Here is a 72,089-nt window from a genome sequence, read left to right as displayed (position 1 = left end):
AAAGAAGCAAATTCTCATTATAAGAAAACAAAATGTGTGGGCCGAGTAAAATATGGAGAATTTTATACAATTAAAGTTAAGTTGTTATAAATTTAAAATTAATGGTTATACCTACAAAACACTTTCCGTAATCTTTGTAACCTAAAGTACACAAAAAAAGTAATTAATATACACACACAAAAGAGGAAAAAAATCAAGGCAAATCATAGGCAGAAAATAATTTTAAAATGGCAATAGTAAGACCTCACTTATCAATAACTACTTTAAATGTAAACTAGTTATATTCACTAATTAAAGGCATAGAGTAGAGAGGAAAAGGCAGAGTAGTAGGAGGTCCCTAGGCTTCCATCATCCCTCAAACACAACAAGATAAATATGAAATTATTCTGAATGACCAATAAATAGATCTGAGGACTAACAGAACTAGAGGAAGAGAGGAGGAATGTAGGAGGTACACAGACAAGGCTTCGGGGAGAAACGGATTGCCGGTGCTGCAAAGGTGAAGGGACTGTGGTCACAGATATAGGAGGGAGGGAGGAAGAGAGAGAGAGAGAGAGAGAGAGAGAGAGAGGTTCACAGGGCATCACACAACAAAATAATTATTCCCTGGAGCCATTGACTGAGGAAATGAGAGGGACTTATTTTTGTAAATTTTTATAAGCAGCTGTGGCTGATGTGGAACCCCGAGGGCACTGCAGTGCTACTGTGGAGATAGACCAGGGGCAGACTATGTAATCTGAGGATGCCCTGGGATAAACTGGTAGAGATGGTTCCCCCTTCTTGGAGAGCAACTGGAGAGGTGGCATTGCTTCTTTGGGGACAAAAGAGCAACCTGGTGCCATTTCCTCCCCCTGCCCTTAGTGTAGGTCCTGAGTCATCGGTCCAGGGTGGAAAACTCGACACTGGCTCTTTGCTGCACTTTAATCCAACTCCACACTTCTGAGCTTTGGTGCAACTGCCCTTCTGGGACAAAACTGCATCATTCCCAGCATGGAGAGACCCTCCCTCAGAGAACAAGCATGGGTCGCTCCCATGCCACATCCTAATCTTTGGAGTTTTAAAACTCAACTGACCTGCCTGGTATAGACCCCAAGGTGCACTGTGCTGCCTGTTTGGCAGATGGCTTAGACACAGAGAGGGTGAAGGCAGGTATCCAAGGGACACCTGGGGCACATGAGAGGAGTGTTAATTCCTCTGGAAGGGTTTCCCAGACAGTAGAAGGTGCAAACTCCCTTATCTATGCACTAGAGGGCTGGCTGGCTCCATTTGTCTCTCCCATTCCTTAGGATAAATTAACTTTGATAAGCAGCACAGCACCAACAGTGACTGCCTAAACCCTGTGCATTAAGCCCTACACACATGTGTCATGTTAGTCCTGCTTTTCTCCAGTAAGTGTGCCTGAAAACCAAAGCAGTGAGCACCATCTCCAGAAGCCTAACACAAACCCCCATGCATGCACCTCCTCTACTTACCATAGAGTCCTGAAAAACATCAGCTCTAGTGGAAATAGCGTCAGATCTCTTTTAACAAGCAGACCAGAGCACACATATTTAAAACTCACCACACTCTGACCAGTTTCAAAACACTACATATTGGATGAGGGAAAAAGCAACCAAAACACAGCCTTAGAGTGCACACAGGATACATGAGAGAGAGTTCCTAAAGTTCCAGGGCTTGGGTATTATGTGACTTATTCTTGATAAAACCATTACTCTTTAGCAGGAAACATAACAGGTTTTCCTAACACAAAGAAGAATACAGAGGGCTAGATAAAAATGCCAAGGTGGGGAAATTCTTCCCCAAATAAAGAACAACAAAAGTCACAGCCAGGGATCTAATCATAACTGATCTAAGTCCTATGCCTGATCCAGAATTTAACTCAATAATCATAAGGATACTAGCTGGGTTTCAGAATAGCATTGAAGACACCAAGGAGTCCATGACCACAGAAATAAAAGACTTAAAAAGTAGTCGGGCTGAGCTAAGAAAACCCACAACAACCGAGATTTAAAATTTACTGGATGTAGTGACCACAAGGATAGAAGTAGAGGAACAAATAAGTGATGGAGAAGACAAAATTATGGGAAATAATGAAACTGAAAAGAAAAAGGAAATTAAAAGGTTACAAAAGTAGTCTTACAGAAATCTGTGATTCCATGAAGTGTGTTAACACTTGTATCATAGGTGTCCCAGAAGAAGAGAGGTAAAGGGGACAGAATGTTTATGTGAGAAAATTGTAGCTGAAAACTTCTATAATCTGGGGACAGAAGACATTCAAATCCAGGATACACAGAGAACTCCCATCAAAATGAGTAAAAGCAGGCCAATACCCAGACATACCACAGTTAAATTTGCAAAGTACAGGGATAATGAAAAATCCTAAAAGATGCAAGACAATAGAAATCCCTAACTTATGAGGGAAGACACATAAGTTAGAAGCAGATGTCTCCAAAGAAACATTGCAAGCAAAAGTGGCATGAAGCACCCAATGTGCTTCATGAAAAAACTCTGAAGCCAAAAATACTCTACCCAGTAAGGCCATTGTTCAAAATAGAAGGAGAGAAAGAGTTTCCTAGGCAAACAAATACTAAAGCAGATGTTAATCACTATAGCAGCCCTGCAAGAAATATTAAAAGAAACACTTTGGGAATGAAAGACCTAAAGTTAAAAAGACTTGAAAGGAACAGAAAACTTTTCCAGCAACATTGATTTAACAAGTAATACATGTCACTAAATATCTATCAATAATTGTTATGAATGAAAATGGATTATTTTCTGCAATCAAAAGACATAGAGTGTAAAAATAGATTAAAAAAAATCTATATACTGCCTACAAGAGACTCATTTTGGATTAAAGACACCTGCAGATCAAAAGTGAGAAGATGGAGAACCATTTATCATGCTAATCAGCATCAAAAGAAAGATGAGTAGCCATATTTATATTAGACACAGTAGACTTTAAACCCAAGACAGTAACAAGAGATGAAGGGCACTATATCACAATAAAGGGGTCTATCCAACAAGATCTAATAACTGTAAATATTGATGCCCCCAAAATTGAATTATTTGAATGTCAAAATCAATTAATAACAAACATAAAGAAACTCAATAATACTAATACAATATTATAGGGACTTTTGCACCCCTTTTGCAGCAATGGAGAAACCATCTAGGTGGAAAATCAACAAGGAAACAAAGGTTTTGAGTGACATACTGGACCACATGGACTTAAAAGATACATTCAGGACATTTCATCATAAAGGAGAAAAAATATCCTTTTTTTGAGTGTACATGGGACATTCTCCAGAATGTATCACATACTAGGTCACAAATCAGACCCTCAACAAGTACAAAAATATTAATATCAGACCATGCATATTTTCCAACCACAATATTATGACACTTGAAATCAACCAAGAGAAAAAAAATTGGAATATCACAAATACATGGAAAATAAATAACACCTTACTAAGGAATTAATAGGTGCCTAGGAAATTAAAGAAGAAATAAAAATACACGCAAAAAAATAAAACTAGAAACATGATAGTCTAAAACTATCAAAAGCGATGTATCAAAAGCGAACATAGGAAGAAAGTACATATCGATACAGACCTACATCTAGAAGCAAGGAAAATCTCAAATTTGCAACCTAACCTTACAGCCTCAGGACTTAGAAAAACAACAACAACAACAACAACAACAACAACAACAACAGTAGAATAGATCAATGAAAGCAGGAGATGGTTCTTTGAAAAAAAATAATAAAATTGATAGCTCCCTAGCTGTAATTATCAAAAAGAAAAGAGAAATGACCCAAAATAGTTAAAATCATGAATGAGAGAGGAGAGATCACAACCAACACCACAGAAAAACAAGTATAAGAGAAAATTATGAAACATTGAGCGTCAATAAAATTGGCAAACTGGAAGAAATGAATAAATTCCTAGAAATATATAACCTACCAAAACTGAAACAGGAAGTAATGGAAAACTTGAAAAGACCCATAACGAGGAAAGAAATTAAATCAGTAATCAATAACCTCCTAATAAACCTCCTAATAAATTTCAGGGCCAGACAGATTCCCAGGGGAATTCAACCAAACATATAAAGAGTAGTATCTATTCTTCTCACTCCAACTGTCTCCAAAATACATACATACATACATACATAAATACATAAATACATAAATACATAAGTATAAAAAAAGTAAAGAAAAATAAATCAAAGGAAAACATCAAAACTCATTTTATGAGCAGTATTATGTTGATTCCAAAGTCAGGCAAAGACCCCACTAAAAGAGAAAATTACTGGGGCACCTGGGTTGCTCAATCGGTTAAGTGTCTGACTTTGGCTTAGGTCAGGATCTCACAGTTTGTGAGTTCAAGCCCCACATTGGGCTTTGTGCTCACAGCTCAGAGCCTGGACCCCGCTTTGGATTCTGTGTCTCCTTCTCTTTCTGCCCCTCCTCCACTCATGCTCTGTCTCTCTCTCTCAAAAATAAATAAATATTAAAAAATATTAAAATAATTGTTGGCTAATATCACTAATGAACATAGATGTAAAAAATCTCAATGAAATACTAGCAAATCATATTGAACAGAGAACATTAAAAACATCATTCACACAAGTGGGATGTAATTCTTCGTTCCAAGAGGGGTTCAATATTTACAAATCAATCAATGTGGTACACAACATTAATTAAAAAAAAAAAACGGTAAGAACCATATGATCCTCTAAACAGGTGCAGAAACAGCATTTGACAAAGTACATAATACATCCTTGATAAAACAAACAAGCAAACAAAAAAACCCTCAACAAGTAGGAATAGACAAAACATACCTTAACATCACAAAGAGCATATATGAAAAACACACAGCTAATATCATCCTTAATAGGGAAAAAATGAGAGTTTTTCTTCTATGGTTAGGAATAAGACAGGAGTGTCTATGGTCACCAGTTATTTAATATAGTACTGGAAGTCCTAGCTTCAGCATTCAGACAACAAAAAGAAATAAAAGCCATGCAAATTTGCAAGGAAGAAGTCAAACTATCACTATTTGCACACAACATGATACTCGGTGCAGAAAATCTCAATGAGCTCACCAAAAGAATTGCTAAAACTTATACAAGAATTCAGCAAAATTCCAGGATGCAAAATAAATGTACAGAAATCGGATCCGTTTCTATACACCAATAATGAAGCAGCAGAAATAGGAACCAAGGAATCAATACCATTGTCAATTGCACCAAAAACAAAAACAAATACAAAAACAAAACATAAGAAATCTAAGAATAAACCTAACATAACAGGTAAGGGATCTGTATACCTAAAACTATAAAACACTAATGAAAGATATTAAAGATGACACCAAGAAATGGAAAATCATACCATGTTCATGGATTAGAAGAAAAATATTGTTAAATGTCTATACTACCCAAAGCAATTGCCACATGTAGTGAAATCCTGATCATATTGCAACCAGCATTTTTCACAGATCTAGAAGAAATAATCCTAAAGTTTTCATGGGACTACAAAAGACCCCAAATAGCCAAAGAAATCTTGAAAAAGTAAACAAACCAGGAGATAGCACAATTCCAGACCTCAAGTTATATTACAAAGCTGTAGGGATCAAGACAGTATGGTAGTGGCAGAAAAACAGATACATAGATCATTGGAAGAGAAGAGACAACATATAAATGGACCCTGGAATTTTGCTGAATTCTTGTATAAGTTTTAGCAATTCTTTTGGTGAGCTCATTGAGATTTTCTGCACCGAGTATCATGTTGTGTGCAAATAGTGATAGTTTGACTTCTTCCTTGCAAATTTGCATGGCTTTTATTTCTTTTTGTTGTCTGAATGCTGAAGCTAGGACTTCCAGTACTATATTAAATAACTGGTGACCGTAGACACTCCTGTCTTATTCCTAACCATAGAAGAAAAACTCTCATTTTTTCCCTATTAAGGATGATATTAGCTGTGTGTTTTTCATATATGCTCTTTGTGATGTTAAGGTATGTTTTGTCTATTCCTATATAGTCAACTAATTTTCAACAAGTAGAAAAGAATATCCGATGGAAAATAGGACAGTCTCTTCAACAAATGGTGTTGGAAAACCTGGACAGCGACATGTAAAAGAATGAAATTGGACAACTTTCTTATACCATACACAAAAATAAATTAAAAATGTATGAAAGAACTAAATGTGACATAGGGAACCATCATAATCATGTAGGAGAACATTGTCAGTAACCTCTTTGACATTCTCCACAGCAACTTCTTACTAAATACATCTCTGAAGGCTTCAGAAACAAAAGAAAAAAAAAGACCTATTGGGACTTCATCAGAATACAAAGCTTCTTCAGAGCAAAGGAAACCTTCAACAAAACTAAAAAACAACCTATGGAATGGGGGGGGGGGGAAGTATTAACAAATGACGTATCTAATAAAGGGTTAGTGTCCAAAATCTATTAAAAAAAACTTACCAAACTCAACATCCCAAAACCAAATAACCCAGTTAAAAAAAAATGGGCAGAAGACATGAATATACATTTTTTTTTCCAAAGAAGGTACAATAATAGCCAATAGACACATGAAAAGATCCTCAATGCCACTTATCATAAGGAAATTTCAAATAAAAATACAATGAGTTATCATGGCATACTTGTCAGAATGGCTAAAATTAATAACACTGGACACAACAGATGTAGGTGAGGATGAGGAGAAAGGGGTACCTTCTTGCACTGTTGGTGAGAATAAAAACTGATACAGCCACTCTGAAGTCCCCCAAAAGGTTAAATATGGAATTACCCTAAGACCCAGCAATTTCTCTTCTAGGTATTTACTTAAAGGATACAAACATATTCATTTGAAAGGTACATGCATCCTGAAGTGTGTAGCAACATTATCAACAATAGCCAAATTATGGAGAATGGCCAAATTCCCATCCAGTAATGAATGGATAAAGAAGTTGTAGTATATATACAATGGAATATTACTAATCCATAAAAGAGATTAAAATCTTCCTATTTACAATGACATGGATGGAGCTAGAGAATATTATGCAGCAAAATAATTGTCAGAGAATGACAAATACCATATGATTTTACTCAAATATATGGATTAAGAAAATAAACAGGGGAAGAAAAGAGAGAGGAAAATCATAAAACAAACTCTTAACTATAGATGACACAATTAATATTACTGGAGTGAGGGGGTTGGGAGGATAGGTTAAATGGGTGATGGGTATTAAGGAGGGCACTTGCTGTGGTAAACACTGGATATTGTATACACATAGCACTATTTATTTATTTATTTATCTCCCAATATAAATAGATTGCATCCATATTTGGACTATAATAAATAGTGCTGAAGCAAACATAGGGGTACAGATATCTTTTTAGGATAGTGAGTTTCTTTATTCTAGATATATGCCAAGGAGCAGAGTTACTGGTTAAGATAGTATTTATATTTTTAATTTCCGAGGAGACTCCATATGGTTTTCCATTATGACTATACCAATATACATCCTGGTAAACAGAGAGTGAGGGCTCTCTGTCCCCTACATCCTCACTAGGAATGCTTCTCTCTCTCTCTCTCTCTCTCTCTCTCTCTCTCTCACTGTCTCTCTTGATAGCCATCTAACAGGCATGAGGAGATACCAGCTGGTGTTTGATTTGCATTTCCCTAGTTATTAGTCACATGGAGAAACTTTTAAAGTAACTGCTGGCCATTTAAGTACATTCTTTGGGAAAATGTTTCTTCATATAATTATCCCATTTTCTTTCTTTTTTTTTTCATGTTTTTAACATTTATTCATTTTTGAGAGACAGAGTGTGAGTGGGGAAGGGCAGAGAGAGAGGGAGACACAGAATCCAAAGAAGGCTCCAGGCTCTGAGCTGTCAGCACAAAGCCTGACACTGGACTTGAACCCACGAACCATGAGATCATGACCTGAGAGGAAGTTGGATGCTTAACTGACTGAGCCACCAAGGTGCCTCATAATTAGTCCATTTTCAGTGGATTTTTTCCTATTGAGTTATATGAGTTCTTTATATATTTTAAATATTAACCCATTTTCAGGTATATGGCTTGCAAATATCTCCCTCCCTATTATGCTGGTTACCTTTGCATTTTGTTTACTGTTATTATTGCTGTGAAAAAGATTTAATTTTGGTATAAATTGACTTATAAGTTTTCTTAATGTAGTTTCTTTTGCTTTAGGTTTCATATCCAAAAGATAACATATATAGGTTTTCCATATATATTCTTCTAGGAGTTTGTGGCATTATGTGCTATATTTAAGTGTTTGATACATTTTTAGTTATTCTTTGATTGCTATTAAATAGAACTCTAATTTCATTGTTCCTCATAAGTTTATCCTGTTTTTCCAGCATTATTTGTTGAAGAGACTATACTTTCTTAATTGGACATCTTTGGCCCCCCTTGTCAAATATTGGTTGACAATATATGCATGGATTCAATTTTGATCATTTCTCTCTCTTCTCTCTCTCTCTCTCTCTCTCTCTCTCTCTCTCTGCCAGTACTATACTGTTTTGATTACTATAGCTTTACAATGTATCTGAAAGTCAGAAGGTGGTATTTCTAGCTTTGTTCTTTTTCTGGAATGTTTGGGATATTTGTGGTCTTTGGTGTTCTATAAAAATGTTAGGACTGTTTTTTCTACTTCCTGTAATAAATGCCATTGGAATATGTATAAAGACTGCATTGAACCTATACACATCTTAGGAAAATATGGCCATTTGAACAGTTTTAATTATTCAAATTCATGAACATGGGATACTTCTCATTTATATGAGTCTTTTTTAATCTTTCTAAATCAATGTCTTATAGTTTTTAGTATAAATGTCTTACACAGGCTTGATTAAATTAATTTAATTATTTTATTGTTTTTGATGCTATTGCAAATGGAATCATTTATTTCTTTTTCACATAGTTTATTATTAGCATATAAAATTTATTGATAAATTATGTTGATTTTGTATAATGTGAATTTACTGAATTTGTTGATTAAATCTATCAGTTCTTAGGTAGAATCTTTTGGATTTTCTATATAGAGAGAAACATGTCATCTGCAAATACAATTTTACTCATTCCTTTCAAATCTGATGTCTTTTATTTCTTTTTCTTACCTTATTCCTCTGAGATTTCCAGTACTATGTTGAATAGAAGTGGCAAGAATGGACACCTTTGTCTTTTTCTGAATCTTAGAAGAAAAGCTTTTAACCTTTTATTATTGAGTATGATGTTAACTATTTGCCTGTCATATGAGCTTTATAATGTTGAGAATAATTTCTTCTATACCTAAATATTTAAAGTTCTTATGATAGGGATGCCTGAGTGTCTCAGTTGGTTAAGTAAGTGTAAGACTTTGGCTCAGGTCATGATCTAACAGTTGGTGGGTTAAAGCCCCACATCGGGCTCTGTGCTGACAGCTCAGAGCCTGGAGCTTGCCTCATATTCTGTGTCTCCCTCTCTCTGCCCCTACCCCACTCACACCCTGTCTCTGAAAAATAAATTACAAAATGTAGAAAAAAAAGTTCTTACGATAAAAGTATGTTGAATTTTGTCACTCTTCCTGCATCTTAAAATTATAGGATTTTTATGTTTTCTTTTATTAACATGATGTATCACATTTATTCATTTGCATATGTTGGAGCAACTTTGTATCCCAGGGATGAGTCCCACTTTTTTATTGTGGGACAGTTATTTAATATGTTGCTAATCCAATATTTTATTTGGGATGATTGTATCTATATTCTTCAGGAATATTGGTCTATAGACTCCTTTCCTTATAGTTTCCTTATTGGCTTTAGTATCAGGGTAATGCTAACTTGCAAATTGAGTTTTAGTGTTTTCCCCTTTATTTGATTTGTGTGTGTGTGTGCGTGTGTGTATAAGAGTTTGAAATGTATATGCATTAATTCTTCTTTAAATGCTTAGTTAAAGATACCAGCGAATCTATCTGATCCTAAGATTTTCTTTGTTGAGATGTTTTTGAATATTGATTCAATCTCCTTACTCCTCATCAGTCTGTTTGGATTTTCAATTTTTTTCTCACTCAGTTTTAAGGTTGTATATTTCTAGTAATTTATCAGTTTCTTCTGGTGTCTCTAGTTCTTCATCACATACTATTTTATAGTGATCTATTATTATCTTGTATATTTCAGGGGTGTCACTATGTCTCCGCTGGAACTTCTAATTTTCTAATTACACTTAAGTAAGTGTAATTATTAACTAAACTCCATTTTTTTCTTTATTTCTGCAAACTTTGAACTTAGTTTATTGTTTTATTTCCTAGTTCCTCATTTGCACAACTATATTAGTTGTTTGATATATGTGTGCTTTCCTAATGTATGCATTTATAACTACATTTGACCCTTGGACTACATGGGTTTGGATGTGCTGGTTCATGTTGAATGGTTTCATATTTTGAATGCATTGAATGTTCTTCAATAAATACAACACAGTACATGTATTTTTTATTTCTTAATTGTGTCTCCTGTTTTGAATTATATTTAACAGTGTTATACTAGTTTCAAGTGTTCATTATAATCATTATAATCATTATAATGATTCAATACATTGTTCAGTACTCATCAAGATAAATGTACTCTTGACTCCCTTTATCTATTTCACTTATTTCCTGACCCATTTTCTGTCTGAAAACCACTGGATATTTCTCTGTATTTAAGAGTCTGTTTTGTGGTTTGTTTATTTTTATATCTCCTTGTTTGTTTGTTTGATTTCTTAAATTCCACTATAAATGAAATAGTATGGTTTTTGTCTTTCTGTTAATGATTTATTTCACTTAGATGGTTTAGGTCTTTACTTATTGTTGTAAATATCAAGATCTCATTTTCAATGGTTGAGTAATATTCATATATATATATTCATATATATATTCATATATATGAATATATATATGTATATCTTCTTTTTGCATTTATCTATCAATGAACACTTTGTTTGCTTCTATATGTTGGCTGTTATAAGTAATGCTACAATAAACATAGGTGTGTGCATCTTTTGAATTAGTGGCTTTGTTTTGTTTGACAAATACCCAATAGTAGAATTAGTGCACTGTATCGTAATTCTATTTTAATTTTTTGAGAAACCTCCATAATGTTTCCTACAGCAGCTGAACCAATTTTCATTCCCACCAAAAGCACACAAAGTTCCTTTTTCTCCACATCCTAACCAACATTTATGTTGGTAACATGTCTTGTAATTGATAAACGTGGAATATCTTTCCATTTGTGTGTGCCATCTTTGATTTATTTTTATTTCTGATTTCATTTTTTAAATCTGATATATTTTATTTTAGTCATTCTGATGTGTGAGGTGATATCTCATAGTTGTTTTGTGTTCTATTTCCCTGATAATTAGTGATATTGAACATCTTTTCATGTGTCTCTTGGCTCTCTGTGTGTTTTCTAGGGAAAAACATTGATTTAAATCCTTTGCTCATTTTTAATTAATTTATATGTATTTTGGGGTGTTGAATTATGTAGGTTTTTAATATATTTTGGATGCTAACCCTTTATTGGATGTATGATTTGCAAACTTCTTCTCCCATTCATTAGATTTTTTTTTAATTTATTTTATTTTTTTAAGGTTCTTTTGCTTGCAAAAGGATTTAATTTTGGTGTAGTTGCAGTAACTTATTTGTTTTAGTTTCCCTTGCTTGAGGAGATATATCCAGAAAAACGTTTCCATTAGCAATGTCAAAGAAATTCTTATGGTTTTCCTGGACTTTTATGATTTCAGATCTTATATTTGGGTAAAGATCTAAATTTCTTTTGAGTTGTGTGTGTGTGGGTGTAGGGGGTTGGGTGTGTGGTATAAGAAGGTGGTACAGTTTCTCTTTCTTTCTTTCTTTCTTTCTTTTTTTCTTTTTTCATGTAGCTGTCCAGTTTCCCCAGAAACATTATTGAGGAGATAATAGTAAAATAATTAATTGTCCTTGTCATAGATTAATTGACCATATAAGTGAGCATTTATTTCTGAGATTTTTATTCTCTTCCACTGATGTGCGTGTGTGTGTGTGTGTGTGCGTGCCAGTATCCTGCTCTTTTGATTACTATATCTTTGTAATATATTTTGATATCTGATATTGTGATATCTCCAACTTTGTTCTTTCTCAAGATTACTTTTGCTGTTTGAATTTTTGTGTCTGTGGTTTCATACAAATTTTACCATTATTTGTTTTAGTTCAGTGAAAAATGTTTTTCAATAGGGATTGTATTAAATCTATAGATTTCTATGGGTAATATGAACATTTTAACAAATTTGTTCTTTGAATTGATAAGCATGGAATATTTTTCCATTTCTCTGTGCCATTATTAATTTCTTTTATCATTTATAATTTTCTTAAGACGTTTCTATTTTACTTTATTGTAAGAATTATACATACATATATCTATATTCATATATACGTACATATAACATATATATTTACATATATGTATATATACACATACAAACATATAACATACAAAATAAAGGCAAATCAACTCTTTCTTATTGCTATGTCTTCCAATCACAGGAGGCTATTAGTTAAGTTTTGGGAAATCAAAGTTAATGTGGATTTTTGATGAGGCTGGGGAGAATGCCACTAATCACCATCTTATTCAAGGGTCAATAATAGCAAATTGCATCTTAGAAGCGATCTTTTTAAATCTTATAAGTTTTGGCATGTCTTGTTAACATTTTAGCTTGTGTCAGTTACTTTTCTATTTCCTTTCTAAATTTCATTTTCGTCTCATTGCTTCTTTAGGGTTTATTTTATTTATTTTATTACAATTTAATCATGATATTTCTAATTTTTGTAGTTATTTACTTCTAGTTTTATGCTATTTTGTTTACAGAAGATAGTTGGTAATATTATTATTATTTTAAAATTTACTAAGAACGTCTTTGTGCGTACTATCTGATATACACTAGGAAATATTCATTTGTACTTGAAAAAAATGGGAGGTGGGACTAACATGGAAGACAAGTAAGGGAATCTGAACTTCCCACATCTCAAAGAAGTGTTGAAGCCAAAGGACTTTGAACCCCAAGAATCTGGGAAGAAAAGAGAATGAGTCGCTACCAGGAATACACAGGGACAACCAGAGGAGTCATAGGTGCATGATTGCAAACTGGGAGAGATTAAAAGAATAGATGGGAGGGATCTCCTTCTGCGGAGAAACAAAGGAAAGAGGGGCTGGGGGAGCAGAAGACTGTATCTGTACAAGAGAAAAACCCTGGACTAGCACACAGAAAGATTGAATGTCTAACTACAGGGCTTTTTCCTAACTGGGCCAGCTGCCCTGTTCATGCACCTGGGGAGGAGGAGAGCCAGCCCCAGGCTCTGTGGCTAGGTCAGGGGCACAGTCTGCAGTAGGAGAAAGCAATACTCTCCCTGGAGTGCTGCAGGACAGGACAAAGCCTGTCCAAGGACAACATATTGGGTGGCATGGAGTTGAGCTTCCCCAGTACCTGGGACACTCCAGGCAGGAGTTTGAATCCCAGCCAAGCACCCGGGCATAGGAGTTATCAGGAAGAGACAGACTGCATCATCTGCACCTGTGTCACAGTGAGGATGGATACAACACAGTGATTTGGGATATTGGGTCTGGTCTCTGGAGGAGAGATTGGGGAGTTGCCATTTTTGTCCCCACCACAACCAAGGCGAGGACTCAGAGATCTGACTGTGGGGCCCACAGTGGAGGCAGGAACCTCTACAATAAACCACACTACTCCTTGCCTGAAAACTGTATCTACTGGAGCAGGATACATACTGAGGAACCAAATGGCCCCCTCTTCCAGACCAGTGCTGCTCCATTATCTGGATTAATTCTTGGACAATTCTTGTTATATAGATATATTCCTCCTTCTTTTTCTCCTTCTTATCTCTTTCCTTCTCTAGTCTTGTTACTCTGGCTGTTGGTTTGTTCAAGCAGACATATTTAATCTATTCTTTTCATACATCTTCCATATCTCCTTCTTTCCTCTCTCTCTCTATGGAATAATTAAGCTGTATATTTTCTCTCTCTAGGCAACTTTATCTTCTTTCCTTTTTTTCCACCTCCTTCTTTATTTCCCTTTCTGTCTCTCTAGATTAAGGTGTTTAGTCTTTCTGCCTGGTCAATGTTTATTTTTTCCCCCACCCTTGTCATTTCTCTCTTTGTATGTGCTCTTCCATCAGTACTGTCTCCACTTTGTTCTTTACTTGTAGCTGGTGTTTCTGTTTTTTTTTTCCCCTTTGGTTTTTTTTTTCTTTTTTTGTTTGTGTGTCTCGTGTTTTGTTTTCTGTTTGCCTGTTAGTTTTCCTTTCAAGGGTTACTTCAAGGAACAAATCAAAGCACACCTGCTTGAGGGTCCAAAACATCACTACAAGTAGGGAAATAAAATAACCAAAATTACAACAGAGAACAAGTCACACTTTCCAAAAAATGCTTCCTGAAGGGCAAGGCCCTGGACAGTGTATGACCCCCATTTAATATAGCAGTGCTTACAGGTGCAGAACACATAAAAAGCTTTTAAAACACAAAAGGGACAGAAAACTAGCCATAATGATGAAACAGTAGAATTCTCCTCAAAAGAAATTCCAGGAAGAAGTGACATCTAAAGAATTGATCAGAACCGATATAAACAATAAAACTGAACAAGAATTTAGAATAATAGTTATAAGATTAATCGCTGGGCTTGAATAAAGCATAGAAGAAAGCAGAGAATCTATTGCTGCAGAGATCAAGGAACTAAAAAATACTCACGATGAATTAAAAATGCTACAAATGGAGGAAGGGGGCAACATGGCAGAGAAGTAGGGGGATCTGTACTTCTTGCATCTCCCAAACAAAGAAGGGCTGAAGCCAAAGGACTTTGAAACCCAAAAGCTGGGAGGAAAAGACTGAGTCTATGAGGGAGAAAGCAGACAACGTGAGAGACCATAGGTGGATGATTGCAAACTGGGGGAGATAAAATGGGCCATGTAGACATGGAGGGGAGGGATCCCCTTATACTGAGAGACAAAGGGAAGGGAATGAGTGGCTGGGGAAATGTAGGACTGTATCTGGACAAGAGAACCTTGGACTTGGACAGAGAGGGATCCCATCTCTAACTGCAGGTTAGAGGATCTCTAACTGCGGATCCTATCTTAAGACTGGGGCTGGCTGCCCTGTTCATACACATGGGGAAGAGGTGAGCCACCTCTGGGTTCAGTGATGGATCAGGGGCCCAGCCACAGCAGAAGAAACTGGTCCCCTCCTGTGAAGTGCTGCAGCACAGGACAAAACCAGCTGGGACCTCATATTGGGAGATGCTTCCCCAGTACCAGGCCACATGGAGCAGAAGTTTAATTCCCAACCAAGCCCCCAGGACAAAGGAGTCTGAGGATGAGACAGATAGCCTCCTCTGTGCCTGCAGCACAGTGAGGATGTCTCCAAAGGAGTTATTTGGGACACCGGGTTGTGGAGAAGAGACGGAGATCACCATTTTTCCTCCCACCACCACCAAGGTGGGACCTCATGACCCAGTCTGCAGAGCCCACAGTGGAGGCTGAACCAGCCTGCACCAAACCATGGCCCTCCATGCTGGGTAAGTGCATATCTACTGAAGCAAGATAGAGGATATGGAACTAGATGGCTCCATCCTACAGACCATCATTGCAGCATTTCCTGGATTACTTCTAGGACAATTCTTGATATATAGATATATTCCCACCGCCCCCCCACCACCACCATTTTCCCTTTTTCTCTCTTCCCTCCTCTAAGCTGGTTACTCTGGTTATTGGTTTGTTTAAACAGACATCTTAAATCCATTCTCTTGATACATGTTCTACACCTCTTTCTTTACATTCTTTTCTCTCTGGAATAATCAAGTCATAGAATTTCTCTGTCTGCATAACTTTATCTTCATTTTTTTTTCCCACTTTCTTCCTTATTTTCCTTTCTATCTCTCTGGATTAAGCCTTTTAATCTCTCTGTCTCTTCAATGTGTATGTTTATTTTTTCTTTTTCCCCACCCCTGTCATTTCTTTCTTTGTGTGTGCTCTTCCATCAGCGCCATCTCCACCTTGTTCTTTACTTGTAGCAGGTGTTTCTGGTTTTTTGCTTGTTTGTTTGTTTGTTTGGTTTTTTGTTTTTGTATTGTTTTCAGATTTTTGGTTTTTTTTGTTTTTGTTTGCTTGTTTGTTTTATTTGTTTGTGTGTTTGCATATTTTGTTTCTCATTTGTCTTCTGTTTCTTTTCCTTTCCAAGGCTATTTCAAGAAACAAATCAAAACACACCTGCTGGAGGGTCTAAAACATCACTTAGAGTAGGGAAATAAAATAACCAAAATCACAACAAGTGAGAGAAAGTAACACTCTCCAAAAAACACCTCCTGAAGGGCCAAGCCCTAGACCGTGTAAAACCCCCTTTAATACAGTAGTGCTCACAGGTGCAGAGAAAATTACAAGCTTTTAAAACTCATAAGGAACAGAAAACTAGCCAAAATGATGAAATAGAAGAAGTCTTCTCAAAAGAAATTCCAGGAAGAGTTGACAGCTAAAGAATTTATCATAACAAATTGAAGCAACTTAACTGAACAAGAATTTAGAATAGTAGTCATAAAATTAATCATTTGTCTTGAAAAAAGCATAGAAGACAACATAGAATCTATTGCTACAGAAATCAAGGTATGAAAAATAGTCATGATGAATTAAAAAATACTATAGATGAGGTGCAAAATTCAATGGAGGTGGCCACAGCGCAGATTGAAGAGGCAGAGGGGAGAATAGGTGAATTAGAAGATAAAATTATGGAAAAAGAGGAAGCTGAGAAAAAGTGAGATAAAAAATACAGGATCACAAGGGGAGAATTAGAGAACTAAGTGATTAAATGAAATGTAATAATATCTGTATCATAGGGATTCCATGGAAGAAGAGAGAGAGAAAGGTGTGAAGGTGTACCTGAACAAATCAGAGCTGAGAACTTCCCTAATCTGGGGAAGGAAACAGGCATTAAAATCCAATAGGCACAGAAACTCCCTTCAGATGTAACTTGTATCAATCTTCTGCACGACATTTCATAGTGAAACTAGCAAAATACAAGGATAAAGAGAGAATTCTGAAAGAAGCTAGGAATAAATGTGCCCTAAAATACAAAGGTAGATACATAAAGGTGGTAGCAGACCTATCTACTGAAACTTGGCAGGCCAGAAAGGAATGGCAGCATATCTTCAATGTGATGAATAGGAAAAATATACAGCCAAGAATCCTTTATCTTGCAAGCAAGTCATTCAGAATAGAAAGAGAGATAAAGGTCTTCCCAAACAAACAAAAACTGAAGGAATTCATCACCACTAAACCAGCCCTACAAAAGATCCTAAGGGGGATCCTGTGAGAGAGAGTACCAGAGACATCGCTACAAACATGAAACCTATGGACATCACAATGACTCTAAACCCATATCTTTCAATAATAACACTGAATGTAAATGGACTAAATGCTACAATCAAAAGACATAAGGTATCAGAATGGATAAAAAAAAACAAGACCCATCTATTTGTTGTCTACAAGATTCTCACCTTAGACCTGAGGACACCTTCAGATTGAAAGTGAGGTGATGGAGAATTATCTATCATGCTACTGGAAGTCAAAAGAATGATGGAGAGCCATAGTTATATCAGACAAGGAAAGCCATTCCATTTGCATGTATAGGAAAAAGAAACATTGTTATAATGTCTCTACTACCCAAAGGATCTACATATTTAAGTTAATCCCCATCAAAATACTAAGAGCATTCTTCACAGAGCTGCAACAATCTTAAAATTTGTATAGAACCACAAAAGACCTCGAAGAGGCAAAGCAACCTTGCAAAAGGCAAGAAAAGCTGGAGGCATTACAATTCCATACCTCAAGTTACATTACAAAGCTGTAATGGTCAAGACAGTATGGAACTGGCACAAAAAATAAACACAGTTATGAATGAAAAAGAATAGGAAACCCAGAAATAAGCCCCCAACTATGTGATCAATTAAATTTTGACAAAGCCGTAAAAGATACCTAATGGAAAAAAGACAATCTCTTCAACAAATGATGTGAAGAATCTGGATAGCTACATTCCCAAGAATGAAATTGGACCACTTTCTTAAACAAGTCAGAGAAATAAATTCAAATAAGATTAGAGACCCAAATGTGAGACCTGAAACCATAAAAATCATAGAATAGAACATAGGCAGTAACTAGTTTGACATCAGCCATAGAAACTTCTTTCTTGATCTCTGCCTTGAGGCAAGGATAACAAAAGTAAAAGATAAATCATTGAGATTTCATCAAAATAAAACCCATCTGAAAGGGAAGGAAACATTTAACAAAAATAAGGTAAGCCATGGAATGGGCGAAGATATTTGCCAGTGACGTAACTGATAAAGATTACTATCCAAAATATATAAATAACTTACAAAACTCAACACCCCCCCCCAAAAAAATGAATAATCCAATTAAAACATGGGTAAAATAGATGAATAGACATTTTTCCAAAGAACACATTCAGATGGCCAACAGACACAGGGAAACATGTTCACCATCACTTATAATCAGGGAAATACAAATCAAAACTACCATTGAATATCACCTCACACCTGTCAAAATGGCTAAAATTAACAACACAGGAAACAATAGCTGTTCACAGCGTATGGAGAAAGGGAATCTGTCTTGCACCATTGGTGGGAATGCAAACTGGTGCAGTCACTCTGGAAAACAATATGGATGTTCCTCAAAAAGTTAAAAACAGAAGTACCCTATGATCTAGCATTTGTGTTACTAGTTATTTACTTAAAGAATATAAAACTACTAATTCTAACTGATATATCACCCTGATCTTTATAGCAGCATTATCTATTATAGGCAAATTGTATAAACAGTCCGTGTCCATCAACTAATGAGTGGATAAGGAAGAAGTGGGATATATACATATAATGGAATGTTACTCAGCCATAAATAAAGAATGAAATCTTTGCATTTGCAACAACATGGATTGATCTAGAGAATATTATGCTAAGGAAAATAAGTGAGACAGAGAATGACAAATATCATATGATTTCTGGGGGTCTGGGTGGCTTAGTCAGTTAAGTGTCCAACTCTTGATTTTGGCTTGGGTCATGATCTCACAGTTTGTGAATTTGAGCCCTGGAGACTGTTTGGGATTCTCTCTCTCTCTCTCTCTGAAAAAAAAAGAAAAAAAAACTTAAAAAAATACCATATGATTTCACTCTTGCGTGAGTTTTAGGAAACATAACAAATGTTCAACTGGAAAACAAAAAGAGATATAAAGAGAGGCAAATAAAGAAACAGATGGTTAATTATGGAGAACCAATTGATTGTTACCAGAGGGGACTTGGGTGGGGCAATGGGTTAAATAGGTGATGAACACTAAAGAGTGTAGTTGGTTTGATGAGTACTGGGTGTAGTATGAAAGTGTTGAATCACTATATTGTGCATGTGAAACTAATATAACACTGTATGCTAACTAAGTTGACTTTAAATAAAAAGGAAAAGAAAATAGCAACTAGAATGTAAGGGATCCAGCCTTAGAACTCTATCAAATGGCAGAGGAGGTGACAAAATTCACCTTGGTCAGAAGGTCTAGTGAACAGCACAGGATATATTTTCCTCCATCACAATAGTCCAGGGCCCCTAGGCAGGCTACCTCCTTAATGATCCACAGACCCACTAGTCCACATCAGCCCTGGCCAGTCCCCTAATGATGAGCCAATGCAGTGCACACCAGGACACACCTGCTCTGCACTCACTACAGTTCCAGCTGAATTACTTCGGTGTCACAAGTGCAAACACAGTGGAAAACACCAAGACTGTAACACTCTAGCTCCAAACATCTTACCAGGGAACACCCTAGCACAATGTACCCTGGGAACCCCTGGCCAGAACCCAGCTCAGACTCAGAGCCCTTCCAGGGCACTTTCCATGCGATGAGCCCCAGGATTGCCACAGGTAGAGCCCCCTTAATATTTGGGCATACCTTCATGCCAGCCACTCAATAGTGTGCCCTTGGCCCCAGAGCCCATGGCAGCCACAGCTCCAGCCATCCAGCCAAAGGCACTAAGCACACACAGTCTACAAAGAGGATAACTTACAAACTTTTACTTCAAGTTTAGGAAAATGAATTGTTTTGCCTAATTCATAGACCGAAACACACACATGCAAACACACACACAGACATACACACACACAGACACAGACACACACACACACACACTCAGTGAGAAAAATGAGAATGAGCCAAATGAAATAACAAGACAAAATGTCAGAAAAACAACACAATGAAGAGATAATAACCATATACCTGATGAAGAGTTCGAAGTGATTATTCAAAATATGCTCACAAGTCTGGAGAGTAAACAAACTCAGTGAGAATTTGAACGTGAGATGGAAAATATAAAAATCATAGTTGAAGAATCCAATAACTGTAATAAAAAATACACTGAAGGGAATCAACAGTAGTTTAGAAAATACAGGAGAATGAATCAGTGATCTTGAATGCAGTGCAATGTAAAGCACCAGAGCAGAAGAGAAAAAAAAAGAATTTTAAAAATGATGTTAAACTTTAAACTAAAGGATCTCTCAGGTAACATCAAGTGAACAAATATTTATATCATATGGGTTCCAGAAAGATAAAAGAAAAGGAGGCAAAAAAACTTACTTGAATAAGCAATGGCAGAGAAATTTCCTATCTTGGTGAAGGAAACTGATATCCAGGTACCAAAGCTCAGAGACTTCCAAACAAAAGAAACCCAATGAGGTCCACACCATGACTCTTAATAATTAAAATGTAGAAGACTAAATATAAAGAGATAATTTTAACAGCAAAAAGAGAGTGGTGCCTGATGGCTGACTGGGTAAATTGTCTGACTCTTGATTTTGGCTCAGGTCATGATCCCAGAGTGGTGAGTTCAACCCTATGTAGGGCTCCACATGGAGGATGGAGCCTGCTTGAGATTCTCTCCACCCTTGCCCCTATCCCACACTCATGCTCTCTAAATAAATGAATAAATAAATAAATAACCAAAAAGAGAAAAGAAACTAGTTATATATAAGGAAAAACCCCTTAAGTCCATTAGTTGATTTTTAGCAGAAATTCTGTAGAGCATAAAGGAGTGATATAAGTGAAAGGGAAAAAAATAATAAAAGCTACAACCACAAATACTCTAGCTGGCAAGGATGTCATTTGAATTGAAAGAGGGATAAAGAGTTTAGCATAAAGGTTAAAAGACAAAAGTATTGGGGCACCTAGGTGGCTCAGCCAGTTACACATCTGACTTTGGCTTGGGTCATCATCTCACAGTTTGTGATTTTGAGCCCCACATCAGGCTTTGTGCTGAAAGCTCAGATCCTGGAGCCTGCTTTGGATTCTGTGTCTCCCTCTCTCTGTGCCCCTCTGCTGCTCATGCTGTGTCTCTCTCTCTGTCTTTCAAACATTAATAAACATTTAAAAATTTAAAAAAAGAAAAAAATATTAAAATCAATTATATGTAAAAAATTTAGTAGGGGGCTAACAAAATAAAAATATGCAAAATATGACAACATATATGTAACAGGTGAGGGTGGGAAGAAAAGTGAAGTTCTTTTAAAATATGTTTAAATTTAAGTGAATATAAACATTAGACTGCTATATTCTTAAAATTTTTTTAACGTTATTTATTTTTGAGACAGAGAAAGACAGAGCATGAACGAAGGAGGGTCAGAGATAGAGGGAGACACAGAATCCAAAACAGGCTCCAGGCTCTGAGCTGTCAGCACAGAGCCCAATGCAAGGCTCAAACTCACAGACCACGAGATCATGACCTGAGCCGAAGTTGTATGCTTAACCGACTGAGCCACCCAGGCACCTCTAGACTGCTATATTCTTAATATGTTTGTATGAACTGCATGGTAACCATAAAACAAAAACTTATACTAGATAACCCAAAAATATAAATAAAAATAACATTACATTACAGAAAGAATTACATTAAATAAAATAATGAACAAGGAAAACAAGAGGAAGAGAAAAAAATAAACTGAGAAGGATTATAAAAGCAAACAGAAATCAAATAACAAAATGACAATAAAAATGTACCTATCAATAATTATTTTAAGTGTAAATGTTCAAAATGACTCAATAGTGACATGTAGGATTATAGAATGGATTAAAAAAAGAGAGAGAGAGACCCATTTATATGCTGCCTACAAGACACTTACTTTAAACCTAAAGACATATGCAGATTAAATGTGCGGGGATGGAAAAGCATTTACAATGCAAATGGAAGTGAGGGAAAAAAGTGGGGTAGCAATACTTACACCATACCAAAAATACTTTAAAATAAAGATTGTAGAAAGTGAAAAAGGACACTACCTAATGATAAACGGATGAACCCAACAAGAGAATATAACAATTGTAAATATCTATGCACTCAATATTGGAGCACTGAAATTCATAAACCAATTATTGCCAAATATAAAGAGAGAAATTGACAATAATCCAATAATAGTAGGGGACTTTAGTAACTCATTTGCTCAATGGAAAGATCAGCAGGGCAGAATATCCATAAGGAAAATGTCTTTGATTGACACATTAAACCAGATGGACTTAGCAGATTTATAAAGAATATTCTATGCAAACATAAGAATACACATTCTTTTCAAGTGCACAAGGAACATTCTCCAGAATAGATCACATGTTAGGCCAAAAAATAAGGGAAAAAAAAAACTCAATAAATTTAAGAAGATTGTAATCATACAAAGAATGTCTTTGAACCAAAACAGTATGAATCTAAAAATCAATTACAAGAAAACAGCTGGAAAAAACACAAGCATGAGGAGGGTAAACAGCATACTACTAAACAGTAAATGAGTCATCAAATAAATCAAAGAGGGAATAAGAACATACATGGAGACAAATTAAAATGAAAGTACAACTCTCCAAAATCTTTGGGATGCAGTAAAAAGAATTCTAAGAAGAAAATTTATAGTTATAGATGCCTGCATCAAAATCAAGAAATATCTAATTAAAAAAAATCTAAATTTCACCTAAAAGAGCTGGATAAAAGAACAAAAGCCCAAAGTTAGTACAAGGAAGAGAATAGTAAAGATCAGAATGGAAATAAAATGAGACTAAAAAATAGAAAAGATCAATGAAAGCAAGAGCTGGATCTTTGAAAAAATAAACAAAATTGATAAATTTTAGTCACACTCAAAAGAAAAAAAAGGAAGAAAGAGACACAGAGAGAGGGAGAGAGAGAGGGGAAGAAAGAAAGAAAGAAAGTAAGAAAGAAAGAAAGAAAGAAAGAACCCAAAATAAATGATATCAGAAATGAAAGAGAAGCCACCTGTGTCGCTCAGTTGAGTGTCCAACTTCAGCTCAGGTCATGATCTCACAGTTCATGGGTTCAAGCCCCAGGCTGGCTCTGTGCTGACAGCTCAGAGCCTGGAGGCTGTTTCATATTCTGTGTCTCCCTCTCTCTCTGACCCTCCCCTCTCATTCTGTCTTTCTCTCTCTCAAAAATAAATAAACATTAAAATACTTTTAAAAAAGAAGAAAAAAAAAGAGAGGAAAAGAAAGAAAAGAAATGAAATGAAAGAGGAGGGTGCCTGGGTGGCTCAGTTGGTTAAGCATCTTACTTTGGCTCAGGTCATGATCTCATGGTTTGTGAGTTCAAACCCTGCATAAATGAGCTTGTGCTTTGGGTAAACATGAAACCCACTTTGGGAAAACACAAACCCTGATTTGGGTGAGCCTCCCTTCTCTCTCTCTCTCCCTCTGTCCCTCCAGGGATTCTCTTTCTCTCTCTCTCCCACTCTCTCTCTCTAAAAAAAAAAAAAAAAAAAAAAAAAAAAAAAAAAAAAAAAAATTGTCCCCTCTCTTTCTCTCTCTAAAAAACAAATAATATAAAAGAGGAAAAGTAATAACCAACACCACATAAATGCAAAGGATTACAATTAGGCCACTTTGGAATAATAGGCACCAACAAACTGGATGAACTAGAAGAAATGGATGACTTCCTAGAAACATACAATATTACAAAACTGAATCAGAAAAAAAAATAAATCTGAAAAGTCTTGTTCTATGTAACAATATTGAATTGGTAACCAATAACTCTTGACATAAACAATAAGGACCAGATGGATTCCCTAATGAATTCCACCAAAAATTCAAAGAAGAGTTGATACTGATTTTCCTCAAGCTATTTCAAAAAGTATGAGAGGAAAGAAAGCTTCTAAATACATTCTATGAAGACAGCTTTTCCTTGAGACCAAAACCAAAAACAGTAAAGCAAAACAAAACAAAACAAAAGCATGTCAATAGTCCTGATGAGCATAGATGCAAATTCTCCACACACACAAAAATAGCACACCACCTCAACAATACCTTAAAAAATAACATTCAACATGATGAAATGGGTTTCGCTTGGGATGCAAGGATGGTTCAGTATCCACGAATCAATCAACAGGGTATACCACATTAATACAATACAGAATAAAAAAATATGTAATCATCTCCATAGATGCAGAAACTATCAGTTGACAAAATATGGCATTTATCATGGTAAAAACTCAACAAAATAGGGTTAGAGAAACACACCTCAGTGTAATAACTGGCACATATGGTAAACCCACAGTTAACATCCTATGTAATGGTGAAAAATTGAAAGCTTTTCCTCTAAGAACAAGAGAAGGACATCTACTACTGCCACTTTTATTAAAAAATGTAAGGGAAGTCCTAGTCACACCAATCAAAAAATGCAAAAAGATAAGTGCATCCAAATCGGTAAGGAAAAAAGAAAATTGTTACTTTTTGCTGAAGACAAAATACTATATATATACCCATAGATTCCACCAAGAAACTATTAGAATTAATGAATGAATTCAGTAAAGTTGCATGTTACAAAATTAATATACAGAAATCAGTTATATATCTATACACTAATAATGAAGCAGGAGAAAACATAAGTTTAAAAACATCCCATTTAAAATTGCCCCAGGGGCGCCTGGGTGGCTTGGTCGGTTAAGCGTCCGACTTCAGCTCAGGTCATGATCTCATGGTCCATGAGGTCGAGCCCCGCGTCGGGCTCTGTGCTGACCGCTCAGAGCCTGGAGACTGTTTCAGATTCTGTGTCTCCCTCTCTCTCTCTGCCCCTCCCCTGTTCATGCTCTGTCTCTCTCTGTCTCAAAAATAAATAAACGTTAAAAAAAATAAAAAATAAATAAAATTGCACCAGAATTAAAATACCCAGCGCTAAACTTCACCAAAGTGGTAAAATGACGGTATTCTGAAAATTATATAATATATATAAAAGTCAATTAGATGACAAAAAACAAGAGGAGATACCCATGCTCCTGGATTGGAAGAATTCATATTGTTGAAATATCCATACTACCCAAATCAAGATACAGATTCAATGTCATCCCTATTAAAATACCAATAGCACCTTTCTCATAGTTAAAATAAATAATTACAAAGTGTATGGAACCACAAAAGACTGTGAATATCCAAAGCAATGTTGAGAAAGAAGAACAAAGCTGGATATATTGCAATCCCAGATTTCAAAATATACCACAAAACTATAATAACTTTAAAAAGTATGTTACTGGCACAAAAACACACAGATCAAAGGTAATAAATAAAGACCCCGGAAATAAACCCATGTTTATATGGTCAGATAATTTATGACAAAGACATCAAGAATATATGATGTGAGAAAAAAATCTTTTTATTAAATGGTCCTGGGTAAACTGAATAACTACATCCAAAAGAATGAAACTGACTCACTTTCTCATACCATACCAAAAATAAAAATGGATTAAAGACCCAAGTCTGAGATATGAAACCATAAAGCTCCTGGAAGAAAGCATATCTTTGATATTGATTTTAGCAACATATTCATGTATAGTCTGATAAAGCAAAGGAAAGAAAATCAAAAATAAACTACTGGGACTGCACGAAAATAAAAAGTGTTTTCACAGTCAAGGAAACTATCAACAAAACAAAAGGCAATCTGTTGAATGGGAGAAGATATTTGAAACTGATATATATGATAAGGGTTTAATATCTAAAATATATTAAAAAATAAAAGTCAACAGCAAAAAAAAGAAAAAAGAAACAAGAGAAAGAAAAGAAAAGAAAAGAAAAGAAAAGAAAAGAAAAAAAGGAAAGGAAAGGAAAGGAAAAGAAAGGAAAGGGAAAGGGAAATGGAAATGGAAAAGAAAGGAAAAGAAAGGAAAGGAAAGGAGTAATTCATTTAAAAACAGAGGAATTGATTAGACAATTTTCAAAAAAAAAAAAGCTATACAGATTGCCAGCAGACACAGATAAAAATAGTCAACATCACTAATAATCAGTGAAATGCAAATCAAAACCAGGAGATGTCATCTGACACTTAATCACAATGGCTAGTATCAAAAAGTTAATTAATACAGTAAAACCCTGGATTGCAAGTAACTTATTTTACAAGTGTTCTGTAAGATGAGCAAACAATTCTAATAAATTTTAACTTGATAAATGAGCGAGGTCTTGCAATAGGAGTAGTATGTGACACTGAACATCACGATCACAACTGACTCAATGGTTCTTCTCTTTCTTTCACTGTGTGATTGTGCGTGATCATCTCTTATGCTCGGATGCTTGGTCTCAGGCTGTGGTGTTTGGCAGAAATTAGTGATTTTTCAGAATTTTGGAAGGTGCCCATAACTGGCACTAATGTATTTTTTGTCACTTCAGAGCACCTTTGGACAGTCCTTTCCTTTTGCATACAGGAGTAAGCTTAGGAAGCTTTGCTTCCTTCTAGGTCAGGCTGCCTGCAGATATAGACGTTTTCCTCTGCTACCTCATTGCCAGTTACTTTAAGTACAATATATAAGAAGAGTTTATTAATACTATACTGTAGTCAACATCCATATGAGCATATACAATGTCCCCCATGAAGAAAAAATTCCATGGCTCAATATATAGAAGTTATTCCATTAAAGATAGTGAAAGTGGTCCTACACAATAACACTTCTCTCTCTCTTATCTCCCTTACACCAGCCAGGAAGGCTTTCAAAGATACATGCAGATTTATTTATTTTTTTTCTTTATATTCTGTATATTCTTTAATATTTTGCATTATATTACAGTATTGTAATCATTTTTATATGAATATTTTGGGTTGTGGAATCAATCATCTGAATATACATTATTTCTTATCAGTAAATTTGTTTTGATATAAAAGTGTTTGGATTACAATCATCTTTGCGGAATGCTCACAAAACAAGGTTTTATCGTACTAAGTGTTGGAAAGGATGTGGAGGAAAAAGAATCGTCACACACTGTTGGTGGGGATCTAAATTAGTGTAGCAACTGTGGGAAACAGCATGGAGTCTCTTTAAGAAATTAAAACAGAAATACTGTACAATCCACTAATTCCACTGCTGTGTATTTAACACCCCAGAAATGGAAACACTAATTCAAAAATACATATGCTCCACTGTGCTTACTGGAGTATTATTTACAACATCCAAGATATGGAAACAACCTAAGTGCCTTTGGACAGATGAATGAAAAAATAATATATGGTGTATATATAAACAATGGATTATTATTCAGCCAGCAAAAGAGTGGGTTCATGCCATTAGCAACAACATGGATGAAACGAGGTTATTTTGGTGAGATGTCACACAAAGACAAAAACCATATGATTTCAAAACAAACAAAACAGAACCAGGCCCATAAGTACTGAGAACAAACTGGTGGTTGCAGAAGTGGGGGTGAAGGGGTGAAGGGGTAATGTAGGAGGTACAGGATTCCAGTTATGAAATGAATAATTCTCATGATTGAAAACTGCCGTGTGGAGAATATAATTTATGATATTTTAATAGCTGTATAATGATAAATGGTGGCTACATTTGTGGTGAACAAAGCATAAATAGTTGTTTTATCACTATATTGTACACTTGAAACTAATGTAACATTGTTTGTCAGCTATACATTTTAATTAAGTTTTTTGCATTTTAATTCCAGTATAGTCAACAATTGTTTTCAATTAAATAAAATAATTATTGATTGATTTGGTAGATTGATAATAAGCGTTGACACTAGAATTGTAAATTTAGGTAAGGTTTCCACATAATTAGCCTTTTAGACAATTTATTCAAACAATGCCCAATAAGGTTCTTATGTTTTGATATACTATGCTCTAGCTGATAAATACCATTTTTCTGCCTTGAAAAATATATATCCCACATTTTTAGAAAAACTACCTTTTAAAATTGACCAAGTAAACATTGGACATTTTGAGAGATTTATATGTTGTACAAAAATTTAAGGGTATGAACTATATCATTTGCTTGAACTGACAGGTGATAAGAGAACTTTAACACAATGCAATGCATCTCTTCACAGTCAGTGTTTGTTGTTATTGTTGCCTTTTTTTTGTTTTTGTTTTTTTTTTTACTTTTGGTCACTGTCCTGATTCTTTTCTCTTACCTAGTGGAGGTAAATCATGTTGACTGGCATGTTGACCTCAAGATGCAGGAAATTCAATCAATGTAGAAAAAACTGAATAGAAATATATCTAAGTTCTACAGGAATAGCTGCTAAGGCTTTCTACAGTACTGATATTATCTCTGAAGAAAGCATTTGTTTAAAGAACTCCCTGAATACATTGAGAGTGAGGCACAGGAGTGCCATAGGCTGTGGGTAGTCAGTCTTGTGTAGAGAAAAGTAATCAAGTTAGAGCACAGAGAAACAAGCTCTCTTATGAGACATTATTTTCTAGGGCCTGGAGAAAGGAAGTCACAGGCAGTCATGGCCTGGATAAGAACTCTCACTTGTTAATATCTTTTTACTTATGCTCACAAACAAATGTTCTGAATATTGCTCTAACCTGAACCCCCCAACAAATATTAGAGAACAATGGCATTCTGATAACAGAAAATACCATCCAAATGCTAAACTAAGGTTTCAGTTAAATTATGTTACAGATAATTTGATTATCTCTGGGTGCATAAACAAACACATAGACAAATAATCAATATTCCAAGCCCACACATTTGTCAGATAACAAAGCATATTTTGTTGTTGTTGTTGATGAAATAAATGACTTTGAACACACAACCTGTATTATCTGAAAAGCATTCAGAGCCATGAGTTTGTAGATGGAATTATTTTTTTCTGTTCATGTTTTCTTGTTCCCAATTTTAAATGCTAAAAACCAACTATAGACCACTTATGAGTTTTTGATTCTATTATACTATAATTTTCTACAAATGAAGCTAATATCCACTTTTTTTAAAATTCCATTTACCTTTGGCTTTTCTGGAACACAGAAGTAGAACACAGGCTGTTATACCAATGGCCAAGAAAGACAGTGGAAGGGCAAACCCCACTGCCCAAGGACAGTCCTTGGGGAACAAGTCATCTGAAAAAAATAGAAATCATTTATCTTAGTGTCCAGCTTGGCATCAGGGGATTTGGCTACTGGGAACAAATCACAAGATTTTGTTTTTTAGGTGACATTTTTTAGGAATGGTACAGAGAGGAGTTAAGATGGCAGAGCAGTATAGGAGCCCTGGGCTTGTCTCATCCCTGAAAACACAGCTATATCAGCATTAAACTATTTTAAAACTAATAGGAAATTAATCTGAGAATTTACATGACAAATTGCATAATTTAAGCCAGTGAACACAGCTGGTACACGGTGTGGAGAGGTAAATTGGGGAGAGAAAAGCCGCAGAGCTGTGGAGGATAGGGAGCTATTTATGCAGAGAGAGGGCAGAAAAAGAAAGAGATAAGAGGGGAGAATGTGGCGCATCGGGATTGCTCAAGAAAAGTACTCTCCCCAATATAGTCAGAGAGAAAGAGAGATGAGTGAAAACACTTGCAGGGGACTGAACAAGAAATCTGTTTCCCAAAACCATTGATGGAAAGGAGAGAGTCTCAGGACCACCAGGATTCTCTAAACAGTGGAGCACAGTCTGAAGTTTTGGAGCTGAGTGCCTGGCAGAGCTCTGATGAGGAAGCAGGTTGAATTTTCAGGAGCCGGCAGTGGGGTCTAAGGGATCCATGTGTGCATGGGGAGAAGTGGCTTCCCTGCTTGGAGAGCATTTGGTAGAGGCCATACAGTCTACTCACAGGCAAAGGCCCCAGTGGACCCCGGAGAGAAGCCATGTTTGCTGGTATTGGGACAAAGATGTCAGAGTACACTGAAACCTGGCTCTGGCTATATGTTGTAATTTGCCATAATCTCTGGAACTCTGCTGCTGTGAGATTGCAGGAACATTTTCTGGGGCAAGCCGGCACCCAGCCATTGCTTAGTGAGACCCTCTTCCTGAGAGGACAGATGGGTCAAAGCCAAAGTGGGGTGTAGAAATACATCCCCATCAGAGAAAAAAACTCTGGAGGGAGGTGCCAGATGGCAGGCAGACAGCTTGGACAGAGACAGAGTAGTGGCAGGGAGTGGATGGAGGCCTGAGACAAAGGAGAGGTGCTTGATCATAGGTGCGTGAGAGCGAGAAATTCCTGTGCCAGAGACTAGGGAGCTGGGTGAAGCCACTTCCACCTCTCCCACACAAATGCATGCCAGACACACTGGCCCACACTGGTAAGCTAAGGAGCGCCACCTAGTGGAGAACGGAGTCATTATGCCAATCCCTCCCAACTGTGCCCTCCAGGCACACCCTCCTAGAAAACCAGCACAGCTTAGTCTCTGGACTATATAGTGCTTCAAAGTTTCATTTCTAGGGAAAACTGGATGCAACTTCATTCAAGTTTTTTTTTTTTTTTTTTTTTTAAATTTTTTTTCAACGTTTTTTATTTATTTTTGGCACAGAGAGAGACAGAGCATGAACGGGGGAGGGGCAGAGAGAGAGGGAGACACAGAATCGGAAACAGGCTCCAGGCTCTGAGCCATCAGCCCAGAGCCTGACGCGGGGCTCGAACTCACGGACCGCGAGATCGTGACCTGGCTGAAGTCGGACGCTTAGCCGACTGCGCCACCCAGGCGCCCCGCAACTTCATTCAAGTTTAATTGTGTTTGCTGGTTCATTTATTTATTCGTTTCTTTGCTTCTTTTTTGCTCAATTGTTTTCTTTTATTTTTCTTTTTTTTCTCTTCCTTTGATACAAAAAGTGTATTTTTTTCTTTTTTTATTAAAATATTTTTATTCCATTTTATTTTATTCCATTTTACTATTTAAATATATTTTTTTAATTTTTATTTTTTTCTTTAATTTCTCTTTTTTTCTCTATTCTATCAAACTTCTCTCAACAAGCAGACTGAAACATACCTAGGATCTAACTTCCGTTATTAGATTTTTTGTTTTCTTTTTAATTTTATAATTTTTAATTTTATTAATTAATTTTCTTCCTTCAAAATGACAAGATGGAATAATTCACCTCAAAAGAAAGAACAGGAAGAAATGATGGCCAGGGACTTAAGCCTGATATAAGTAAGATTTATGAAGTAGAATTTAAAACCATGATTATAAGAACACTAGCTGAGGTTGAAAAAAAAAGCATTGAAGACACAAGATAATCCATTTATGGAGAGATTAAAAAAACAAACCTAAAATCTAGTCAGCTAAAATTAAAAATGTTATAACTGAGATGCAATCTCAAATACATCCTGTGATGGCAAGGGTAGATGAAGCAGAGGAGTCAATAAGTGATATAAAAAAAAAATTATGGAAAATAATGAAGCAGAAAAAAAGAAAGAAACAAAGGCAAAAAGATCATGATACAAGACTTAGAGAACTAAGTGACATTAAAAAGAAATAACATTAGAATTAGAGATATCCCAGAAGAGGAACAGAGAGAAACAGTTGCAGAAAATATATGTGAGTAAATTATAGCTGAAAACTTTCCTAATATGGGTAAGGACACAGACATCAAAATCCAAGAATCACAGAGAACTTCCATTAGATTAACAAACAAACAAACAAACAAAAAACAATCATCACCAAGGCATGTCATAGTCAAATTCACAAAATAGACAGACAAGGAAAGTATTATGAAAGCATCAGGGAGGAAAAAAGGCCATAACTTACAAAGGAAGACAGATCCGTTTTGCAGTAGATCTATCTATAGAAAATTGGCATGCCAGAAGGGTGTGGAAGGACATATTCAACATGCTGAATCAGAAAAGTATGCAGCCAAGAATTCCTTATCCAAGAAGACTGTCATTCAAAAGAGAAGGAGAGATAAAGAGTTTCCAGACAATGAAAACTAAAGTAGTTCCAGAACATTAAGCCAGCCCTGCAAGAATTATAAAGGGGACTCTTTGAGTGGAGATAACACAAAAATGAAACAAAAATGAATTAAAAAGACCAAAAGCAACAAAGACTTGAAAGGACCAGAGAACACCACCAGAAAGAACAAGTGTACAGGTAGCACAATGGCACTAAATTCAAATCTTTCAATAATCATTCCAAATGTCAATGGATTAAATGCTACAATAAAAAAAAATAGGGTTACAGAATGATAAGAAAACCAAATCCATCTATGTGCTACCTACAAGAGACTCATTTTATACCTAAAGGCACCAACAAATTTAAAGTGAGATGATGGAGAAGCATCTGTCATGCTAATGGGCATCAGAAGAAAGACAGAGTAGCCATACTTATATCAGACAAACTACGTTGTAAAACAAAGACTGTAACAAGAAATGAAAAAGGCCATTAGATCATAAGATCGAACAATTGTCAATATTTATGTCCACAAATTGAAAGCACCCAAATATATGAATCAATTAACCACAGAATAAAGAAACTCATTGATAATGACCATAATAGTAGGGAACCAACACCCTGGTTACAGCAATGGACAGATCAGCTAAGCAGGAAATCAACAAGGAAACAATGACTCTGAATGACACACTGGACCAGATGGACTTAACAAATATATTCAGAACATGTTATCCTAAAGCAGCAGAATACATATTCTTCTAGAGTACACATGGAACGTTCTCCAGAATAGATAATATACTGAGTCACAAATCAGCCCTCAACAAGTACAAAAGGATCAATATTATATCACACATATTTTTAGACACAATGCTATGAAAACTGAAATCAACCACAAGAAAAAAAAAATTGGAAGGACCACAAATACTTTGAGATTAACGAATACCCTACACAAGAATGAATGAGTTAACCAAATATTAAAGAAGAAATTAAAAACTACATGGAAGCCAATGAAAATGAAAATATGGCAACCCTAAAACTCTGGGATGCAGCAAAAGCATTAATAAGAGGTAAGTATATAGCAATCCAGGCCTTCCTAAAGAAGGAAGAAATGTCTCAAATACACAACTGAACTTTACACATAAAGGACCAGGAAAAAGAACAGTAAATAAAGCCCAAAACCAGCCCAAGAAGGGAAATAATAAAGATTTTAGCAGAAACCAGTGATATGGAAATTAAAACAAAAACAAAACAAACAAACAACAACAAAAAACCACAACAACACAGTAGAACAGATCAATGCAACCAGGATCTGGTTCAATGAAAGAATGACAACATTGATAAACCCTAGCCAGATTGATCAAAAAGAACAAGTATTCATTTTCATCCTTTCTCCTACAGTTCCCCAAACTGGCTTTTCCATGTGTCCTTTCTACGCAATTATTTTCTGTGTAAACATATATGTGACCTTGACAATGTGCCAATATGACTGAGAAGCATGTGGAGCTTTTTTCTAAAGATTAAAGGAGAAATTGTGACATCTTGAATAATAAGCCAAATAGAATTCTAGGTTCTTGAGATGGAGATAATTTCAATTCACCATTTCTTTTATCTGTCAGCTAAGAACTGAAATCAGTAAAAATGATTGATATTTTCTCCATTTAATATTATTATTTCAAAGAGGTACTGACTGAGCCACCCAGAGGCCCCAAGATAACTGCATAATTTTTAATGGATGACCTCAAACATGTATGTATGTACATATAAAAATATATGCGCATTTAAAAAAATATGTTATCACTCTTCTGGTATATGTGTTTCTTTCACATTTTTTCAACCTGAAGTTCTCTCTCTAATGATCTTAAACCAATGTGACCTCCCAAACTAAAGCACAATATAAATGACACTTAAAAGGTCATACAAATTTTAATTCATTTGTATGTACAAAAATATTTTGAGGCTCAGTATTTTTCTAAGTAATGGGGATATTAAAAATAGATATAGTGGGGGCGCCTGGGTGGCTCAGTCGGTTATGCGGCCAACTTCGGCTCAGGTCATGATCCCGTGGTCCATGAGTTAGAGCCCCGCGTCGGGCTCTGTGCTGACAGCTCAGAGCCTGGAGTCTGTTTCAGATTGTGTGTCTCCCTCTCTCTGACCCTCCCCCATTCATGCTCTGTCTCTCTCTGTCCCCAAAATAAATAAACGTTAAAAAAATAAAAAAAAATAGATATAGTGTCCTCAGGAGTTTACATTCATTCTGGAGAAATAGTGAAGCATACAATCAAAATAATGTATGAGTAAAAAGGGCACTTAACACAGAATGGTTTGAATAAGAAATTCTTAGTTACAGGTAAATAGAAGAAATGTGTCAAACAGTTTACATGGGGTATTACAGGAATGTGTTTAGAGAATTAATGTGGGGTAGGAGGAATTGGAGACAATAGAAAAGAACAGTGAAAGATGAAGTGGGACAGGTAAGAAAGGGCAAGAAATAAAGAGTGTTGTTGACAGCCTGCAATACTTCAAATAAAGATATTTGCATATCCAGGAAGTTGGGTGAGATCATTTGGGCAAGCTATTTCTTTGAAGAATCACTTTGGATATGGATAAAGAGTAGACTGGAATGTCTGAGCTCTTCTCTACCTGTGATATTAATTTTATGAGGTAGACTATGATTATCCCAATTTAACTGATGGGAACTGAGCACAGACAGGTCAATACTTACCAAAGACCATGAAGCTGCTAAATGGCACTGTCAGGATTCAAATTCAATTTGAAAGATGGGAGAAAACAGAAAATTGTGAAAATAAACTTTCTCTAGGCAGTAGGATTAGGAGAAACTTAGGAGGAACTTTGAAATTTTCTTCAAAAACGTTATTAACTTTTGAATACTTTTGTGCACTGATATATTCATTTGTATAAAGTAGAATGATGACATTTCTACCACAAGACAAAATATTAATTTTTCCAAGTTCTCCACATTAAGAGTTAGAAATGGATAAACTAGAATATTCTTCTAGGTCTGTCAGTCATAGCTCCTTGCCAGTAAGACCTCCATGATCAGCATTGATCTCTCAAGATACTGACTTTGGAGGGAACTGACCTGTCATGGAGATATGTACCTCCTTCTCCACACTGAGTATTAGGTTCCTTATAACACAGGACACATCTGCTCTTGAACTTGTATTTACTGTGATAGATGATTCCACATGAAACAGCCCATTTTCTTCTATTCTCTTTGTCTCAGAGGCTGGTGCCAAGTGCAACCCTTGAAAGTCCCTCCATTGTACTTCAGGCTCTGGAAACCACCCCATAGATCTGAAGGTCAATTTAATGCCCCTCTTACTGCCAGGCTGTAGATGAATATGAGGAGCCGTACCTGGAACTTGGACAGCCAAAGAGAGACAGAGAAAGTAAGCATTTGCAAGAGTTTTGTTGCCATTTTACCTTTTATTTAACTTCTATGAAAATAAATTTTCTTATTTATAAAAGTAGTAGTTAGAAGAATAACTAGCCACAAAGAACTTTGCAGAAAAAAAAATCACAAGTATTAACATTTAACAAAACACCCACATACCAAGCATGTCTATATTAATTGTTCTATTTTACTACCTCCCAGCTGAAACGTTACTATTTTATCTGATGATTTTTGAAGTTGTTGGGTAGAACATCCTACCAATACATTTACAGCCTCTAAAGTTAAAGGAACACATCGGTTGGTGGTTTTCTGTAGCAAATTGCTAGTTGTTTTCCAATTGTATTTTAAACCTTAATTAAAAGAATTTTTTTCATTTTTTACATTTATTATTTTGAGAGAGAGAAAGAGAGCATGGGAGGGATAGAGAGTGAGGGAGACACAGATTCTGAAGCAGGCTCCAGGTTCTGAGCTCTCATCACAGAGCCCAATGCAGGACTCAAACTTTCAAACAGTGAGAACATGACCTGAGCTGAAGTCAGATGCTTAACTGACTTGCTTGAGCCATGCAGGCACCTCTTTAAAGAAGTTATTATACAGCTACCAATTTGGATTAAATATTTTGAGGAATAATGTAAGTTTTAACTATACATAGGCCAGTGTAGTTTAAAACTGTATATTACAAACCCCCTCATATTTAGGAGTGGCCTTGATATGCTGGTGGAAATGTTATGAAAGGGAAATTACTTGTGTGCCTTCTAGAATATTTCCCTCAGTGAAAGGAGATACACTTATTTTTTCTCCCTCTCAAGGGCTGGAGCACAGAAAGTGCCTGTGCGTCTTCTTCAAAAGTGAATTATGTGGATACGGCAAAATATCAAGATAAAAGAAATATGTAAACCTCACAGTGTGTACCCACTCTTCCAGCTCCAGCTCCTTTCTCCCTGTAGCTCAGAAGAAAAGAAACTCTGGTTTAAGCTACTATATATTGCAGTTCATTGAATAGGTGTGTAGCATTCCATACATTTTTATGTATAGTAACTAATACAGTCTATAACAAAAGAAAACATAAAATTTACTGGGATAGGCCTATCCTTCTTTTGGGTTGAATTTTGTCTTCTGATAAGATATTTTCAAGCTGTAACTGCCAACATTGGTGCCCTTATTTGGTTACCATTCTGTATATGCAATTAGTAAAGATGAAATTATACTGGAATTGGTGGTTCCTATTCCAAAATGATTGTGATCTACATAAAAAGAAAGAAATTTGGATACAGAGACACAAGGAAATTGGCCCTGTGAAGATGGAGGCAGAGATTGGAAAGACCCCAAGAAAAGCCAAGGAATGTCTGAGGCCACCAGAAGCTGGAAGAGGCAAGGAACAATTCTCCTTAGATGCTTCCATGGGTCCATAACCCTGATGACACCTTGATTGTGGACTCTGGTCTCCAGAACTGTGAGAAAATAAATTTCTCTTGTTTTCAGGCTATCCAACTTGTGGTAATTTGTAATGACAGTCCTTCTATGAAATTGATGAAGGAAAATTGTCTAATGTCATCTGATATTGCATGGATGGTCAGATCTCAAAGAAACACCATGAGGTGACTAGTAAATAGTGTGTCAAGCTAGTGATGACTTAGATGGCACAATGGTACCCTCCAGTGCCAGTAATGATACATGGTATTTTCAGAATACAATGGCTTTGAGGATCAGTAGAGCATCAGGTATGAGGATAAGCTCTTGAGTCAAAGGATTACACTTGTACTTGCTGGGACTAGCGACCCAGTGTATCTAATAACTCAATCTCTCTGTGCCTCCATTCCCTTTTTGCAAAACCAGGATAAAAAGTCTCAATTCATATGAGTTGTGTAAAGATTACTCCATATAAAGTGCTTACTGGGTTGTAAAAATAAATATTATTCATCTTTTTAAATTATATATATATATATATATATATATATTAAAAATAGGTTTGTATATTTTGTACATATATATATATGTACATTGTAAAGATTACTCCATATAAAGTGCTTACTGGGTTGTAAAAATAAATATTATTCATCTTTTTAAATTATATATATATATATTAAAAATAGGTTTGTATATTTTGTACATATATATGTACATTTTGTGTATATATATATATATATATATATATTAAAAATAGGTTTGTAAATATATATATATATTAAAAATAGTTTTGTATATTTTGAGAGAGAGAGAGAGAGCAGAGGGCAGGCAGAGAGAGAGAGAGACAGAGAGAGAGAGAGAGAGAGAGAGAGAGAATCCCAGGCAGGCTCTGTGCTGTCAGCATGAAGCCCAATGCAGGGCACGAACTCACAAACTGTGAGATCATGACTTGATCTGAAACCAAGAGTTGGATGCTTAACCGATGAGCACCCAGGCACTCCAACATTATTTATCTTAAAGAAGTAATTAATAAAGAATACAAATAAAAGAAATATTTCATTTGCCGGGATCATTTCCCTTGAAAGGCCATCCCATTGTATTTCATGTATTTAGGCTACCTGCTAAGAGTTGAAGGGAAATGTGATTTTGGATGGGCATTTTCTAAAGACAGGATTATAGTTACCAGGCCCTTGTAGAAACACAATGAGTGTTTATTTCATTTATGATTTTTTGGAGAGAGAAGAGTAAAGTTGTACTTTGAATTATGCCATTCTTTTTGTCTTATTAAATGTTGGGGCTAAAGGTAGAACACAACTTTTGATCCAGTATCAATTAAAAATAGGAGTGGGAATTAGGGGTGATGAGTATGGATAATTTTACAGGCTTCAAACATGTATTCCATGTGTTGCTTTGGCCATTAATGTTGTCTTATGAATGATCAAGTCAGGACTGAAGGATCAAAGTGGAGAAAAGACTGTCAGTAAGAGAGGAAAATAGGTCACCATAGTTCTCCTACTACTGTGCATTTCTAGCTGGCATACTTGAAGCCTGGATAGTTTCTGATACAGCATAGGCTGACTTTAATACATTCTTTACCTATTTGAGAGTCTGGAATTTTTATTGTCTTATGACCATGGCAGGGAGAGAAATCCCATAGTTTTCACCATTATGAGACCATCTGATTGTGTCACCTAATATAAGTGCCTTCAATTTTATTTCCTATCTCTTAGAAAATATTTTGGTTAAACAATTTTATTTCCTATCTCTTAGAAAATATTTTGGTTAAGTTTTCAACCTATATTTGTGGTTGCCCTAATAGTTATTGATTGATGGATTTGCTTACCTGTACTCTATAAGTGTCAAACTAGTTAGATAATAGAGGGCAGTGATGCTTATTGATTTCACGCAAAATTTAATATAGGTGTTTACCGAAGTTGTGGGTTCTGCAGATTTTTTTTTACCCAGAACCTTCTAGATATATAAAAAGAATAGGGAATGAGTTAAATCTGTTTTGATTCAAGGTATAGAAGAATCCTTTCTCAAGGAGATAGTATAGGACCGTGAAGCTGCCTGCAATGACTGCCACTTCTTTTAGGAACTGATTAGTAACTCTGGGGAAAATGTCACTCCTTCAGGAAGGAAAAATACATCAAAGAAATGCATGCCAGAAATCACAGTAACTAAGGAAGTCACAGGAAAATATGAGGTATCCAGCTAGAGAAAATGAAGAACTTGGTCTGAAGATCTGGCACAAATGAAAACTACAAGGCCAGATAGCACCAGATGACTAAGGAGCATAAGGCAAGCTGACAGGGTGAAACCCCAGTCCCCCCCACACAGCAGGTGGGATATGTGAGATATTCCTCAATTACCCCTGGATGCCAAAAAAGAAAGAAAAAGGAAAGGGAAAAACAAATATTTAACTGATAGAGATCATAGTCCTTCAGGATTTAAGTCTCCATCACTTCTCCATAGTGATGTGGGAAAAAAAGGTAGAAGGAAATGGCAGATAGAACTAAGTTACCTTATAACCTGCAGCCTATTGACAAATACTTGGGGCTGGCAGAGTAAAAGGTTTCTCCTGGAACTCCTTTCTGTCATAATGTTAATGCTTTGCTAGAGGGAAAAACAACCTTAGCCTGACAATAGCTAGGCCTCCAGTATCCTGTGAGTCTTCTTTAGCATATGAAAATCTCACTGGAAACTTGCCCTGGACTCTACCTTCCCCAGCTCCATAGTATATAACCAGTGTCTCTTCATGGTCCCAGCACATCTCTTTCTGACCATGGGTCCTGTCCACGTGCTTTAATAAAACTACCTTTTCACACCCAACACGTCTTCAAGATTTCTTTCTTGGTCATTGGCTCTGGACCTCATGAACCCCACTATCATGCCAAAAAACCTCATCACCAGACATTACATTGCAGTGATATGGTATTGGGCATAAAGGGATCCTTCCCAGGAATAACTACAGAAGGTCATGGATAATTCAACTGGAGGAGGTAAGAGGATTGAATTGTATAGGACTTTATTTTTCTGATCTATAATAAATGAGGATAGTAGATTCAAAAATGATATGACTCCCATATAATCAACAAAATATGGTAGAAAAAGCAGCCCACCTACATTTAGGGAGCACAGAAGTAATTTGGGGGGGAAATTCTGGATTCCTACAAACTTAGTTGTGATTACTTATTATCTCAATATTTATATACAAGTTTGTATTATAATAGGCCAAAGGGTGACACAACTTCTTAAGAATTTAGAAGTACATCTCTTTTTATTAATTTTGAATGTGAAATTTTTATATGAAAGTTTTTTACTTAGTTGGAATATAAAATCCACATATTTCTACTGTTTATACTGAACAAGAGAAAGGGAACCAAATTTCTTTGAGTGTTGTGGGGCTTCTGGGCTTCATAAAAAGATGGGTAGAATTCAAGGGTATTATTTGTAATATTTTTCCACATTGTAAATTAAAGAAGTTGGCACAGGCTTTCTCATAGTTTTATTTAAAAAATGTGCTTGGTTAGGAAACACCACTTTTCTTGCATATATGATTGGGAAAAATCAATAAAAAGATGCATTAGAAAACTTCATGTTCTTGAAATAAAAGATTGTAAAGGAGATTCTAGAAATCGTGTCAACAAATTAACAATTGTTGAAGCTCAAAACAAGGATGTCACACTAAGAATGAGAAAGACCACATGTGATTGGACTATTCCCAGGGTGGGCAGCAGCAAGGTGCAGAAAACCTAGCCTGAGGGCAGGCTGCTCAGATTCTTTCTGCCTCTCTTTAGCTCCTTCTGAGAGTTAGAAGATAGTAAGAATCATTTCTGGGTGTCTTCTTCATTGAACATGTGGGAGATTCAGGAGAGAAGCATCAAAGGAAAATACTTCAAAGAAGAAGGGCTGGAGAAGGTGCAAGGCCTTAGGATATGTTTACACAGCTGAAAGCAGCTGAGGCACATAAGGAATGCCTAGATCTAACATCATCCAGGGCCAGATCTTCCTTCACACCTGACCCTTCCTAGTGTTATAGAAGCCAATTAACTCTAAATTCAACCTTTGAGTTGAATTTGAGGAAGAGAGAGGGGGAGGGGGAGAGGGGGAGGGGGAGAGGGGGAGAGGGGGAGAGGGGGAGAGGGGGAGAGGGGGAGGGAGATAGAGAGGGAGAGGAAGAGGGGAGAGGGGAGGGGGAGAGGGAAAGGGAACAGGGAACAAGGTAGGGGCAGACAGTGAGGGACAGAGAGAGAATCCCAAGCAGGCTCTGCACTTACAGCACCGAGCCTGACGTTGGCTTGAACTCACAAACCAGGAGACAGATCATGACCTGAGCCAAAACCAAGATTTCACACTTAACCAACTGAGCCACCCAGGGTTCCTGGGAAAAATAATGTTTACATGCAAAATGCAAAATCTTACACCATACATAAAAATTAGCTACAGTTGGATTAAAGATTTAAATCTAGGACCTGAAACTGTAAAACTCCTTAGCTTGAAAAGCTAAACCATTAAATTGATTAACACACTTGCTTAGCTGACTTTATGTGCGTAGTCTTTAGCAATTATCCTAATGAAAGGAAGATTCATTCTGGAGTCGGGGCCTCATTCCAACTTGAATTTGAGAACCTTTACTTAACTGCACTTTTAGAACTCATCTTTTGCGACTCTGGCCATACACCCCGCAACAAGAACATACTATAATCCCTATTCTTTCTTTTCTTTGAAATAATTGTGTTGATAAAGAAAAGATGAAAATGTGTATCACTACCACCCAAGAATGTTGGGACACTGATTAAATTAGATTTACATATTTAACTTTCTTGGCAGTAAATAGTGTTTGTATAGATTTACTCATCTCTATCCATATACACCAATACTTTAGATTGCTGATGGAAAAATAATGCAATTTGTGTAAGAGTTTTCATTGAAGAGACTCACCTGTGACCAATAATTTGAATTTTGCTTCATTGTAGAAAGTGGAGCTTTCAAAGAAATATGTATAATCCCCACCATCGGAAAGTTGGATGGGATGGATCCTTAAGGCAACATGACCTTTGGTAATATTCTCCTTCAGGAATTCTGTCCTCCCTTGGTACTCTGGCACCTGCTGCTCCAAATGATCCCGGAAATTCCTATATTGATGCACCAGGCCTGAAGGATAATTTTGAAGAATAATCTCACTTCCATGTTCTGAGCATCCATTGATGGGCTGAGGTGATAGGAAACCACAGCCTCTTCCCCAACCAAGGCAATGACTGGTGTTCTTGGTCCCATTACCTGGAATTGTCCTGGAAATAATTTTTAAAACAATGGAATCAACACTGAGACCTTGAAAAGCATGGTTGTGAGCATCTGGTCAGTAAAAAAATTAGACCAGTTTAATTAACATAGCAAGCTGTAGCCAGTTAATGAACAGATTTAAAACAAAGATGCTCAAATACACTGTTAGCATAAGGGATAATACAGGACATGATGCTAATGTGCAACACTCATAGGTACTTAACCAAAATTTAATCGTGCTTTCTTTTTTCCTAGGACTGGATTTCAAATTATATAAATCTCAGTGTGTGTGTCTTATAAAAATTCCATATATTATAAAATATAATCATCGTTTAACATACGAGAATATTGAGTCAGTCAATAACTAATGATTGATTCAGTGATTAATAAATTGAGTGAGTGAATGATAAATTGCCACTAAATACTTAATTAGAAAGGCAAGGGATTAAATTCTGTTAGTAATACCCAATGTTTCCTTGCTTTAAACCATGTATTATCTAATACAATATAACCTATAGTGAAATATAATGTGAAATATTAAAATTAAGTGTTTATGTTAAGAAAACTTAGAACACTATATATAATAGTTTCCCATTTTAGAACATAAGTATGAGATCCTGTGTACAACATCAATTTCCTAGAACATTACTGTAAATTCTCTCTGAGTATAGGCATAACAAGTAACCATAGGTTAAATACCAATCTTAAAAAATAATTTCTACCTGGTGTAAATCTTTTAGAGAGCTACATAATATTTTTTTCCAATATTGAAATTCAAATATTTATTTTTAACGTTTATTTTATTTATTTATTTATTTATTTATTTATTTATTTATTTTGAGAGAGAGAGAAGGAGAGAGAGAGAGAGAGAGATAGAGAGAGAGAGAGAGAGAGTGGGAAAAGGTGAAGAAAGAGGGAGACAGAAAATCCCAAGCAGGCTCCATGCTGTTGGTGCATAGTCCAACACAGGGCTCCACGTTGGGCTCAAAATCACAAATCATGAGATCATGACCTGGGCTGAAATTAAAAGTCAGTCACTTAACCACTGACCCACCCAGGTGCCCCTCAAATATTTCTTTCCTAAGGATGTAAGGGTTATCATTTTGAAATGTCAACATCAAAAGTTTAGCAACATTTTCACTCTGTATCTGTGTATGTTTAACTTAGGTATACATGGCTTTAAGTCCTAACTGCTCACATGTCATAAATGTAAGGAAAGTTGTATTTTCCCTTTGGATAGAAGCAACTAACTAGCACAGATAACCACCTCAATAACTAGTTGAATTTAAAATGAAAATTACTGTCAAAATATTTTACTTAAAGACAATTTTTTTTTATCATATATTTTGAGATGTATATATAAGAGATGAACCAGCTTGGCTCGAAAAGTGGGTGAGGTTTGTTTCTTTCTTGAAATCTTACGGACTGCTTGTCACATGACCAAATTGATTACAGAGTGCTTACAAAGTCATTGCATTCTGGTTTGTTATTTATTATTATTATTATTATTATTATTATTATTAAAGTTTATTTATTTTGAGAGGGAGAGAGCATGAGCAGGGGAGGGGCAGAGAGAGAGAGAGAATCCCAAGCAGGCTCCACTCTGTCAGGGCAGAGCACAACACTAAGCTTGATCTCAGGAACTGCGAGATCATGACCTGAGTCAAGATCAAGAAGTGGACGCTTAACTGACTGAACCACCCAAGCGCCCCTAGTGCTTGTTGTTAATAAAACCATTCATTTCTTTTTTTTTTATTGAGGAATAATTTACATATTATGTTGTATTAATTTCAGATGTATACCATAGTGATTTGATATTTATATATGTTAATAAAAATGTTCACCAAATGTGTCCTTGCCATCACCATATAAGGTTGTTAAAATGTTGGCCATATTCCCTATGCTATAAATTACATCTCCATGTCTTCTTTTATAATCGAAAGATGATGTATCTTAATTCCCTTCATGTTTCATCCATTCAAACATCCCATATCTGTCAACAACCATCAGTTTGTTCTCTGTAACTAGGAATCTGTTTCTGGGTTGTTTGTTCATTTATTTAGTTTTGTTTTGTTTTGTTTTTTGTTTCTTACAATCCACTTATAACTTCTATTTTATGGCATTTGTCTTTTCCTGCCTCACTTATATCACTTAATATAATAATATCTGTCTCCATCCATGTTGTCATAAGTTTCAAGATTTTATTCTTTCTTGTGACTATTATCGCATTGTGTGTGTGTGTGTATCTTCTTTCTTTATCTATTTATCCATTCACAGACATAAAATGTTTCCATATCTTGGCAATTGTAAAAGAAAAAGCCTGCATTTAATATAGGAATACATATGTCTTTTCAAGTAAGTGGTTTTGTTTATCAAATGCTTAGAAGTAGACTACTGAATCATATGGGAGTTCTATTTTTTTTTTAATATTCTGAGGAACATACACATTTTTTCCATAGTATTGTACCTTTTACATTCCCACCAAAAATTTGTGAGGATTTCCTCTTCTCCACATCTTCACCAACACTTGTCATTTCTTTTTTTTTTTTCTTTTTTTTTTTTTTTGATATTAGCCATTCTGGCAGATGTGAGCTATTATGTCTTTGTGGTTTTGATTTGTATTTCTGTAATAGTGATTTTTAATAACTTTTCATGTGTATACTGGCCATCTGTGTGCCTTCTTTGAAAAATGTTTATCTAGGTTCTCTGCACATTTTTAAATCCATATATTTCCCATGTATTGAATTATAGGATTCTTTTTTTTTTTTTTGGATGTTACCTGTTATTAGATATATCATTTGACAATATCTTTAATTCAGTAGGTTGCTTCTTTGTTGTATAGATTGTTTCCTTTTCTGTGAAAACCCTTTTTAATTTAATGTAGTCTTATTTGTTATTATTAATTTTTTTGTTATTCTTGCCTGAGAAGATAGATCAAAAAGTATCACTAAAACTGATATAAAATGCTTATCGCATATTTTTCCAGGAAGTTTATTGTTTTTCATCTTATATTTAAGTCTATAAACTATTTTGTGTTTATTATTGGATGTGGTGTATTGAAGGCACTTTTTCACACTCTATGCTTTCATCCTTTATGGCCTAATATATAATTAGCCATATAAGTATCAGTTTATTTTCTGGCTTTATATCTATTTAATTATCTATGTATCTTTTAAAATTATTTTTATTTAATATTTTAATTTTTATTTATTTTTGAGAGAGAGAAAGAGAGCACAGTAGGGACAACAAGAGAGAGAGAGAGAGACAGAGAGACAGAAGATCTGAAATGGGCTCTTCACTGACGGCAGAGAGCCAGATGTGGGGTTCAAACTCATGACCCATTGAAATCATTTCCTGAGCTGAAGTCAGAAACCCTATTTTTTTTTTTTTTTAGAGAAAAAGAGAGAGAAAGCATGTCATCAGGGGAGAGTGGCAGAGGGAGAGAGAGCCAATCTTCTTAAACAACACCACACTCAGTGAAGAGACTGATACTTGGATCTATCCCTTGACCCTGGAATTTTGGTTTGAGCTGAAATCAAGTGTCAGATACACAATCTACTGAGCTACACAGGCACCTGTTTCCATATCTGTTTTTAAGCTTGTTTATTTATTTTGAGAGAGATAGAGACACCATGAGAGAGAGAGTCCCAAGCAGGCTCTGCGGTGCCTGTGCAGAGCCTAACACGGCACTTGAAATCATGAAATTGTGAGACCATGACCTGAGCCATGAGTCAGACTAAATGACTGAGCCACGAATACACCCCTGTAAATGTTTTTATACCAATACTACCTTTTAAATTAATATAGCTTTGTAATATAGTTTGAAATGAGGAAACATGATAGTTTTGTTTTTCTCTCATTTTGGGGGCAGGGGTCTTTGGTGTCTTTTATGATTTTATACTAATTTTAGAATTATTTCTTCTAGTTCTGTGAGAAATTCCTTTGAGTAGCGTGGAATTTTAACAATATATTACATTTTATAGAGAACAGATCTTTCACCTCCTTGATTAAATTTATTCTTAGGGATTTTATTCTTTTTTAATACAGTTGTAAATAGGATTGTTTACTGAATTCATCTTTTTTAGTGTATAGAAATGCAACATATTTCTGTATATTGATTTCATATCTTGCAACTTTACCTAATTTATTTATAAGTTCCAATAGTTTTTTTGGTTGAGACATAAGGTTTTCTATATCTAGTTTCATACAATTTACAAACCATGACTGTTTTACTTGTTTTTAAATTTGGGTGAAATTTTTTGGTATAATTGCTATTGGTAGAACCTCCAATACTATGTCAAATGGAATTGCTGAGACTGTGTATCGTTGTCTTGTTCTTGATCTTAGAGGCAAAACATTCAGCTTTGCTCCTTGAATATGTTAGTTCTGGGTCCGTCATATACAAACTTAAGTTGAGATATGTTACTTCTATATGCATTTTGTAGAGAGTTTTTTTTACATAAATGGATATTAAAATTTGCCAAATTTTTTTCTGCATCAATTGAGATGATATTTTTATCCTTCATTTTGTTAATATGACAGCATCATGTTGTTTCATTTGCATATATTGGACCATCCTTCCATTTTCAGAATAAATCTCTCTTGATCATGGTGTATGATCTTCTTAATGTATTGTTGAATTTAGTTTGATAACATTTTGTTGAAGATTTTTGCATTTTGTTCATCAGGGATTTTGGTATGTACTTTGTGTGTGTGTGTTGGGGGGTGTTGTATAGTGTGTTTTTCTATCTTGGCAATCATGATTTTTTTGGCCTTGTACAATGAGTTTGTAGGCATATCTTCCTCTTGAGCTTTTTTGGAAGTCTGATAAGAATTGGTGTTGCCTCTTATTAAAAGATTTTTGTGGGGCTCCTGGATGATTTAGTTGGTTAGGTGTCCGACTCTCGACTTCAGCTCAGGTCATGACCTCACACTTTGTCAGTTTGTGCCCTGAATCATGCTCTGCACTTTGAGATTCTCTGTCTCCTCTCACTCTGACCCTTCCTGACCTGTGATCCCTCTCTCTTAAAAATGACTAAACTTCCTAAAAACTATAAGTAAGTAAGTAAATAAATAAATAAATAAAGGCCTTTTACAATTCACCTTTGAAGCCATCTGCTTCTGGAGTTGTTAACATTTTTTATTATGGACTTAATTTTCTTACTATTAAATGGTCTATTCAGATTTTCTATTTTTTCCTGATTCAGTATTGGAAGACTCTTATGATTTTAGAATCTATCTATTTCTTCTAGGTTGTTCTATTTGTTAGTGTCTGATTGCTGCAGTCTCTTATGATTCTTTGTATTTTTGTGATATCAGTTGTATGTTCTTTTAATTTCTGATTTTTTTTTGGGCTCTCGTTTTTTTTTTCTTTCTTGGTAATTGTGGCTAAAGATATATTGATTTTGTTTATCTTCTCAAGGAATCAATACTTAGTTTCATTGATTCCTTGTACATTGCTTTTGTATCTATTTTATTTATGTCCACTCTGATCTTTCCTTTTCATTATTTCCTTTTGTCTACTAACTTTGGGCTGTGTTTACTCTTCTTTTTCCAGTTCTTTTAGATGTAAAGCTGTATTTTTTATTCAAAATTTTATTTTTGTTTTTGTTTACTGAAGTGGGCCTCAATCAGTATAAACTTCCCTCTTAGAAGCGCTTTTGCTACATTCAATATTTTTTTTTTATTTTTTCCAAAGATACTTCAGGTGATTAAATATTCTTACATTTCTTGAGCATTGTTTTGCAGCTTAGTATAGGAACTATCCAAGAGAATATACCATACACTTATGAAGAATATGTATTCTGCTGATTTAAGGCAGAATATTGTTAATAGATCTATTAAATCTTTTAGTCTAACATGTCATTGAAGGTCAATGTTTTCCTTATTAACTTTCTGTCTGCATGATCTGGTAAGTAGGGTGTAAATATCTGCCACTATTACTATTGCATTACTGTCAATATTTTCTTTTGTATATGTTAATTTTTCTTTATATATAATTAGGTGCTGCTATAATGGATGCAAAAATAGTGACAATTGTTATATATTATTGTTGGAGGAATCCTCTCATCATTATGTAATTCTTTTATTTGCTCTTGTTAAACCCTTTGTTTTAATTAAAAAAGTGTTTATGTATTTGAGAGAGAGAGAGAGAGAGAGAGAGAGAGAGAGAGAGAGAGAGAATCCAAAGTAGGCTCCAGACTCCAAGCTGTTACCACAAAGCCCAAAGTGGGGCTTGAACTCATGAATTGTGAGATCATGACCTGAGCCCAAGTTGGAAGCTCAACCTACTGAGCCACCCAGATGCACCACAGCCTTTGTTTTAAATTCTATTTTGTCTGATATAAACATTTGCTACTCCTTATTTCTTTTACTTTCCATTTGAATGGAATATATTTTTCCAAGCTTCACCTTCAGTCTGTGTGTCTTTAGATCTAAACTAAGTCTCATGTAGGTAGTATATAGATGGGTCTTGTTTTTGTTTTGTTTTATTTTGTTTTGTTTTGTTTTGTTCCCCATGCAGCCATCCTATGTCTTTTGATTAGTGACTTTAATCCATTTATAATTAGAATAGTTCTTTGTAGGTATGTACTTAATACCATGTTCAGTGTTTTCTGCAATTCTCTCTTCCTTTATTGTCTTGTTATATATACTTGAAAATTGATGACTTTGACATTTTTTTAGCATTAAGATTGGATTCCTTTGTCTTTAATTCTTATTTATCTTTTACATACTTTTGGTTTGTGGGTATCATGAGAGAGGTTCATATACGACAATCTATGTATTTACCATACTATTTTAATTTGGTGGTCACTTAAGCTTCAACCTTCTAAAAGCACATATTTTTATTCCTCACCCATGTTTTATGTTTTGATATCATATTTTTATTTGTTTATTTTGTGTATCCCTTAACTAATTAATCTAGATATTGTTGATTTTACTACTTTTGACATTTGATCTCATTACTAGTTTTATAAGTAATTGATCCACTACATCTCTATTTATAAGTAATTGATCCACTACATTTCTTTACCACTGAATTATTTTTTCCTATATTCTACCCTTTATAGTTATGGCCTTTACTTATCTCCTTAGAGAATTCTTTTGAATAATTCTTTTTTAAATTTAAAAATTATTATTATTATTATTATTATTTTAAATAATGGTTTAGTGGCGATGAGCTCAATTAGATTTTGCTTGTCTGGGAAACTATCTCTCAAATTCTGAATGAAAATTTTCCCAGGTACAGTATACTTCGTTGTAAGCTTTTTTTTTTTTCCTCCTGTTTTCTTTTTAGCACTTTGATATATCATGTCACTCTTTTCTGGCCTGCAAAAGTTAGGTGAGAATGTTATAGTGGTTCCTTTACATGTAACTAATTATTTTTCTCTTATTGCTCTTAAGATTCTCTCTTTATCTGACATTTTTGACATTTTAATTATATTAAGTTTTGATGTGTATCTCTTTGGCTTTATCTGTTTTGGGACTTTGTGTGTCACCTGGACCTTGATGTCTATTCCCCCCCCCCCCCCCCCAACACCCAGGTTATAGAAGTTTTCAGCTATTATTTCTTACCAATTATTTTTCTGCCTGATTATCTCCTTTTCATCTCTTTTTAGAACATACATAATGTGAATTTTAGTATGTTTGATGTCACCCCAGAAGTCCCTTAAACAATATATTATTATTTATTTCTTTTTGTTTTTCAGGATTGGTGAACTCCACTCCCCTGTGTTCCAGAATGCTGATCTATTCTTCTGTATCATGTAATTTGTTGTTTACATGCTATTTTTTTTCATTTATGTTATTACAAGCTTTGGCTCTAATTCATAATATCTTATTTTTTCTATATGTTTGTTGAAGTTTTCTCTGTGTTCATACTTTCATCTCCTGTATTTGGTAAGCATATCTGTGACCTTGATTTTGAACTCTTTTTCAGGTAGATTTCTTGTTACAACTCTTATCAAGGTGTGCTCCCTGGAATTAGCAGGCTAGAGAGAGAATTCCCAAATGTCACCTGGCAGGCCTCAGAGCAGAATGGCAGGAGGAGAAGGCAAAACATGGTTGTTGCCAGTGTTTGAGTCCCTAATGATAGCCTTTGCTCTTTAGGTAGGCACTCCAAGATGAGGAAGTGGCTGTCTACATGTATGGTCTATACAATTTTTAATACGGTATTTTTGCACTGGTTTCCATGTCAAGTGAGACTATGTGGAAGCCTTAAAAGAAGGGTTTCATTTCCCTACATTTTTATCATTTTCCTGGATGTATTCCTTATTGTTCTTCAAATACAAGTGTTTGAGGACTGATTTGTCCTGTGCATAATTTAAGGGTTAAGATGCCTTATGTGGAGCTCGAAATTATTATTTTCATGGACATCTCTTACCTTTGAGATACTTCGTAACTATGGAATGCCTTACCTGGGGTGTTTTACTTTTACTTTTTTTGTTTTTCATTTTTAAGATTGTATCTTCCCCTCTTGTACACCACTCAGTTTTGTCCCTTGTGAAGGCTTTTTTATCCAGTTTCTAGGTCTCCTTTAGAGGGATTTATTCTATTGTAGGAGGACATGAGCTCAGGATTGTCCTTTGACACCTTTGCTTTTTATGTGTTTTATAGCTTTGTGAAGAATATATTCTGTGTTGGCAGGCAAATTTATTTTTAAGTATTTCCCCAAGAGTAATCAAAATTTTCTCTATTTTTGTATGCAAGTAAACTCCATATATAAAATGTCTCAAATTCCAACAATGTCCACCCCGACTTTTTAAAACTTTCTTGTCATGAACTTGTGAAGAGGATTAAGGTTATTAAGTATTATGCCTTATCCCCTTTTTGACTAATTGAACTTCTTCACTTCTTATTGTAGTTAAAGATGTTCTGTGTAGAAGTAATGTGCCTGTTTTTGTACAGTAAGAGACACAAAGATAATAAGAAAATCATCTATTTGATCAAATTTAAAAAAACAGAAAAAGTAATTCTATCTTCCAGAACCTGCTTTTTTTTCATGCAGTGAATATTTAATTCTAATAGAGTCCCTACTCTCTTCAGACAGTACTTAGAAATGCATAGGATTCATCAGAAAACAAATGAGGTATCAATCAGTTAACAAAATAAAATTCTTCTCTTTCAACATAAATCCATTCAAATTTAGTTTTTGAATACTTAATGTGTAACACTATGATCAAACTATGAAAAAAGCTGATAAATGGTAAAAAAGAGCAGTTAGGAATTTCATTGGTCTTTACAAAACTCAATAGTATATGCCTTTTATGTCTGTAGGTATTACCTCAAAAAGGATTCTGATGGCATACATTGGAAGGATAACAGAGGGACCTGATAGATGAAAGGGGGAAAAGAAGCTTCATGAAAAAGATGAAACAAAGCACAAAGAACAGCATGATCTGTATGTGTCAGAAATTGTCATGGGAGCTAAATATACACCCATGGTTTGCCTTGTCTTTGGGATGGTGGGCACTTCATCACTCTTGATCCAGGAAATATTTCTTTGCATTTCTTTAAAGAAACTGTCATATTTCCATAATCAAGACTCTTTTATCTATAAATCCAGTAGTAAATCCTCATTTTTATTGCGAGCCATACTTGGCTTCCTACATGAGTGTCTTCATATAGTCAATCCTTCCTGTTAGTGCTGCATAAACAATGGAAGACTGAACAGCTTGATACTTGAAAGCAAAAACAAGGAGTGAGAACCGATTAGGCAAAGTAAGTCTATTAAGAATTAAGTAAGATGGGTGCGGAGCACAAGCTGTCTGCCAAATAATGGGGTATTTCTGGGATATAATTAGCATGTGAATCTTCATGAAACTTAAGGTACATCATGGGCTTTATAGCACCTCAGGTTATCAGGGCATTACTAATTAAATGGTACATAAATCTCAAAGTTCATTGGTACATTTAATTGCCAAATTATATCTGAGATGACGAGATTGGGAGACTAGACTTGGGTGCTTGTCACATGTGCCATTTGGAACTGGAATTTCTGACTCAGATATTATGAAATTTTATGTTATATGAGCCAAGTGACAATATACGAGATCTCTAAAGGATCCCTTAAATAATTTATTGATGGAGAAAAGTTGAGTTTAGTACCATCTCAGTAGAATCTTTACTGTAACTAAAAAAGGGAGGTGAAGAATGTTACACTTTCTATGCACTGTCCCAAGGGCTGAGTGGGTTGTATTTCTTTTCATTCTTGATGAAGGATTCCGGAGCCATCTTGTGATAGTCTGGAAGTAAAGACAACTAACTGTACCATGACATTCTTCTCTTCTTGCTTATAATCCCCTTCTCACAATTCCAACTAAATTAAAGGCTGCTGAAGATATGGAAATAACTGGTAATCTTACATGTATTTGGTAAGATGATAAAATACATCTCTCGGTTTATCCTACTGTTCCTTATAATTAACCACTGTGGCAGACACAAACATACAGCTGAATTGCCATTAGGTCAGTGTCAAAGTTTGTGACATTAAATGATAAGGCTCTCTTGTAGGTGGACAGAAATTATTCAAGGAAACTTAAGACTTTAACAATAAGTTAATTTAAAAATGTTTGCATAGAAATAAAATAAAATAGTTAATTAATAGTTATCAATGGAAGAATTTTTCATGTGGGATCAGTGTGGTTATTCAATGTGAGTACTTCAGAAAAAGAAATGGGAGACATAATCCAGTGTTAATGCAGGTAGATGATCCTGTATGAACATCTTTAACATGAAACATGTTTTGTATTATTGGGGTGCCTGGGTGGCTCAGTCGGTTAAGTATCCGACTCGGTTTTGGCTCAAGTCATGATTTCATGGCTCCTAGGATCGAGCTCATGTCTGCTTCTGTGCTGAGCACAGAGATTCTCTTGAGATTATCTCTCCCTCTTTCTTTGCCACTGCCTCTCTCTCTCTCTCTCTGTCTCAAAATAAACAAACATTAAGAAAAAGAGTTTTGTGTTCTACAAAGTTTTCAGCAGATATATTTATTATTTCCTAAACCATAGGAAACTTAACAATTTAAAAATAAGCCTATGAGTTCAAAAAACATTGCAAAACCACTTATTAAAACCAATAAAATAATTGGTTGCTAAATCAAGAATTTAGAAAATTAAGACATGTACATTTTCTTCCACCAATCATTTGAATGTTAGGTTCCAAAAATTAAGTCTCTGCTTTATTTATTTTTTCCTACACACAGTTACTCCCACATTCTCAACAACCCAAGAGATGATTTACTAAAAGCCGCTTGGAAATATACCTGGAAAAAATTCATTAGCAATATTTTTTCTTCCATTTCATGAGCATTCAATGTTTTTCCCCATTTTTTTTTTGTATGTCATCTTCAATTACTTTCCTCATTGTATTTTAGTTTTCAGAATACAGGTTTGTTTTTTTTTTTACCTCTATTGTTAGCTTTATTCCCATGTATTTTATGGGGTTTTGTGCACTTGTAAATGGGATTGACTTCATTACTCTATCTGCTGCTTTATATTTGTAGTATAGAAATTCAACAGACTCCAAAACCATTAGAATTTTCTGAGTGATACAAATATTGTTTAATATTTATAACAAGCCTTTTAACAATACCTGAGGTTGTGGTATTGAGGTGACTCAAGGTGGGGCCCCTTGATAGCTTCAGGGTAGGGATTTGCCCACAGAAGACCAACAATGTGATTAGAATATTAGAACTATGTACTTTAATCCCATCTCCAACCTCTGAGGGTGACTGGGCTAGAGTTTTCCAATTACCAATTGTCAATGATATTAATCAGTCATGCCTATATTCTGAAACTTCCACAAACATTCTAAAACTATGAGACTATAAGAGTCAGTGCACACATTGAGGTCTTTGGTGGGTGGTCTGCCTGGACAGACATTGAAGTTCTGTATCCCTAACACACCGTATATCTTGCTCCACTTATTTTTCTGTTTGGCTGTTCCTGTGTCGTATTCTTTGTATAAACTATAATTGTATGTATATTTCTTTCCTGAGTTCTGTGAGTTGTTCTAGATACTAACCAAAACTGAGGAAAGTTATGGAACACCTGAACTTTTAATCTTTCTGACAGAATGTAGATAACTTCACAATCTCATTGGTGGCTGGTGTCTGAAGTAGGTATGGTCTTGTGGAATTAAGCATTAAGTTGTGGAATTTGCACTGATTGGGTGATTAGTATCAAGTTTTACTGAATTTTTAGACAACCCACTGGCTTGGGGAATTTATTAGAAACGTGACTTGAAAATGTAAAGGATAAAAGGGCAAAAGTTATGGAAGCTTTAATTGCTCGGCTAGAGAGTCAATCAGTTATGGAAAGCAGCTTTGTTGAGAACATTTGCTAAAGGTAAAATTATCAATTGAATTTGGAAATGATGCATTAAACTTTGGGGAATGGTTCACTAGACCTTTAAGGATGTGAAAAACCACTAAGGAAAAAAAGGAAAATATGTAATTCCTTTGTTGTTACAATCAGAACTTGATGGTGGAGAAACTTAGATTTCAGTTAGTCTGTCTTTTTATTATTAGCCTCAAACCTGATCCAAAATCCAAAAATTATGCTGGGAAAAAGGAATACCACAGGCAATCCATGTGAAGAAGAAGGACAAAAACAAGAAACCTGCAAAAACAGTAGTTGTCATGTGGAATAGTTTCATTTTGTGGATGAGTATCATCTTGAAAAATGTTTACTATAATTGATTGTGAAAATTTTCATTTGAGGGACTGTTACTAGCTTGCTATGAAACATTGATTGTAAAGATCTTTATGATTAAAGAACACAAAACACTCCTGAAACCTGAAATACCCATAGTATCTTTGTTGCTGTCAAACAAATATACCGGGTAAGGATAATAATTCCATTGTAAAATTCAATTAGCTGAAAAAAAAAAAAACAGTTGATATATGACTATGTTACCAAGAGTGTGAAATGGGAGATACTCACAGGGTGGGAGTTTTCTCACCCCTACCATTGTGTTTGGTCCAACTTTAAGTGACAGTAACATCTAAGGCTATTAAGAGCATTTCTAGTGAAAAGGAGCAAGGATGATTTTAGAATTGATATCTTTTCTGAGTTCAGAAACTTCAATCCCACAGTCAAGGAGTATATTTCTGCAGAGAGTTTTCATTAGCAATTTGCATCTTTATTCTCAGTTCTATTCTTCAATTATTTTGCAGTGATATTTCATAAAAAGAAAAGAAGGAAGAAAGAAAGAAAGAAAGGGAAACAAGAAACAAAAAAAATATGGACAAGTCTGGATTTAGGGAGTGGGCATTTGATGCAATTAATAGTAATATGTTGAAAATGAACTTAGTTATTGTAAGTTACCTCCTATCTGAACCTTACTAGAACACCATAGAACAGAGGAAGAATGTGCAACAATAAGGGAGGGTGGACTCATTTCAAAAGATCTGCCCCAGGGTTCTTTACCCAGGCATAGAGTTCCTCTCTAAGGCTTTGAGATATCAATATTTTGAAATCTTCCTACATATAGCCCATATCAATGCATGACAATAGTATAGTAATTCTTCAAAATCCAAAAATAACATTTTCACCTTCAGGTAGCTAAACTTTAAATGGAATGTAATGGCATTTTTGAGTCAAGGCTTAAATATGTACCATGGCTATATGTACTTTTGGAAGTTATAAGATGTGATTCAATAAAACACCATAGCAAACCAAGAGAAAGACACAAAGTTTAGGGAATTGAATGAAGAGACCAAGACACAGAACTTCCAAATTTATTCAAGGTATGAAAGGATAGTAGAAAGAGACCTCTATGAGTACAATGAGATTACTGATTTCGAATATATGGAAAAAGTATTATATAGAAATGGGACATAGATGAGACATTTACAGGAAAAAATGATGAAAAACATGCAGTTGACAAAATGGATGCTAATGTCAACTTCAGGAAAAATGAAAGGTAGTACATGACAGGATGCACTGTGCTAGAGCACTACTAAACTAGCATTAAAGGCATTCACATTGTCAGGTTGACACAAAAACTTAATGTGGGACTGACTTAAGAATTCAGTAAGACTTTATTAACAGAGTATGAAAAAAGGAAGTGAGAAACACAGAGTGTGGAATAATTCAGTTATTATTTTTCATGGTAGAAATTGATTAACAATGAGACGAGAGATTACATATTTAAGAATACAGAAACATCAGGGTCAACAGCAAAAACAGTTGACAGAGATTAGTTCCAGAATTTAGGCAGAAGTGAAATGTAAAATTTCTGATTTGAAAATATTTTGGGTATTGTTTTACTTTTTTAAAATGTTGAATTTTACGGATGCCTGGGTGACTCAGTAGATTAGGCTTTTGACTTGGGCTCAGGTCATGATCTCACAGTTCATGAGTTGAAGCCCTGCCTCTGCTCTGTGCTGACAGCTCAGAGCCTGGAACCTTCAGATTCTGTCTCCCTCTTTCTTTGCCCTGGCCCCACTCATGCTCTGTCTGTCTGTCTCTCTCTAAAAAGATAAATAAATAAATAAATAAATAAATAACATTAAAAAAATTAAATGTTGATTTTTAAGAAAAAGAACTTAGGAGTGCCTGGGTGGCCCACTCTGTTCAGCTTCCCACTCTTGATTTCAACTCAGGTCATGATCTCAAGGTTCCCGGAATCCAGCCCCAAGTCACACTCTTGCTTATAATCAGGAGACTGCTTGGGATTCTCTCTCTCTCTCTCTCTCTCTCTCTCTCTCCCTCCCTTCCTCCTACTCTCCTACTCTCTTTCAATATAAATGTAAATAAAAATTTAAAAAAAATGAAAAAGAGAAACATAAAAAAATAAAATGTTTTCATACTGTTAGGATATTAGAGATGATTATGGAACATGAGACCACCATCTAGTTAGATGTTGGTAAACCTTAATTGTAGACATAGTATTTGAGAATTATCATTTTTTTTTTGAAGAATTATATTGTAAAATGGTGATGAGTACTCAGTGGACTTAGAACTTATAATTGTTAATTCAGGTATTTTTTTAATATTTATTTTTGAGGGAGAGAGAGAGAGAGAGAGAAAACATGAGGAGGGGAGGGGCAGAGAGAGACAAAGACACAGAATCAGGATCAGGTTCCAGGCTCCTACGTGTCAGCACAGAGTCCAACACAGGGCTTGAATCCACAAAGTGTGAGATCATGACTTGAGCCAAATTTGGATGCACAGCTGACAGCCCCCCTGGCACCCTGGTAATTCAGTTTTTGCAATACCATCAAATTAATTCACAAGATTCAGGTATCTATCACTGTAGAGAATCTCTTGATGATTTGTTTTCTTTAATTTTTTTTTATTTTAAGTTTATATTTTAAGTTTATATTTCAGGAAAAATTTATCAAAAAGTTATAAGGCATTGTACCTGGACACATTTAGCTTTCTAGATGCTTCTTTTTAACATTAGGATATTTGACCAGGTCCAATGACAAAAAGAAGTATCCACTTTGAATTCATCATTTTTACTAATGAGGATGGAATTTTTTCATGTATTTTCTGATACTATTTGGATGTTTATTTTTTGAGAAATTATGTTTATGGTTTTTGATAATTTTAATTGAACTATGTATTAAAGAGAACTTAGATTTCATAGATCAGCTTACTTTCTATTTTGTTACAAATACTTCTTCCAATTTACAAACTTTGAATCAAAAGATTTTTCATGTTTTTGTAGACAATATATTCTAGAATACAGGACTGAGCTATAGTTTTAGAACTTTTATTTATTTTAGTTGTTGTCCAAGAATGTATATTTATCTTACTGTTCAATAGCATGCCTTTCCTTAAAATAAATGTTTATCATCTCTATTAAGATGTATTAATAATTCTTTTCCACACTTTTTTTCTTTTGAATAGCATATTTTGTGTTTATTTCAATTCATCCATCAGCTGACAATTGTATGAATCGTTGATTGGATCAATGTTTACACACAACCAGAATTTTCACAATCCACCTATTAAGACACACACCTGGATGAGAAGCCCTCAAACATTCTAGTTGGGGAAGCCAATAGGTCTTGCATCCAAAGTCCCATAGCCTACAGCAAACTGAGAAACAGTTTCTAAGGGGTTTACAAGAACCCTTTAAAATGGAAATCAAAAGAATATTGTGGCAAGGTGTTATTCTCATATGAAACAAAATAAATCTTAAGAAAATACTCTAATAAGAGTCATAAAAGGGGATATTGATAAAGGGGTCAGTGTAAGAAAGCAATGTAATACTTGTAAATATTTATACACCCAATATATATAAAGAGAATATTAATAGATCTGGACAGACCTAAAGAGACAAATATAAAGCATAACAATAATAGTAGGGGGCATAATACCCCAAATTCATCAATGGAGAAATTATCCAGACAAAAAATCAATAAAGGACCAATACCCTAAAATGACACTTTAGAAAAAATGGACTAAACACATACACAGGCCATTCCCTGCAAAAGCAACAGAATACAGTGTCTACTCAAGTCCACATGGGAAATTCTCCAAAACAGATGTGTCAGGCCACAAAACAAGTCTTAATAAATTTGAGAAGTTCTGACTCATATCAAACATCTTTTCAAACAACATTAGTATGAAAATAGGAATCAATTACAAGCAGAAAGCAAAATATTTATAAATATGTGGAGATAAAATATGTTACTGAAAAACTAATGGTTCAAAAAATGTAAATGGAAATAAGAAAAATACTGTGAGGCAATAAAAATACAGTATACCAAAACATAGGGGATGCAGCAATAGCAATTCTAAAAGGGTAGTTCATAGCGATAAATGCTAGATTAAAACAACAACAACAACAACAACAACAAAAAACTGGAAAAACCTCAAAGATCCGAAGTTCACACTCAAGGAATTAGAAAAAGAACAAAAGAAGCCCAAAGTGTGCAGTAAGAAGAAAATTAAAAAGATCAAAGTAGAAATAAATAAGATGCGGACTAAAAAGGCAATAGAAAAGATCAACAACACAAAGATGTGGTTCCTTGAAAAGGCAATCAAAGTAGACAAATATTTAGCCAGTGTCCCTAAGGAAGAAAAGAGATTCAAATGAATAAAATTAGAAATGAAGAGGTAGATGTTATATCTAATACCAAAGAGATACAAAGGACAATAAAAGCTACTATGAACAATTATGTGTTAACATGTTGGACCATGTAGAAGAAAGGGATAAGGTTTTAGAAACATACAGCCTACAGGGACTACATCATAAAGAAATAGAAAATCTGAGTCACATATTACCAGAAGGGAAATTATATCAGTAATAAAAACACAACAAACAAAAGTGTAGGACAGATGGCTTCCTTGGTGAATTCCTCCAAAAATTAAAGAAGAATTAATACCAATCCTTCTCAAAATCCTTCAAAAAACAGACACAGTGAGAGTATTTCCACACCATTTTATTAGAACAGCATTACCGTTATACCAAAATCATACAAGGATGCCAAAGCGAAGAATAGAATAAAATCAGAAGCCAAAATCACCGATAAATCTAGAGGCAAGAATCCCCAAAAAATATCAAAATAAATTGAGGAATATATAAGATGATTATGCACCATGATCAAGTTGGGTTTATTTCAGGGATCCAATGATGGATCAACATCAACACTTCAAATAATGTAATCCACCACATTAACCAAACTAATGATAAAAATCATTTGGTGATCTTATTAGATGGAAAATAAACATTTGACAAAATTCAACATCCATTCATGATAGAAAGTCTAAAAGTGGGTATAGAGGTAATGTAACTCAACATAATAAAGTCCATATTTCAATATGAAAACCCCACAGCTAACATTATTGTATTTAAGGGTGATAGCCAAAAACATTTTCTCTAAGACAGGCACAAGACAATATTGCCCACTCATGTTACTTTTATTCACATTTCATTAGACATTCCAGTTACGAATTGAGAATGGAAAATAAATAATTAAAGGCATCTAAATCAGGAAAGATAATGCAAAATTGTTACTATTTGCAGATTACATGATATTATATGGAAAACCTTTAAGATGCCACTATAACCTGTTAGAACTAATGTACAAACTCTAAAATTTCAGGGTACAACATCTTCTGCAAAAACTTAGTGTACCTTTGTATACTGATAACAATCCCTCAGAAAGAAAACAATTCCATTTACAATTGCATCAGAAAGAGTAAATACCTAGGAATAAATTTAATTAAGGAGGTAAAAGACCTGTACTCTTTAACTATTACAAAATGGTAAATGAAATTGAACACACAAATGAAGGGAAAGATTACCAAACTCATGGATTAGAATAATTAATATGGCTAAAATATCCATAATACTGAAAGCAATCTACAGAGTCAATGCAATCTCTATCCAAATTTCAGTGGTATTTTTCACAGACATATAAGAAATAATCCTAAAATTTTTGTGGAACCACAGAAGACCCTGAATAGCCAATGTCACTTTGAGAAAAATGAGTAAATCTGAGGCATTATTCTCCCTGATTTCAAATTATATACTAAGCCATATTAATATTAAAAGTAATATATTGGCATGTAAACAGATACAGTCAATGGAATTGAAAAGAGAGTCCATGAATAAATTCATCTATAGATAGTCAGTAAATTTACAACAAATAAGTCAAGAATATACAATATGGAGAGGACAACATCTTTAATAAATGGTGCTGGAAAAACTGAACAGCCACATACAAAAGAATAAATATTGGTCACTATTTTACATCATACACAGAAAATAACTCAAAAAAAGCTTAAAGATTTGAATGTAAGAGCTGAAACCATAAAATTAGAAGCAAACATAAGTCTTAGTTTCCCTTGTTGATCTTGGCATTTTCTAAATTTGACACCAAAAACAAAGCAATGAATCAATAATAAATAAGTGGAGATGTATTGAACTAAAAAGCTTCTGTAAAGCAAAAGAAACCATCAACAAAAATTGAAAATGCAATGTCCCAAATGGAAGACAGTATTTGCAAATCATGTATCTGTTAAGGGGCTAATATCCAAAATATGTATGAAAAGCACATACAACCAATGGCAAAAAAAAAATCCAATTAAAAAGTGAACAGAAGGTAAATAGACATTTTTCAAATGAAGAGTTAGATGGTCAGAACATACATTAAAGTATGCTCAACGTTGCTAATCAGTAGGGAAATACAAATCAAAATCACAAGGAGACATTATTTCTGTTAAAATAGTTATTAACAAAAGAGGAAGAAGAAGGAGAAAGAGGAGATGGAGAAGGAGGAGGAGGAGGAGGAGAAAGAAGAAGAAGAAGAAGAAGAAGAAGAAGAAGAAGAAGAAGAAGAAGAAAGAGGAGGAGAAGGAGGAGGAGAAGGAGGAAGGGATGAGGAGGAAGAGGAAGGGGAGGAGGAGGAGAAGGAGGAGGAGGAAGGAAGCAGAGGGGAAGGAGAAAACCAAGAAGAAATAACAAGTATTGATGAGGTTGTGAAGAAAAGGACACCCTTGCACTATTTGTGGGAATTTAATTTGGTGTAGTCATTATGGAAAACAATATCGTTTCCAAAAAGAGAAGAAAGAAGAATGAAAGAAAGAAAGAAAGAAAGAAAGAAAGAAAGAAAGAAAGAAAGAAAGAAAGAAAGAAAGAAAAGAAAAGAAAAGAAAAGAAGAGAAAAGAAAAGAACTATTCTATGATACAGCAATTCTACCTATTCATATTTCTCCAAAGGAAATTAAAAAACTGACTCAAAATGATATATGTACTCCTCATGCTGCAATTTTCATTACAACATTTAAAAAATAATATCCAAGACATATAAGTAACCCCAGTGTCTATTGGTAGATAAATGGGTAAATAAAATATATTTTATATATATGTATATATATATATATATATATATATATATATATATAGTTGAAAATTATTGTCATAAAACAAATATTGCCTTTGTGACAACATGAATGTACCTCAAGGACATTATGCTCAATGAAATATGTCAGAAACACATAGAATATTATTTCACGTATATATGGAATCTAAAACAAAGAAAGAAAAATCTTATGAATTCATAAATACAGAGAAAAATTTGGTGGGTGCTAGAGGTGGGGTTGGTACGGGTGGCTAAATGGGTGAATGTGATCAATTCAATTGTGAAATGTGAATGTGTAAAAATATCTAGTTTTAACATTATAGTGTTTATAGTTAATTATAGTTAATAATACTGTATTATATGTTTGAATGTTGCTAAGAGTGTACATCTTAAATATTCTCATCACAAGAAGAAGATATAATTACATGAGGTAATGGATCTTAACTAAATTTATTATTGTGGGTATTTTACAAAATATAGAATATCAAAATATTATGCTTTACATCTGAAACTAATATAATGATACATGTATTTATATCTCAGAGTGATTTATAGCATATTTATATTGTTTAAAGTTTAAAAATAATTTTTGCATAACTGAATTAATTTATCATTACAATAATTTTGAGTAATAGGGGTCACGTACTTTAGAAGAATATGGATGAGTTCTAGACATTTTTGGACATTACATAAGCACAAATCAAAATGAACATAGAGACTCGTGGTTGGCTCAGTTGGATAAGCATCCAACTGCTGCATAAGCTTTCTATAGTTTTCAGCATACAGATCTTTTACATTTTTGGTTAGGTTTATTCCTAGGTATTTTATGCTTCTTGGTGCAATTGTGAATGGGATCAGTTTCTTTATTTGTCTTTTTGTTGCTTCATTGTTAGTGTATAAGAATGCAACTGATTTCTGTACATTGATTTTGTATCCTGCAACTTTGCTGAATTCCTGTATCAGTTCTAGCAGACTTTTGGTGGAGTCTATCGGATTTTCCATGTATAATATCATGTCATCTGCAAAAAGCGAAAGCTTGACTTCATCTTTGCCAATTTTGATGCCTTTGATTTCCTTTTGTTGTCTGATTGCTGATGCTAGAACTTCCAGCACTATGTTAAACAACAGCTATGAGAGTGGGCATCCCTGTCGTGTTCCTGATCTCAGGGAAAAAGCTCTCAGTTTTTCCCCGTTGAGGATGATGTTAGCTGTGGACTTTTCATAAATGGCTTTTATGATCTTTAAGTATGTTCCTTCTATCCCGACTTTCTCAAGGGTTTTTATTAAGAAAGGGTGCTGGATTTTGTCAAAGGCCTTTTCTGCATCGATTGACAGGATCATATGGTTCTTCTCTTTTTTTTTTTTTGTTAATGTGATGTATCACGTTGATCGATTTGCGAATGTTGAACCAGCCCTGCATCCCAGGAATGAATCCCACTTGATCATGGTGAATAATTCTTTTTATATGCTGTTGAATTCGATTTGCTAGTATCTTATTGAGAATTTTTGCATCCATATTCATCAGAGATATTGGCCTGTAGTTCTCTTTTTTTACTGGGTCTCTGTCTGGTTTAGGAATCAAAGTAATACTGGCTTTTTAGAATGAGTCTGGAAGTTTTCCTTCCCTTTCTATTTCTTGGAATAGCTTGAGAAGGATAGGTATTATCTCTGCTTTAAACATCTGGTAGAACTCCCCTGGGAAGCCGTCTGGTCCTGGACTCTTATTTGTTGGGAGATTTTTGATAATCGATTCAATTTCTTCGCTGGTTATGGGTCTGTTCAAGCTTTCTATTTCCTCCTGCTTGAGTTTTGGAAGAGTGTGGGTGTTTAGAAATTTGTCCATTTCTTCCAGGTTGTCCAATTTGTTGGCATATAATTTTTCATAGTATTCCCTGATAATTGTTTGTATCTCTGAGGGATTGGTTGTAATAATTCCATTTTCATTCATGATTTTATCTATTTGGGTCATCTCCCTTTTCTTCTTGAGAAGCCTGGCTAGAGGTTTGTCAATTTTGTTTATTTTTTCAAAAAACCAACTCTTGGTTTCGTTGATCTGCTCTACCGTTTTTTTAGATTCTATATTGTTTATTTCTGCTCTGATCTTTATTATTTCTCTTCTTCTGCTGGGTTTAGGCTGCCTTTGCTGTTCTGCTTCTATTTCCTTTAAGTGTGCTGTTAGATTTTGTATTTGGGATTTTTCTTGTTTCTTGAGATAGGCCTGGATTGCAATGTATTTTCCTCTCAGGACTGCCTTCGCTGCATCCCAAAGCGTTTGGATTGTTGTATTTTCATTTTCGTTTGTTTCCATATATTTTTAAATTTCTTCTCTAATTGTCTGGTTGACCCACTCATTCGTTACTAGGGTGTTCTTTAACCTCCACGCTTTTGGAGGTTTTCCAGACTTTTTCCTGTGGTTGATTTCAAGCTTCATAGCATTGTGGTCTGAAAGTATGCATGGTATAATTTCCATTCTTGCAAACTTATGAAGGGCTGTTTTGTGACCCAGTATATGATCTATCTTGGAGAATGTTCCATGTGCACTCGAGAAGAAAGTATATTCTGTTGCTTTGGGATGCAGAGTTCTAAATATATCTGTCAAGTCCATCTGATCCAATGTATCATTCAGGGCCCTTGTTTCTTTATTGACTGTGTGTCTAGATGATCTATCCATTTCTGTAAGTGGGGTGTTAAAGTCCCCTGCAATGACCACATTCTTATCAATAAGGTTGCTTATGTTTATGAGTAATTGTTTTATATATCTGGGGGCTCCGGTATTTGGTGCATAGACATTTATAATTGTTAGTTATTCCTGATGGATAGACCCTGTAATTATTCTATAATGCCCTTCTTCATCTCTTGTTACAGCCTTTAATTTAAAGTCTAGTTTGTCTGATATAAGTAGGGCTACTCCAGCTTTCTTTTGGCTTCCAGTAGCATGATAAATAGTTCTCCATCCCCTCAGTCTGAATCTAAAGGTGTCCTCAGATCTAAAATGAGTCTCTTGTAGACAGCAAATAGATGGGTCTTGTTTTTTTATCCATTCTGATACCCTATGTCTTTTGGTTGGCGCATTTAATCCATTTACATTCAGTGTTATTATAGAAAGATACGGGTTTAGAGTCATTGTGATGTCTGTATGTTTTATGCTTGTAGTGATGTCTCTGGTACTTTGCCTCACAGGATCCCCCTTAGGATCTCTTGTAGGGCTGGTTTAGTGGTGACAAATTCCTTCAGTTTTTCTTTGTTTGGGAAGACCTTTATCTCTCCTTCTATTCTAAATGACAGACTTGCTGGATAAAGGATTCTCGGCTGCATATTTTTTCTGTTTAGCACACTGAAGATATCGTGCCAAACCTTTCTGGCCTGCCAAGTTTCAAAGGAGAGATCAGTCACGAGTCTTATAGGTCTCCCTTTATATGTGAGGGCACGTTTATCCCTTGCTGCTTTCAGAATTTTCTCTTTATCCTTGTATTTTGCCAGTTTCACTATGATATGTCGTGCAGAAGATCGATTCAAGTTACGTCTGAAGGGAGTTCTCTGTGCCTCTTGGATTTCAATGCCTTTTTCCTTCCCCAGTTCAGGGAAGTTCTCAGCTATAATTTGTTCAAGTACCCCTTCAGCACCTTTCCCTCTCTCTTCCTCCTCTGGGATACCAATTATGCGTATATTATTTCTTTTTAGTGTATCACTTAGTTCTCTAATTTTTCCCTCATACTCCTGGATTTTTTTATCTCTCTTTCTCTCAGCTTCCTCTTTTTCCATAACTTTATCTTCTAGTTCACCTATTCTCTCCTCTGCCTCTTCAATCCAAGCTGTCGTTGTTTCCATTTTGTTTTGCATTTCGTTTAAAGTACTTTTCAGCTCCTCCTGACTGTTCCTTAGTCCCTTGATCTCTGTGGAAGAGATTCTCTGCTGTCCTGTATACTGTTTTCAAGCCCAGCGATTAATTTTATGACTATTATTCTAAATTCACTTTCTGTTATATTATTTAAATCCTTTTTGATCAGTTCATTAGCTGTTGTTATTTCCTGGAGATTCTTCTGAGGGGAATTCTTCCGTTTGGTCATTTTGGATAGTCCCTGGAGTGGTGAGGACCTGCAGGGCACTTCCCCTGTGCTGTGGTGTATAACTGGAGTTGGTGGGCGGGGCCGCAGTCCGACCTGATGTCTGCCCCCAGCCCACCGCTGGGGCCACAGTCAGACTGGTGTGTGCCTTCTCTTCCCCTCTCCTAGGGGCGGGATTCACTGTGGCGTGGCGTGGCCCATCTGGGCTACTTGCACACTGCCAGGCTTGTGGTGCTGGGGATCTGGCGTATTAGCTGGGGTGGGTAGGCAAGGTGCATGGGGGCAGGAGGGGCAGGCTTAGCTTGCTTCTCCTTAGGTGATCCACTTCAGGAGGGGCCCCTCTTCCGTGGGCCTCTCGTCTGTGCTTGGCTCTGGAGACTCCGTTCTGCTAATCCTCTGGCGGTTTTCTGGGTTCTTTAAGCAGGTGTAGGTGGAATCTAAGTGATCAGCAGGTCGCGCGGTGAGCCCAGCGTCCTCCTACACCGCCATCTTCCCTCCAACCTGATGTGCCTTTCTATCAGATCCCTGTGTGCTTTGTGCTTGGGATATAGATATTTGAGAACTGTTTCTCTCTTTGGTATAGTTCTGCATATCTTGTAAATCCGGGCCTTCTTGGCTAACAGAGCCAGGGGACCTAGAGACCTTTTCCTTTGACCACTGCAAAAGCCAGGATGCCAGATGTGTACAAACTCCTTTCAGAGAGATATTGGTAATTTGGAGGTGGTTAAGTAATAAGGCAGAGATGCCTGAACCTAAAGCAGCATCTTTTACTTATTTATTTTTAATATGAAATTTATTGTCAAATTGGTTTCCATACAGCACCCAGTGCTCATGCCAACAGGTGCCTTCCTCAATGCCCATCACCCACTTTCCCTTTCCTCCCACCTCCATCAACCCTCAGTTTATTTTCATTTTTTAAGATTCTCTTATGGTTTGCCTCCTTCCCTCTCTGTAACTTTTCTTTTTCCCCTCTCCCTCCCCCATGGTCTTCTGTTGAGTTTCTCAGGATCCACATAAAAGTGAAAACATATGGTATCTCTTTCTCTGTATGACTTATTTCACTTAGCATAACACTCTCCAGTTCCATCCACGTTGCTACAAAAGGCCATATTCATTCTTTCTCATTGCCAAGTAGTATTCCATTGTATTTATAAACCACAACTTCTTTATCTATTCATCAGTTGACGGACATTTAGGATCTTTTCATAATTTGGCTATTGTTGAAAGTGCTTCTATAAACACTGGGGCAAAAGTGCTCCTATGCAGTGTATTTCAATGCATGGAATTAGGCCTCATTTGGGGAAAGAAAGGGAGATGGCATTTCTCTCTGTTCCCTCTGTGTCCTGATGATATAGTCAGGATGAGACTCAAACCTAAGAACCATTTCTTTCCTTGCTAAATAATCTTTTGGGTGTCTGGATGTCAGCCCCATTGGCTTTCATAGCTAGATGTTTTGAGAGATTTTCCTTTAGTGGGAGTCTTAGAAGTTGAAATGCTAGATGTGGTGTCAAACCCTGTACTCTTTAAGAAGAAACTAATAGTTGGAAGTTCCTTCTTGATTGTATGGTGCTACACTGCAAGTGAAATTTATGGTAAGAGTGTGTCTCAGCCTTTCCTATCCATTTCAATGGGAGTAATGTGTTTATTTTATCATGTGCCCAGTGCCTAGGAGTCACTCAGCTAGTTTCTAAATTTCTTTCAAAGGGTTCTGTGTGTACTTGTAAAATTCTTGTGTCTGTGGGAGTAAATGAATTTAGGAGGATCAGAACTTGCTCATTTCTCTTTATAATAGAGTGATATAATAATATTGTCTGTCCAGTTAGTAGTTAAATAACTTTTGCATTGTTTTGAATTTTTGACTATTATCAACAAAGCTTCAGTGCACAACTTGGTATAAGTTATTATATAGACATAATTTTTCATACTTTCTACTAGGGTCATGTGGTAAGTGTAAGTTTATGAGACTATCAAACTGTTTTTCAGAGTAAGGTAACATTTTTTGCTTTTTAAGCAGTAGTATATAAGAATGCCACTTATTCACCTTCCCCACTTGATATTTGAAATTGCCTTTTTTTCCCAAGTCTAATAAATGTGTAGTCATTTACCATGTGATTTTAATTCCTCTAATGAATAATAATATTGAACATGTTTTGGTTTGCTTATTATTTGTGCATGTTCTTGGTGAAATGTCTATTTAAGACTCATTCTCATGTAAACTGGCATATGTTTTTCTTACTACTTGTTTTTCATTTATTTATATGTTACCAATAAGCTTTTTTGTTTGATATGGTTTGGAAATATTTTCTTCCATTCTGTAGCATCGCATCATTTTCTTAAAATGTCTTTTGCAGAGCAAAGATTTTAATTCTAATTTTGAGATTTTCTTATTTCTAGACAATTTGGAATTGTCCTCTGATCAACTGTATAATATGTGACACTAGGTCTTTAATCATCCCATCAAAACTAATTATTTTAAAAACATTCTTTATTGAGGTACTATTGATATTAAAAAGCTGTACATATTTAATGTAAGTGACTTGAGTTTGGGGATAAGTATTTGCCATGAAACCATCACCATAATATACATCATAAAAATATGGATTACTTCTAAAAGATTCTCCTTGCCATTACTACTGCTACTACTACTAATCATTATATTGTGATAAGAACACTTAACATAAAATCTACCTTTTTAGCAAATATTCAAATATATTTTATTGTTAACTGTGGGCACAATGCTATACAGTAGACTTATAGGACTTATTCTTTTTGCATAACTGAAACCTTGTACCCTTTAGCTAGTATCTCCCATTTCCCCTTCATCCCAGGACCTATACACCAGCATTCTACTCTTTGCTTCTTACGAGTTTGGGTATTTTAGATTACTAATAGAAGTGGCATCATTTAGTATTTGTCCTTCTGTGTCTGGATTATTCACTTGATATGACTTTAAGGTTCATACATGTTGTCACAGACAAAATTTGTATAATTTTCTGTTTTAAAGGCTGAATAATATTATGTTGTATGTTTATCCCACATCTTCTTTATCCATTATTTTATCAAAGATAGGTAAGTTTCTTCCATTTCTTAACTATTGTGAGTATTGCTATAATAATTGTGGGAGTTCAGATATTTCTTTTTGATCCTCATTTTAATTACCATTTACACACACACACACGTGTATACACACACACACACACACACACACACGTGTGCCATTCTAACAGATGAATGATTAATGATGTCTTACAGGTTTTCATATAACTGTGACAATTTGTCTTTTGGAGAAATGTTAATTTTGTTCCTTTGCCCATTTTTAAATCAGGTTTTTTGTTGATTATTTGAGTTTTATTGAGATATAATTGTTATGTCACCTTTTGTATGAGTAGCATGTATAATGTGACATTTTGGCCTTTACAAAATGATCACCACAATAAGGATTTTTTTTTTCTACAGCCTTAATGCCACATGATTACCATTTTGTTGTTATGGTAAGAACAATTAAGATGTACACTCTTAAAAACTGTCAGGTATATAATACAGCATTCTTTACTCTTCTTAACTATAGTCACTATATTATATATTAGATCTATGGAAATTATTCCTCTTGAACCTACAATTTTGTACAGTTTTATCTAGTACCTCCTCATTTCCCCCATTTCTGCAGCTTCTCACCACTATTTACTCTGTGTTTCACAATGAGTTTGGCTTTTTGAATCCACTATAATTGAGATTGTACAGTACTTTTCATCTTATATCAATTTATTTCACTTAGCATTGCCATATTGCCCTCAAATTTCATCCACATTGGTACAAATGTCAAGATTTCCATCTTTTTTTTTATGCCTGAAAAATATTCCATTGTGTGTACCCATCACATTTTCTTTATTCACTCATCAATCTATGAAACTAGGTTTTCTTCTTATTTTTAATATTGTGAATACTGCTGCAGTGAACATGGGATTGTAGATACGTCTATGACATAGCAATTTTATACCTTTTGTATAAATGCCAAAAGCAGTATTGCTGGGTCATATAATAGTTCTGTTCTCAGTTCTTTTATTTGGAATCTCCATAATATTTCACATAGTGACTGTACCAATATACATTATCCCAAAAAACACACAAGTTTACCTTTTCTTCACAACCTCAGTAGCATTTATCTCTTTTCAATTTGATAATAGATATTCTAACAAATATGATATGATATCACAATGTGGATTTGGTTTTCATTTCCTGATCATTAATGATTTTGAGCACCTCTTCATGTGCATATTCACTAATGTATATCTTCCTTGGAAAAATATCTATTCAAATCCTCTGCCTACTTTCTAATTGTTTTTTGGGTTTTTTTTGGTTTTTTTTTTTTTGGTTTTTTTTTTAGCTATTCAGTTGTATGAGTACTTAATTTGGATATTAAATCTTTATCAGATATATGGTTTCAAATATTGCATTCCACTCTATACATTGCCTTTTCTTTTTGTTGATGGTTCACTTTGCTGTTTAGGAAGTTTTAGTTTGATTTGGTCTAAGTTGCTGATTTCTGCTTTTACTGCTTGTGCTTCTGGTGTTACATTAAAAAAATATATATATTTCTAATATAAATGTCAAGGAGTTTCCCTGTGGGGATTAAGCTTAGAAATTCCCTGAGCTTGCACAAATGGGTTAACAAGGCATAAAGAATTAGAAAGCCATAGGAAGTACACAACCAAATTTGGGTAAACAAGATTAGGTAAATAAGATTAGGTAAACAGAGCAAAGGCTCCTAGTATAGGACAAAGGTATAAAAATAGGAAGTCTCAGGATGAAAACATCTAAGATGAGGTAAACAAGATGAGGTATGCAGAGCAGAAATGCCCCCCACCAGTTTAGGTAAACAGAGGTGGCACCTCATATCTGTTATAAACAATCTTCTGCCCAACACCAGAATTTTTTTTTTTTGTATTGACCCAAAACCATAACACTGCATATCTTCAAAACCTCTTTTCCCCCACACCCATGAGTCAATGTTCACGGTTTCATTGTCTCTTTGTGCACACCCTTCACACTCATAAGCCTTCTGATGCTAATAAAAATGGAGCAAGGACACTTACCAGGGACTCTTGTCTCCTCCAGGACATTAGCCTCTCTCGCATTTTAATCCTGCAACCCGTTCTCTTGCTGGACAAGAAAGAACTCCAGACCCAGAGTCTATGACAATTCCCCATGCTTTATCCCAGAAATTTAATGTTTGGGTCATATATTTAAGGCTTAATACAATTTGAGTTAATTTTTGTGGTTAGTTTGACTAATTTTATGATTAGTTTTCCTATCACCATTTATCAGAGTTTTTTTTATTTATTTATTTATTTATTTATTTATTTATTTATTTATTTATCAATTGTGTGTTCTTTACTCTGTGCTCTCAATTCTGTTCCATTTATCTATGTGTCTGCTTTTATGACAGTGCCATAGTATTTGATTACTATAGCTTTGTTATACAGTTTAAAATCAGTGAGTACAATACTACTGTCTTTGTTCTTTCCCACGATTACCTTGGTACTCAGGGTCTTTAGGATTTTGAAATTTTAGGATTTTATGAATTTTAGGATTTTGAAAACTGCGACTATAATTTAGACAGGGATTGCATTGAATCTATAGATGGCTTTGAATATTATGGACATTTTAACAATAGTAACTTTTCTTGTCCATGAACATTTATGCATTTGTGCACTTATTTTTTTTCTTCAATTTCTTCCTTCAATGCCTTACACAGTATATAGATCTTCTCTTATTTTGTGGAATTTGTTTCTAGTATGTTATTGTTTATGATGTTATTGTTAACAGGATTGTGTTACTTATATTCAGATAGTTCATTGTTAGTGCATATACACATGTCATTCTGTAGG

This window comes from Panthera leo, chromosome A1 (genome assembly GCF_018350215.1).
Source record: "Panthera leo isolate Ple1 chromosome A1, P.leo_Ple1_pat1.1, whole genome shotgun sequence".
In the NCBI taxonomy this organism is placed as follows: Eukaryota; Metazoa; Chordata; class Mammalia; order Carnivora; family Felidae; genus Panthera; species Panthera leo.
The sequence above is the reverse complement of the archived record's forward strand: the minus strand, read 5'-3'. Positions refer to the sequence as shown.